A 72,089-nucleotide genomic window follows, 5' to 3' on the forward strand; every position below is an offset into this window, starting at 1 on the left:
GACAATCACTCAGACAAGGATGTACGCCTCATTGAGGATATGTTACGTGACTTGAAGATCCAGGACAACAGGTATCCAAAACCTCCTGCTGCTTCTCTCAGTGAGAAACAAATACAAGCTGATTTCCCAGCAGAACATCCCTACCATTCCCACATATCTAAGTTTGCCGTGTTTCCAAGCTTCAGACCAGCAGATGAACCTATGCGCTGCAGTACTCCACTCCACCCACAGACACCAGCATGTGGACATCCTACAATTGTCCTAAAGAAAACAAAAGACCGTGGTGAAATGAACCCACTAGAACTTGATGATTATTATGAGAAGGTAATTGGCAACATAACAGGAAAAACAGATGAAAACACAGAAATGAAGCCAGCATTCTTATCGACTGTCCTACAAGCACGACCAATAGAAGGACGCATTGCATGCTCAAGAGAGGGTCGCCGGACTCTTGTGAAAGAGGAAGAACCTGAAAGAAAAGCCCGGAGCAAAGGAACAAAGTGTAATGGGTGAAGGGCTGGCATGACGGGGTTAACTGTAACGGTGTTTACCTTGTTGGGATTATGCTGCATGGTACAGGCAGCAGGAGGGGAGGAATCTTTCCCGGGTTCTTGAGAGCTGTTTTGTTACAAACAGCAGGATTGGCTGGGAGCAGTGGGGGGAGAAGTGGGTAGTCATAAAAGGGGGGAGGAGCCCGCCCTCGTGACCACACGGAGAGGAGAAGTTCCCAGAGAAGGTAGACATGTACAGGGTAGAAATGTTGCTGGCGCAGCTGAGGGCAGAAGCTGCCACTCGGGGCCCAGATTGGCTCGCCGAGCAGTTGGGGCCTCTGCTGCCAGCTCCGGCTGCGTCCACATGCGGGGGGGTAGGGATTCTGGGTGAGCTCGGCGGTCTAGGCCGCCGGAGCGCTTCTCACCGGAGCCCCCCTTCTAGAGCCCAGCGTCAGACCGGGAGTCCCCACTCGCGGGCCTCCCCGCGAAGTGCGCGGCTGTTCCCACAACGGGGGGTACCAGGAGGAATCCTCAACGTGGACGGGGCTCAGCGGGAGGCAGATCAGTCAGCCCTGGGGTGGCCATGAGACCCGCGCAGCGTGTGGAGTCGGAGGAGGCGGTTGCAGGGGGGTCGGTGCCTCAGCGTGGGAGACCCAGGGACGCGGTAGCCAGGCCTCAGCGTGCTACAGCCGAGGGCCTTGTCAGGCCGGAGGCTGCTTCAGTCGGATGGACAGGGAGCGAGGAGAACGACGACAGGGTTGGGGATGGCTCACCTGGGCCTGGAAAATCGGCGAGGAAATCCGCGAGCGGATCTGGCAGGGGACGGTCGGAAGCCAGATTCTCGGCCGCCAGGGACCCTTCCCCTGGCGGACACTCATCGATGGGAGAGGAACACATGGAGGCTCGATCCGAGGGGGAGCTGTCGGAATCGGAGGAGGAGGAGAGTGGCGGCGGTGGAGACGGGACGGTCGGCTGTTGGGTCCTTGCCTAGGCAGCCCGGTAAGTCGTGTTTCACTTTACCTACTAGTAATACTGGGGGCAGTGTGGTTGCAAATGTCGATGGTGTGACATGTGCGAATGTGTTGGGTGCTCAGTCAGGGGCTGTTGAAGGGCGTTTTGCTGTTTTTTTTTTAGCAGGTATCAAGGAGCTGGTAGGCAGGTTTGAACAGGCTGGCGGGTCTATTCCCGGCCCGGCTGCTGCCTGGGCCCCCCCTTCTGGGGGGGGGGCGTGGGGGGTATTGGCGGCATCGGCCGTCACCCCCCCCACAATGGGGTGGCCCAGCCGGTGTTGGCGCAACCAGGGGTGGCTCAGGCGGGTGCGCTCCTGACGGTGGCGCCGGTTTCCGGTACCGCGGCACTGGCGGTCCAGGATAAAAGCTACGGCAACGGGGGACGGGGCGGTTAAGCGGGATGTGGTTCGCTTAGGGGATGTGGCTAAATGTGAGGTATACGTTTGCTATGAGGGGCCGTTGGGGGCGCATTTGAAGACAGAAGTCAGGGAGAAGATCGTGAAGGGTGATTATGTGGAGATATTTTCCCTTCTCCCCCTGCAGAAGTTCAATTTTGACAGGGTCAAGCCGGACGAGTCCAAGAAGGACGAGGAGGAGAAGCGTAGGTATCGCCTTATCCCGCGTACATTTTCTAATTGGCTACAAGCATTAGAGATTTTAGCGTGTGTAGCAGGGGAGAAGAAGCCGGAATATTGTTCTGACCTCTTTGGCCGGGTACACACGGACAAACATGTATGGTGAAAGCGGTCCGTCGGACCGTTTTCACCATACATGTCTGCCAGAGGGCTTCTGTACGATGGTTGTACACACCATCGTACAGAAGTCCGCGCGTAAACAATACGTGGGGCGTGTCCGCGGTGTCGCCGCGTCGATGACGCGGTGTCGCCGCGACAATGACGCGGCGACGTGGGCGGCCCGCCTTTAAAATGCTTCCACGCATGCGTCGAAGTCATTCGACGCATGCGAGGGACGGCGGGCGCCTGGACATGTACGGTAGGTCTGTACTGACGACCGTACATGTCCGAGCGGGCTGAATTCCAGCGGGCTGTTTTAAAACAAGTCCAGGAATATTTGCCCGCTGGGAAAAGGCCCGGCGGGCAAATGTTTGCTGGAATTCGGCCCGCTCGCGCCCACACACGACCGAACATGTCTGCTGAAACTGGCCTGCGGGCCAGTTTCAGCAGACATGTTTGCTCGTGAGTATGGGGCCTTTGTGTATCAGAATGCTATAGGGGAGGCGCATAGGGTGTATGGGGGTTCGGCTTGGCTACGTTATGATGAGGAGTTCAGGCAAGGCATGGCGGTGCGTCCGGACCTGCACTGAAACCACAAGGATATGAATCTTTGGCTGCGATTGATGACAGCGGCGAGGGCTCCAGGTCAGTTTTTTCAGGGGGAGGGGGGGGGCGGTGGACCATCTTCCCAGGGTCAACCGGCCAGTAGGACAAAAGGGGTGTGCTGGCAGTTCAATTCCCGGGACCTGTCGGTTCGGAAATTCCTGTCGCTTCAAGCACGAATGTTCCAGGTGTGGGGATCCCACGCCCTGTCCAGGTGTGTTAAGCAGGCCAAGGGTCGTGCCGGCGAGCCTGCTGCTAAGAGGGACGACGCCGGTGAGGGTGGAAAGGAGGCGGCCATTTCTAGGTAGGTATCCTGACAGGGAGGCGGCGCAGGTTCTGGAAAGGGGGTTTTCGGTGCGTTTCCAGATCCCATGTAACCTGGCGGAAGTCCCTCCAGTGTCCCGGAATTTGAGATCAGCGTTGCTGCATTCTGACGTGGTTTCGGAGAAACTGCGGAAGGAGGTCTCGCTGGGACGCATGGCGGGGCCATTTTCAGTGGCCCCATGGGAAGACCTGGTGGTCTCGCCACTGGGGGTGGTTCCCAAAAAAGGAGCCTAACAAATTCAGGCTCATTCACCACCTCTCCTTTCCAAAAGGGGGATCGGTGAATGACTCCATTGATCCCGGGGCATGCACGGTCAGCTATACCTCTTTTGACGCCGCGGTGAGCTGGGTGAGACGGTATGGGCGTGGGGCTCTAATGGCTAAGTCCGACATCGAGTCGGCCTTTCGGCTGTTGCCGGTGCACCCGGATAGCTTCCGGCTATTGAGGTGTCATTGGCAGGGCGAGTTTTACGTAGACCAGTGTCTGCCGATGGGGTGCTCCATCTCGTGCGCGCTATTTGAGCGGTTCAGCTCGTTCTTGGAGTGGGTGGTGCGTTGGGTGGTGCGGGACGTGTTGGGGGTGAATTCGGTTATCCACTATCTGGATGATTTCCTTTGTGTGGGCCCGGCTTCGTCCAGGACCTGTGCGGTACTTCTGGCTACGCTGGAGCACATGGCGGACCGCTTTGGGGTTCTGTTGGCTCCGGAGAAGACAGAGGGGCCGTGGACGGTCATAACTTTCCTTGGCATTACATTGGATTCGGAGGCAATGGAATGCAGGCTGCCGGAGGACAAGCTGGCGGCATTGAAGGCGGAAATCAGGGACATAATGGGCCTACGTAAAGTCCAACTGTGGACCCTGCAATCTTTGGCTGTCGGCTAGCACGGCGGGGGTGCAGTCGCCCAAGCACTTTGTCAGCCTGGGTAGGGTGCATAGGGAAGATCTGAGAGTATGGCATGCCTTCCTCGAATCTTTCAATGGTAGGGCACTATGGATGGCGGGTCCGGTCAGCAATTTCGACATGGAATTGTACACTGACGCGGCCGGGTCCACGGGTTTTGGCGTGTATTTTCAAGGGCGGTGGAGTGCCGGGCTGTGGCCGCAGTGCTGGGTGGAAGCGGGTCTTACCAAGTACCTGGTTCTGTTGGAACTGTTTCCGGTGGTTCTGGCGGTGGAACTGTGGGGCGAGGCCTTCCGGGATCGGAAGGTTCGCTTTCACGGGGATAACCTGGGGGTGGTTCAGGTCATCAACCGGGTGTCGGCTTTGTCTCCCCCAGTGGTTCGGTTGCTGCAGCATTTGTTGTTGAGATGTCTACAACTGAATGTTTTCATTTATGCGGTGCATCTGCCGGGCGTGGAGAACGTCATTGCTGACGCTTTATCTCGCTTTCAGTGGGACAGGTTCCGAGTGTTGGCTCCGGAAGCAGAGCAACAGGGGGTGAAGTGTCCAGACTGGCTGTGGAGGATTGCTTTGGCGTGATCTCCAGTTGGATCAAGAGGTCCGTGAGTGGGCCGACGTGGGAGGCATACAACAAGGTATGGCGGGAATGAGAGGCTTTATTGGGAGTGGTAGGGGGGGACGCGGAGGGCAGCGAGGTAAGTTGGGCGGTGCTGTACTTCGTATCCAGGAACATGGAGGAGGGGGTGTCGGTGTCCGCACTGAACAAAAAGATGGCGGCATTGGCGTTTTGGTTTAAACTGCGGGGGGTGAGGACCTTACTAAGGTTCTCTGGGTCCGACAAGCGCTCAGAGGTTACAGGCAGTCCATCAAGACTAAGGACTCCAGGCGCCCGGTGTCATTCGAAGTCCTGGGAGGCCTACTGGCACAATTGCTGGCAGTGTGCTCCACGGAGTTCGAGGCGTTTCTGTTCAAGACGGCTTTTACATTAGCATTTTTCGGGGCATTTAGGATAAGTGAGCTTGTTAGTCCGTCCAAGAAGGTACAGGGGGGCCTGGGGTGTCAGGAGGTGGTCTACAGGGAAGACAGGGTTTCGGTATGTCTCAGGTGGTCAAAGACGGACCAAGCTGGCAGGGGCAAAGGAATTCATATCTTTGCTCTCCCAGGATCTCCGTTGTGTCCGGTTAGAGCCGTGGGGGAATACCAAGGGCGACGCCCCGGGGGGGGGGGGCCTTTTTGGTACATGCAGACGGGTCCCCACTTTCAAAATTTCAGTTCATAGCTGTTTTCCGGAAGTGTTTGCATGCACTGGGATTGGATGGTTGTTGTATCTCTTCCCATTCATTCAGGATAGGGGCTGCTACGGAGGCCGCCCGATCTGGGCTGTCTGCGGAGGCGGTTAAGCGTATAGGGCGGTGGGAATCGAGCAGGTTCCGTAGTTATGTGCGTCCTCAGTTGGTGGTGGGTCTGCATGAGTGTGTATGAGTGGTAAGTAGTTATGGGGCTGATGTTTTCTGGTTCATGGTTTGCTGTGGTTACGGTGGTATGCCTGTTTTTCATTTCTTTCAGATGCGGTGCAGGCCCTGGTGTGGATCTTGGGCCATTCTTATGTGCATTGGGGGGCAAAACGAGCAGAGGTTAGGCGGGAGGGCCGTCAATTAGGTTTTGGCAGGGGCGTGTATTCGGTGGCTGGGGGTGCCGGGGATGATGTGGGGCAGGGTGGTACCTGAGGTGCACCGGTTTGCATGTCTGGTCCGTCCGCCTGACGTATTGGTCCTGCACGTTGGCGGTAACGACCTGGGGGTTAGGTCCATGTTGGACGTGACGAGGGACATTAAGTTCGATGTCCTTCGGCTCCGTATGGCCTTTCCGCAGACAGTCATAGTGTGGTCCGACATGGTTGCGCGGACCTCATGGCGACTTGCCAGGTCGGTGGAGGGTGTTAACAGGGCCCGGAGGAAGGTGAACCGCGATGTGGGCAGATTCATGGCAAGGAACGGGGGATTAGTGGCGCGGGACTTGGAATTGGAGGAAGACACATGGCGTTACCTGCGGGGGGACGGAGTGCACCTCAATGCAGTGGGGATCGACTTGTGGGTTTTGGGGTTACAGGACGGCATCCAGAGGGTTATCAGGGTGTGGAGGGGCACACAAGGTTAAGTTTTATCCTTGTGCGCTGTTGGGGGGTGTTTGGTCTCTGCGGGTGAGGATTGGTACCTTCGGGACGGAAGTTAGGACCTGTCGGTGAGATGGGTCCGGATAGTGGGAGTTCCAGAGAGAGGAGTTTATCTCAAAATATTGGTTCGGGGCCCTGCGGTCACCAGTTCGTCTCTGAGCCAGCCTTCGGCTTGAGGCCAATTAGTTTGAGTTAGAGACCGCAGGGCAATGCATAGTTGTTAGAGATATGGTAGAGGGCCTGCAGAGATCAACACGAAGTGGAAGAGTTCAACATTTATGTTAATTTAAGAATTGTTTAAATAAAGTAAGGCTGCTACGGCCGATATATTTTCCCCAACATACTGGCGTGGTCTCAGTCTTACTAATAACTAAATGTGGGGTGATTGGTGGTGTATTGGTGAGAAAGAGTGTTGGGGGGAAAATGTAGGTATCGGTTATACCCTGGTCAAGTGAAACTGTAGAATATAAACCCAATTTGAACACTGAGGTGGAGACCCCTAGGCATAGATCTTGTACCTCTGACACTGCTAGTAACACAACTAAGAAGGAAAACACAGAGGAGTATTTATCCTCAACTCAGGGACACAAGGAACCTGATATATGTAAAATTACAGACACAGAAAAGACAGATGTATTGTACAGAAGACAGCTAACACCCTTACCAACCCATTCAGATTCGGAGTATAAAACAGTCCATGAAGATTTAACAGGTGGACAGGATCCATATATTGCCTTTGAAAAGGCTTCTGAGCTTAGTAAACCATTCCAGAAAAGGTGTTTTACTAGTCTAGAGGCTTGTTCTATAAAACCACAAGATAGTATATTAGGGCACTATATTCGCCAAAACACATAAGAGCACAAAGTGGCATTCATAAAGCTGGAAAGACTTTGCCGCATGCAACTCTACTTGTGCTTTAAGATTCCTTCTCAAAGTCTACCGCTCAAAAAACATTCCACCAAAACTTTCCAGAAAAGACAAAAGATCTAAGAGAAAATTGCCATTCTGGAAGGAAGCACAAGTTTTATGGGTTTCATTCCCACTATTTCCATAATTAACAGTATAATCCACTGTATAAACACTGCGAGAGAATTAAAAGAATCTGCTGAAAAAAACAAAAAACATAACATGTTTCTTTACAAATAAATATCCCAATAAATACAAGGGGGCAGATTCACAAAGATCTGCCTGTCTTTAGGCAGGCGTAGCGTATCTAAGATACACTACGCCGCTGTAACTTACTTTTTCTTCTTGTGAATCCTCAAAGAATCTGTGCGGTAAGTTACGGCGGCGTAGTGTATCTATTGCGGTGTAAGGGCGCGCAATTTCAAATGGGAGTGATGGGGGCGTGTTCTGTGCAAATACGTTGTGACCCGACGTAAACAAAGTTTTTTTTTTAACGGCGCATGCGCCATCCTTAAAATATCCCAGGGTGCATTGCGACAAAGTACGCCGCAAGGACGTCATTGGATTCATCGTGAACGTAAATGACGTCACATTCCTATTCACGAACGACTTACGCAAAAAAAATTAAATTAGACGCGGGAACGACGGCCATACTTAACATTGAGTACGCCACCATATAGCAGCTTTAATTAATATGCCGGAAAAAGCCGAACATAAACGACGTAAAAAAATTTGACGGCCGCTCGTACGCTCGTGGATCGTCGGAAATAGCTAATTTGCATACTCGACGCGAAAACGCGACCTAGCGGCCGACGAAAAATTGCATTTAAGATCCGACGGCGTACTAAGACGTATGCCTGTCGGAACGATCACAGATGCCGTCGTATATTGTTTTGTGGATACAAAACAAAGATACGACGCAGGAAATTTAAAATTACGCCGGCGTATCAATAGATACACCGGCGTAATCCTTTTGTGGATCTGCCCCACGAGCTTTACATATCCTCTGCTTTCTATTGAATGCACTTTGTGTAATAGACTTTGCAGTGTGTCTTGTACAGGAATGTGTATTTTCTTATAACACTGGGTTATATATAATAGACTACACTGAATAGAGCATACTGTACAGTAATTGTTTTTATGATGTGAGTAACCTAATAACGCTTATATTCCACAGTGTGGCAAAGACTTTTTCTTAGCTCAATGTCATAACCTTTATTGTTCTCTCACATGCTTTGCATTTATCTCTTGCCCAGCAGTTTCCAGTATTTACGGATACACAGACAGTGAGTATTTTGCATATCTTGGTGGAGTATTTATTTATCTGAGCTCACAGTCTTAACATCATATTGTTCCCTCACAGGCTTTGCATTGATACCATCCTTTGCCTAGCAGTGCCTGGTTTATCAGAACTTCCAGACGGTAAGTATTGTCTATATTTTGGTGTATTTGAGCTCACACTCTTCTACATTTATAGGTATGGAGAAGTCGCAAGACCTATTCAACTTCATCTCAGCGGGAGAATACCCATCTGGATATACCAAATCCCAGAAGTATTGTCTCAAGAAGTACGCCTCCAAATGTACAATAAAAGGTTATTATCACAAAATACCATCAACTTAATTCTGGAATATAGCTTTTTCATGAATGTAGCTGTTAATTGTTCCCTTTCATTACAGGGGACGAGGTCTACTTTGAGGGGAAAATGGTGGTCAGATCCAGGGAAGAAGCTAGGAGGATCTTCGGAGAATTCCATTCTACTCCTATCGGCGGACACTCAGGAATTTTAAAAACCAGGATGGCCATGTCATCAAGATTTATCTGGAAAGGCATGAGCAAGGATATTGAGCGTTGGGTACACACTCATTTTTTAAATCTTTTTTCTACTATAATTTTTTATGAAAGCTTTACACGTGTTTACCAACTGTTTTTTTTTTTAAACAGATCCAGGAATGTCACCAGTGTCAGAAGATTGGAAAGCCTTTGGCAGCTCCAAAGGCATTGGAGTGTATTAAGGTAAATATATTCTGTGTTATGTATGTATGTATGTATGTATAAAATACATTTAATCCTAAGTCTTTCATCACAGGTGTCTGCTGTCTGGGAGCTGGTCGGCATTGACCTTAAAGGCCCATTACCCAAGACAGCGGATGGGTTTCAATATATTCTGACTGCCACAGATTACCATTCTAAGTGGGTTGAGGCATACTTATCCTCTAAAATCGAAATCGGCTGTTGAGGTGGGTCAGCGTCTTTGCTCCATGATATATCGACATGGCTGTCCCCAACAAATTCTTTCTGACCAGGGCAGAGAATTTGTTAATCAAGTATGCGTAATTTCAATTGTATTATCTTTGCTTTTTTTTTTTTTTTTATTGCTACTTTCTAAAAAATAAATATATTTTTATGTGTGTTTTTTTTTTTTTTTTAACTCAACGACAGTATGTGCTGCCTTCTAGGAAATAAAAGGAGTGTGACAGCAGCCTATCATCCACAGACAAACGGACTGGATTAAAAAACCAATGATAACATCAAGCGGTAAGTTTCATTCCATTTTTACAATTCACACTTTGGTCCAAAGCTTTCACTGAAGTTATAATCTTGCATTGATGGACTTGTTTATTGTAGTTGACCAATGCCACATTATTTGCAAAAGTGTGAATCTTGTTTTGTTTGTTCATTCTAGAGCTTTCAGGAAACTTGTAAATGACCAGCAATCGAATTGGGATGTGTATTTGGATGCCACACTTTTTTCGTTAAGATCCAAAATCCAATGCACCACAAAGCATTCTCCCTTTCTTCTTATGTATGGGAGGGAGGCGGTTTTCCCCTCTGAAGTTCCAGTTGACCTGCCTGTGAGTTATTATTATTATTATACATGTTTTATATAGTGCCAACAGTTTCCGCTTATCAAAATAAATCTGTATTTATAATAATTTCAGTCTTCTACTAATAAATATTTGTACTTGCAAAACATTTTGACTGCCAATGTCTGTTTTATTTATTGTGATAGCATATCAAACATTCTTTGTCTTATAACTTGTCTGTCCTTTCAGCTGTCCAATATTATTATGCCTAAGGAAGGGAGCTATGACACATTTGTGGCAGAAAAGAGAGCATCCATGGACAAGGTTAAAGAAGCTGTGATGCAAAACATTCAAAAGGCACAAGAGAAACAGAAGTTAGCTTATGAAAATAAGGTTTTGAAGAAAAACAAGGGTTTATCCTACAGTAGGTGTTTGTGCTTTTAGCACGACAGCGTCGCGCTGATACTCGGCGACAGGGTGCCGAGATCTCGCCGACATCTCACACTCACTGGAATAGTGACAGCACATCCCAGCAAGCGCGTCATAGAAGCGACGGGAGATCCGACTTGGATTCCCGCCAATTCTACACGTGTGCGGCGTTTGTTATGAATCCTGAGGGGGAAGTCCCCGCCGGATTTTAAATAAAAATCCGGCATGGGTCCCCCCCTCAGGAGCATACCGGGCCCTTAGGTCTGTTATGGGTTGTAAGGAGAGCACCCTCTACGCCGAAAAAAACGGCGTAGGGGTCCCCCTACAATCCATACCCGACCCGTATCCAAAGCACGCTACCCGGCCAGCCAGGAAGGGAGTGGGGACGAGCGAGCGCCCCCCCCCTCCTGAGCCGTACCAGGCTGCATGCCCTCAACATGGGGGGGTTGGGTGCTCTGGGGCAGGGGGGCGCACTGCGGCCCCCCCACCTCAGAGCACCCTGTCCCCATGTTGATGAGGACAGGGCCCCTTCCCGACAACCCTGGGCGTTGGTTGTCGGGGTATGCGGGCGGGAGGCTTATCGGAATCTGGGAGCCCCCTTTAATAAGGGGGCCCCCAGATACCGGCCCCCCCACCCTAAGTGAATGAGTATGGGGTACATCGTACCCCTACCCATTCACCTGCAAGAAAAGTGGTAAAAACACAAATAAACCACACAGTGTATTAAAATATTTTATTTTTCTGCTCCGGAGGCCGCCCCCTGTCTTCTTTATTAGCTCTTTTACCAGGGGGGGCTTCTTCTTTGACGTCTTCGGGTGGGTGGGGGCCGCCGTCTGGTTCTCTTCCACCGCCGGGGGGGGGTGGCTTTTAAAAAAGCCCCCACCCCCCCGGCGGGTTTCCTCCGGCGTCTTCGGCGGGGCTCTTCTTCTTCCGCTATCCCGACGGGTCTACCCACGTGGTAGGTATCACATGGGTAGGTACAGAGCATGATGGGACTGTGAGGCCTATATAGGTCCGATGCAAGGCGCGCATCCGTCATTTCAGCGAGGAGGACCGGCGTGTCAACATCGGGAGAAGGAGAGAAGTGAAGAACATGACGTCACAGCACGGAAGAAGAACTCATCACAGCACGGAAGGAGAAGACGTACAGCACGGAAGAAGACACCGGACAGCGAGACGAAGAACCGGGGTGCGCCGAGTCAACAACGGAGAGCGGCGAAGACAGAAGGAGAACCCCGGAGAGTTGAGAAGACCCGTCGGGATAGCGGAAGAAGAAGACGCCGGAGGAAACCCGCCGGGGGGGTGGGGGCTTTTTTAAAAGCCACCCCCCCCCGGCGGTGGAAGAGAACCAGACGGCGGCCCCCACCCACCCGAAGACGTCAAAGAAGAAGCCCCCCCTGGTAAAAGAGCTAATAAAGAAGACAGGGGGCGGCCTCCGGAGCAGAAAAATAAAATATTTTAATACACTGTGTGGTTTATTTGTGTTTTTACCACTTTTCTTGCAGGTGAATGGGTAGGGGTACGATGTACCCCATACTCATTCACTTAGGGTGGGGGGGCCGGTATCTGGGGGCCCCCTTATTAAAGGGGGCTCCCAGATTCCGATAAGCCTCCCGCCCGCATACCCCGACAACCAACGCCCAGGGTTTTCGGGAAGGGGCCCTGTCCTCATCAACATGGGGACAGGGTGCTCTGAGGTGGGGGGGCCGCAGTGCGCCCCCCTGCCCCAGAGCACCCAACCCCCCCATGTTGAGGGCATGCAGCCTGGTACGGCTCAGGAGGGGGGGGGGCGCTCGCTCGTCCCCACTCCCTTCCTGGCTGGCCGGGTAGCGTGCTTTGGATACGGGTCTGGTATGGATTGTAGGGGGACCCCTACGCCGTTTTTTTCGGCGTAGAGGGGGCTCTCCTTACAACCCATAACAGACCTAAGGGCCCGGTATGCTCCTGAGGGGGGGACCCATGCCGGATTTTTATTTAAAATCCGGCGGGGACTTCCCCCTCAGGATTCATAACAAACGCCGCACACGTGTAGAATTGGCGGGAATCCAAGTCGGATCTCCCGTCGCTTCTATGACGGCTCTGTCTCCATCGCGGCAAGCCAGCTCGGCGCTGGCTCCCGCGATGGGGCTCGTAGGTGCTCAATCTCGCCGAGAAAGAGAGCGAGATTGACACAAAATCGGGTTCACCTACTGTACAAACTTGGCGATGAGGTTCTCTTGTATAATGCAAGAAAACATGAAAGAAAAGGAGGAAAGATGGAGTTCGATTTTTCAGGCCCTTACATTATTCGTGAGATGTGTGGCAAGGTCGTTGGATTAGCAACTTTACAGGGGGTTGCTTTAAATAGGAACACTAGTATTGACCATTTAAAGCCATACCGAAGAGCTGTTGGCATGTCTCCCAAAGAGAACCTCTGCAGTGCCTTGTCTAATAACAATATCCCTATTGAGGTACAAGCAAATTGACTATTTTAAAAACTGTACAGCTGCTTTGCATGTGATTTGCCTTGTTGCCTTTTTTGAGTCTGTTCTTTCTTCATGTACTAAATGACTTCTATTCTTTACAAATGTTATAACTGTAAATAACTTACAATTTTTCATTTTGAAGATTTCACCAGAACCATGCCTAAATGTCCTGCAAACCATAGAAGACAGAGGTAGCAGTCACTGGGTTCTTAGTTGGCTATCATGACCCTGTTGGTCATTTTGGCCTTGTTTGAAGTGTTTGGCCATGCCCTGTTGGTATGGCCTTTATATTTGGCTATGTCCAGTTGGTATGGCCTTTTTATTTTTTTAATCAGTTTTGTTATTTGGCCATGCCCTGTTGGTATGGCCATTTTAATTGTGTGGCTGCTCTGGCCAGCTCTTGTTTTCAATATTATAATGACTAAACTCTACAGATTGAGGCCTTATCAGCAATAGGTATGATTCAGATACATAAATATTGAGAGTGTGTGTGTGTCTAGGTAAGTATATGTAACACACAAGTCTGAAATAAAAAAAATAAAAAAAAGTCATTGTATACCTAAATTAAACATGCCAACTTAAAAGTCTAACTCTCATGTGGGCATCTATTATGGCATATTGTGATTAAAAGTTTAGAATTACTTTAGATTTGTAGAAAAGGCATACTCAACCTGTATTAGTTTTGGCTCCAAAGTATGCAAACAATTACATTTTCTTCAGTCATGCCGGCCATACACAGTTAGAATATCAAAAGAATTTTCTTTTCAAAATGGTATATAAGAATTTTCGTATGAATTTCGCACCGTTAGTGGGCTGCAGCAACAAACAATTTTCGTGCGCAATCAAATTTGATGAATCGGACATGTTGGAATTTTTTTAAAAAAAAAACTATTTTATAATCAATCATGGGAGAAATGTTCGAGAAATGTAATAGATAAAAAAATGCACATGAGAAATAAAATAAAATTCCTGGAGCGAAAATAAAATTCCCAGCCACGAAAATTATTTTCTGTAGCTACATAAAGGCTTGGTTGACTGAATTTCAAAAATCAATGGTGGCATCATTGGATCACAAAAAAGCAAACTTTCTGATTTTGAAAAGAAAATTTGTTCCAAATTGTACTGTGTATGGCCTGCTTAAACTTGTATCAACCGTTTTTTTTTTTAACAGTTAAAATGTTATGGGCCGCCGAAGATGATGACTCGGTGCAAGCAGTTGTAGGACCATACAAGCTGCATGTGTCCTCTTTCCATAGGCTGCGTGAGATAGGGTGGCTAAGTGATGAGGTAATAGATTGCACTGTTTAAAAAGCAAACCTGTAACATTATTTTCCAAATATACATCTTTTTAAAATGTGGACATATATTTTTTCCTAATAAAGGTGATTGATGCCTACCTTCATCATCTTATTGCAAAGCATCAGGCAAGACTTAATAATGTGTATGAAAGTGTTTGTAAATTTTTTGCATTATTGTGTTTGCATAACTTTTTATCTTCCAACAGAAACCTGTTCACCAGCTCTCTGCAGTGATCGCTACATCACTGTTTACAGGAGAATTAGATAAACTTGGAAAGGTTGGTCAATTTTTACACCTATAATTATCAATTGATTGGTGGGTACGAATAAGAATATATATCCAAACATTTTGCTAAATTTCTTAACTTTGCTTTACACCTATTCCACAGCTGCCGTTTTCATTAAAAGATGTTTGGATCTGCCCAGTTAACCTTCACAAACACTGGATTTTAGTGGTATTTATTCTATAAAATTTGATTTAGCTTTCTTTACTTTTGTGCACATTCTTCTTTACAATTGTTTTGTATATACATTTATACCTCTTTTTTTTACTTTTTTTTTATTGCGTATTTTTTTTTTTTTTTTTAATACTGCTAATTATATCTGTCTATGCCTCTGATTACACAAGCCGCAACTCTTCAGATAGGAATAATATGTTAGGAATAATGCATTTTCTAAGGCAGATCATAAAGGGTTTGTAAAGGATTTTTTTTTTATCTTAATAGCTTCCTTTACCTTAATGCAGTGCTGTTTTCATGTCCTCATTGTTCGTTTTTGCTCTCACGTTGCTGTACTTCTTCTCTGATCTCCACACTTCCTGGTTGTCTGTTTGCTGATGACCACAGTACTGGGAGCTTTCTCTCTGTGGTCACTAATCCAGGAGGTGTGATTACTGTGTGACTAAAACCCCACAGCACCAATCAGTTTCGTTTTCCAAAACATCACTGCCCTGTATTGGCTCTGTGCCTCTGTACAGCACAGGCAGAAAACAACATGCAAAAACGAACCTAGAAACTGCAGGTACATTATATGATGGATTTGTATGTATTTTTAATAGGAATCGGTTAACTATTATGTCTCTATACCCTGTACAGTCATTTCAGCAAAAACATTTTTTTCCTTTACAACTCCTTTAACAAAATTCTAAAACTTCATTAGAAATCTGAAGGTTCATTACTTGTCTAATTTGGTCATTTGTAAATTATAAATATGAACACCATCTGAGTTGTGTTTTTGTTTTCATTTCTATTTTTTTTTTTTTTAGATTGTCATTGTGTCAGAGCAGGTCCTTGTGGTGATAGACCCAATGGGAAATGAAACTTCCTATTATTCTATATTGCAGAACAACTGGGGGTAAGTGTGCTTCTTAAAGAAAATGGCCAAGATACATATGTGCACAAGTTTCTGATTACATGTGTCTTTATTTTAAACCATAACTAGTCTGTTCTTGAACATGAATTCACATGAAGCCCAATGGAAGACCTGGATCATGGAACACAACAACCAGCAGGATTCCCATAACTGTGGTGTCCTGATCTTGCTGGTAAACTTTTATTGTCTTGTTTCAGACAATGATACTGTTGTGTGCAGGGCTGTGGAGTCGGTAGATAAATGTTCCGACAATCTAAATTTAGTAGGAGTTGGAGTCGGTGCATTGTTTGCCGACTCCGACTCCAGGTACCCAAAATTTCCTCCGACTCCACAGCCCTGGTTGTGTGTGTGTGTGTATACAACTTTTTTTTTAGTGATAAAAAGCACCTTTTCAGCAATGAATGAATGCATTTTAACTGTCCTCAGTAAATTATGATTGAAAGCCTTGGGCTGTTATTCAAAAAAGGAAAATATATAACAAAAGAAGATGTGTTTTTCCATATTGCCACCCTGTCTGGTTTTACATTCATGTGAAATACTGTTACAAATGATAAATGTGATGTTTTTACAGTTTGCCAAGGAGTTCCTTAGGACCAGGACCATCAATACTGTGAAGACCACTTCTGAAGCAATGACGGATGCTAGACTGGACATAGCTTGTGCCCTATTGCAGTATACAGATCAGTGTTATAATGCATAGCATGAAACATGTGTGAATCAAATTTTACACGTACAGTTGCAAAGCTGGAAACATATTTATCACTACAAAAACGGTTCTTGTACAAATTTACATTGCACTTAAATGTAATATGCTGTGTGTGCTTTAATGTTTTTACTCCTTTATTTTAGGTGAGTCAGAGGGTTCATGGATGTGCTTTGGGATCGTTACTGTGTTTTCCCGATGGGGGTGAAACCCCCCTGCTGCAGTTACTGTGCCTTGCCGGGTTGGAAAGGACTCCCTCCGGGCTCGGAGCGAGCAGCCGGATCCCCTAACTACAATAGTTATGTGCTGCGGGGGACATGATTGAGATCCTGCGTGACTTTGGCTGGATATTGGCGGCGGCAACAGAGGTACATTCAGCGACCTTTGTTTGGTTGCAGGAGGAGTTCAGACTAAACTCTTTTTGGATGCTTAACACATCCACCGCGGCGGATCCGCGCTTTGCTCAGTGGAAAATCGCTCCCAAGAGACTACCTGTTTATGTTGAAACATGTATATCACTGAAATTAAGTCTTGTGCCTCCAGTCAGAGTTAGTGGCTGGACGTATTTCATTTTGTTGGTTATTTTTGGGTACCAGATGCCCTCACCAGGTTTGGGGGGGTGATGTGCTGGAAGGGGGGACTGTTTTTGGCAGGGTCACCCTTGTGACTCTAACAGGTTAAGACAACGTTTAATGCACTATAGAGTTGTGATGAAACTTTCACTACTAGATTTTAAACGGGATACGGTATATGTATTGTGTCTCTGTCTGTGTGTCTGTCTTGTCTGAGAGTGTGTCTGTCTGTGGGAGTGAGTGTGTCTGTCTGTGGGAGTGAGTGTGTCACTCATGGGCACAGAGTTTGCGGCAGCAGCAGAACATGGGTGCGCGCCAGTGCCCCAAGGGAGAACGCCCTCCAATGGAGCACTAGAATACAGGAGGAGCCAGGAGGAGGATAGCAGCCACTCTGTGCAAAACAAACTTCAGAGGTGTTAAACATAACACGTTTCTGTCCTCCTCCTGGATGTTCGTTCCAGCATCGATCTCCAAAATAGCAGCGGCCCTGCAGGAAGAAGTTGCAGATAACCATCGCATCGCTATCCGTCACCGATCACCGCAAGAAGAACCGTTACTACCGGACTGTTTACACGGCATGTGCGCAGAGGAAGTCGATGCTGGAACAAACATCCAGGAGGACAGAGCTGCTCCCAACCCGCACGGAAGCATCGCAGAAGGAGGTGTCGCGGAAAAAGGAATCGCGGAAGGAAGAGGAACCAGAGCGGTGTGTGGAGGACTGCTAGTCTGTGCACAGCTGGTTCCAGAAAAAGAACAGACAATCGCTCAGACAAGGATGTACGCCTCATTGAGGATATGTTACGTGACTTGAAGATCCAGGACAACAGGTATCCAAAACCTCCTGCTGCTTCTCTCAGTGATAAACAAATACAAGCTGATTTCCCAGCAGAACATCCATACCATTCCCACATATCTAAGTTTGTCATGTTTCCAAGCTTCAGACCAGCAGATGAACCTATGCGCTGCAGTACTCCACCCACAGACACCAGCATGTGGACATCCTACAATTGTCCTAAAGAAAACAAAAGACCGTGGTGAAATGAACCCACTACAACTTGATGATTATTATGAGAAGGTAATTGGCAACATAACAGGAAAAACAGATGAAAACACAGAAATGAAGCCAGCATTCTTATTGACTGTCCTACAAGCACGACCAATAGAAGGACGCAGTGCACGCTCAAGAGAGGGTCGCCGGACTCTTGTGAAAGAGGAAGAACCTGAAAGTGAAACTGTAGAATATAAACCCAATTTGAACACTGAGGTGGAGACCCCTAGGCATAGATCTTGTACCTCTGGCACTGCTAGTAACACAACTAAGAAGGAAAACACAGAGGAGTATTTATCCTCAACTCAGGGACACAAGGAACCTGATATACGTAAAATTACAGACACAGAAAAGACAGATGCATTGTACAGAAGACAGCTAACACCCTTACCAACCCATTCAGATTCGGAGTATAAAACAGTCCATGAAGATTTAACAGGTGGACAGGATCCATATATTGCCTTTGAAAAGGCTTCTGAGCTTAGTAAACCATTCCAGAAAAGGTGTTTTACTAGTCTAGAGGCTTGTTCTATAAAACCACAAGATAGTATATTAGGGCACTATATTCGCCAAAACACATAAGAGCACAAAGTGGCATTCATAAAGCTGGAAAGACTTTGCCACATGCAACTCTACTTGTGCTTCAAGATTCCTTCTCAAAGTCTACCGCTCAAAAAACATTCCACCAAAACTTTCCAGAAAAGACAAAAGATCTAAGAGAAAATTGCCATTCTGGAAGGAAGCACAAGTTTTATGGGTTTCATTCCCACTATTTCCATAATTAACAGTATAATCCACTGTATAAACACTGCGAGAGAAATAAAAGAATCTGCTGAAAAAAAAAAAAACATAACATGTTTCTTTACAAATAAATATCCCAATAAATACAAGGGGGCAGATTCACAAAGATCTGCCTGTCTTTAGGCAGGCGTAGCGTATCTAAGATACACTACGCCGCTGTAACTTACTTTTTCTTCTTGTGAATCCTCAAAGAATCTGCGCGGTAAGTTCTGGCGGCGTAGTGCATCTATTGCGGCGTAAGGGCGTGCAATTTCAAATGGGAGTGATGGGGGCGTGTTCTATGCAAATACGTTGTGACCCGACGTAAACAACGTTTTTTTTTAACGGCGCATGCGCCATCCTTAAAATATCCCAGGGTGCATTGCGACAAAGTACGCCGCAAGGACGTCATTGGATTCATTGTGAAAGTAAATGACGTTACATTCCTATTCACGAATGACTTACGCAAAAAATGTAAAATTAGACGCGGGAACGACGACCATACTTAACATTGAGTACGCCACCAAATAGCAGCGTTAACTATACGCCGGAAAAAGCCGAACGGAAACGACATAAAAAAATCGACGGCCGCTCGTATGTTCGTGGATCGTCGGAAATAGCTAATTTGCATTTAAATTGCATTTAAATTGCATTTAAGATACGACGGCGTACTAAGACGTAGGCCTGTCGGATCGATCCCAGATGCCGTCGTATCTTGTTTTGTGGATACAAAACAAAGATACGACGCGGGAAATTTAAAATTACGCCGGCGTATCAATAGATACACCGGCGTAATCCTTTTGTGGATCTGCCACACAAGCTTTACATACCCTCTGCTTTCTATTGAATGCACTTTGTGTAATAGACTTTGCAGTGTGTCTTGTACAGGAATGTGTATTTTCTTATAGCACTGGGTTATATATAATAGACTACACTGAATAGAACATACTGTACAGTAATTGTTTTTATGATGTGAGTAACCTAATAACGCTTATATTCCACAGCGCGGCAAAGACTTTTTCTTAGCTCAATGTCATAACCTTTATTGTTCTCTCACAGGCTTTGCATTTATCTCTTGCCTAGCAGTTTCCAGTATTTACGGATACACAGACAGTGAGTATTTTGCATATCTTGGTGGAGTATTTATTTATCTGAGCTCACAGTCTTATCATCATATTGTTCCCTCACAGGCTTTGCATTGATACCATCCTTTGCCTAGCAGTGCCTGGTTTATCAGAACTTCCAGACGGTAAGTATTGTCTATATTTTGGTGTATTTGAGCTCACACTCTTCTACATTTATAGGTATGGAGAAGTCGCAAGACCTTTTCAACTTCATCTCAGCGGGAGAATACCCATCTGGATATACCAAATCACAGAAGTATCGTCTCAAGAAGTACGCCTCCAAATGTACAATAAAAGGTTATTATCACAAAATACCATCAACTTAATTCTGGAATATAGCTTTTTCATGAATGTAGCTGTTAATTGTTCCCTTTCATTACAGGGGACGAGGTCTACTTTGACGGGAAAATGGTGGTCAGATCCAGGGAAGAAGCTAGGAGGATCTTCGGAGAATTCCATTCTACTCCTATCGGCGGACACTCAGGAATTTTGAAAACCAGGATGGCCATGTCGTCAAGATTTATCTGGAAAGGCATGAGCAAGGATATTGAGCGTTGGGTACACACTCATTTTTTAAATCTTTTTTCTACTATAATTATTTATGAAAGCTTTACACGTGTTTACCAACTGTTTTTTTTTTGTTAAACAGATCCAGGAATGTCACCAGTGTCAGAAGATTGGAAAACCCTTGGCAGCTCCAAAGGCATTGGAGTGTATTAAGGTAAATATATTCTGTGTTATGTATGTATGTAGTATGTCTGTATGTATAAAATACATTTAATCCTAAGTCTTTCATCACAGGTGTCTGCTGTCTGGGAGCTGGTCGGCATTGACCTTAAAGGCCCTTTACCCAAAACAGCGGATGGGTATCAATATATTCTGACTGCCACAGATTACCATTCTAAGTGGGTTGAGGCATACTTATCCTCTAAAATCGAAATTGGCTGTGGAGGTGGGTCAGCGTCTTTGCTCCATGATATATCGACATGGCTGTCCCCAACAAATTCTTTCTGACCAGGGCAGAGAATTTGTTAATCAAGTATGTGTAATTTCAATTGTATTATCTTTGCTTTTTTTTTTTTTTTTTTTATTGCTACTTTCTAAAAGATAAATATATTTTTATGTGTGTTTTTTTTTTTTTTTTTAGCTCAACGACAGGATGTGCTGCCTTCTAGGAATTAAAAGGAGTGTGACAGCAGCCTATCATCCACAGACAAAACGGACTGGATGAAAAAAACAATGATAACATCAAGCGGTAAGTTTCATTCCATTTTTACAATTCACACTTTGGTCCACAGCTTTCACTGATGTTATAATCTTGCATTGATGGACTTGTTTATTGTAGTTGACCAATGCCACATTATTTGCAAAAGTGTTATAAATGTGTGAATCTTGTTTTGTTTGTTCAATCTAGAGCTTTCAGGAAACTTGGGATGTGTATTTGGACGCCACACTTATTTCGTTAAGATCCAAAATCCAATGCACCACAAAGCATTCTCCCTTTCTTCTTATGTATGGGAGGGAGGCGGTTTTCCCCTCTGGAGTTCCAGTTGACTTGCCTGTGAGTTATTATTATTATTATACATGTTTTATATAGTGCCAACAGTTTCCGCTTATCAAAATAAATCTGTATTTATAATAATTTCAGTCTTCTACTAATTAATTTTTGTACTTGCAAAACATTTTGACTGCCAATGTCTGTTTTATTTATTGTGATAGCATATCAAACATTCTTTGTCTTATAACTTGTCTGTCCTTTCAGCTGTCCAATATTATTATGCCTAAGGAAGGGAGCTATGACACATTTGTGGCAGAAAAGAGAGCATCCATGGACAAGGTTAAAGAAGCTGTGATGCAAAACATTCAAAAGGCACAAGAGAAACAGAAGTTAGCTCATGAAAATAAAGTTTTGAAGAAAAACAAGGGTTTATCCTACAAACTTGGCGATGAGGTTCTCTTGTATAAGGCAAGAAAACGTGGAAGAAAAGGAGGAAGGATGGAGTTCGATTTTTCAGGCCCTTACATTATTCGTGAGATGTGTGGCAAGGTCGTTGGATTAGCAACTTTACAGGGGGTTGCTTTAAATAGGAACACTAGTATTGACCATTTAAAGACATACCGAAGAGCTGTTGGCATGTCTCCTGAAGAGAACCTCTGCAGTGCCTTGTCTAATAACAATATCCCTATTGAGGTACAAGCAAATTTACTATTTTAAAAACTTCCGTACAGCTGCTTTGCATGTGATTTGCCTTGTTGCCTTTTTTGAGTCTGTTCTTTCATGTACTAAATTACTTCTATTCTTTACAAATGTTATAACTGTAAATAACTTACAATTTTTCATTTTGAAGCTTTCACCAGAACCATGCCTAAATGTCCTGCAAACCATAGAAGACAGAGGTAGCAGTCACTGGGTTCTTAGTTGGCTATTATGACCCTGTTGGTAATTTTGGCCTTGTTTGAAGTGTTTGGCCATGCCCTGTTGGTATGGCCTTTATATTTGGCCATGCCCTGTTGGTATGGCCTTTTTATTTTTTACCCAGTTTTCTTATTTGGCCATGCCCTGTTGGTATGGCCTTTATATTTGGCTATGTCCAGTTGGTATGGCCTTTTTATTGTTTTTAATCAGTTTTGTTATTTGGCCATGCCCTGTTGGTATGGCCATTTTAATATGGTGGCTGCTCTGGCCAGCTCTTGTTTTTAATATTATAATGACTAAACTCTACAGATTGAGGCCTTATCAGCAATAGGTATGATTCAGATACATAAACATTGAGAGTGTGTGTGTGTGTCTAGGTAAGTATATGTAACACACAAGTCTGAAATAAAAAAATAAAAAAATAAAAGGTCATTGTATACCTAATTTAAACATGCCAACTTAAAAGTCTAACTCTCATGTGGGCATCTATTATGGCATATTGTGATTAAAAGTTTAGAATTATTTTAGATTTGTAGAAAAGGCATACTCAACCTGTATTAGTTTTGGCTCCAAAGTATGCAAACAATTACATTTTCTTCAGTCATGCCGGCCATACACAGTTAGGCCCCGTACACACGATAGAATCCATCCGCTGAAAAATCTCAGCGGATCGGTTTCAGCGGATAGATTCTATGGTGTGTACATTCCTGCGGATATTTATGCGCGGAAATTTCCCAATTCCAGCAGATAAAAATTTGTAGACATGTCTACAAATCTATCCGCTTGAATTGGCTCCCGCGGATCGATCCGGTGGTCTGTATACTGCCGATTATATCCGTCTATGCCTCTGATTACACAAGCCGCAACACTTCAGATAACAATAGGAAGATCTTAAAGGATTTGTAAAGGAATTTTCTTTTCATCTTAAAAGCTTCCTTTACCTTAATGCAGTGTTGCTGTAATTCTTCTCTGATCTCCACACTTTCTGGTTGTCTGTTTGCTGATGACCACAGTACTGGGAGCTTTCTCTCTGTGGTCACTAATCAAGGTGTGATTACTGTGTATCTAAAACCCCACAGCACCAATCAGTTTCGTTTTCCAAAACATCACTGCCCTGTATTGGCTCTGTACAGCACAGGCAGAAAACAACATGCAAAAACGAACCTAGAAACTGCAGGTACATTATATGATTGATTATTATCTATTTTTAATCATTTTTAAAAGGAATCGGTTAACTATTATGTCTCTATACCCTGTACAGTCATTTCAGCAAAAACATTTAAAAAAATTCTAAACTTCATTAGAAATCTGAAGGTTCATGACTTGTCTAATTTGGTCATTTGTAAATTATAAATATGAACACCATCTAAGTTGTGTTTTTGTTTTCATTTCTACATTTTTTTTTTTTAGATTGTCATCGTGTCAGAGCAGGTCCTTGTGGTGATAGACCCAATGGGAAATGAAACTTCCTATTATTCTATATTGCAGAACAACTGGGGGTAAGTGTGCTTCTTAAAGAAAATGGCCAAGATACATATGTGCACAAGTTTCTGATTACATGTGTCTTTATTTTAAACCATAACTAGTCTGTTCTTGAACATGAATTCACGTGAAGCCCAATGGAAGACCTGGATCATGGAACACAACAACCAGCAGGATTCCCATAACTGTGGTGTCCTGATCTTGATGGTAAACTTTTATTCTCTTGTTTCAGACAATGATACTGTTGTGTGCAGGGCTGTGGAGTCGGTAGATAAATGTTCCGACAATCTAAATTTAGTAGGAGTCGGAGTTGAAGTCGGTGCATTGTTTGCCGACTCCGACTCCAGGTACCCAAAATTTCCTCCGACTCCACAGCCCTGGTTGTGTGTGTGTGTGTGTGTATATACAACTTTTAAAAAAAAAAAAATTAGTGATAAAGCACCTTTTCAGCGATGAATGAATGCATTTTAACTGTCCTTAGTAAATTATAATTGAAAGCCTTGGGCTGTTATTCAAAAAAGGCAAATATATAACAAAAGAAGATGTGTTTTTCCATATTGCCACCCTGTCGGGCTTTACATTCATGTGAAATAATGTTACAAATGATAAATGTGATGTTTTTACAGTTTGCCAAGGAGTTCCTTAGGACCAGGACCATCAATACTGTGAAGACCACTTCTGAAGCAATGACGGATGCTAGACTGGACATAGCTTGTGCCCTATTGCAGTATACAGATCAGTGTTATAATGCATAGCATGAAACATGTGTGAATCAAATTTTACACATACAGTTGCAAAGCTGGAAACGTGTTTATCACTACAAAAATGGTTCTTGTACAAATTTACGTTGCACTTAAATGTAATATGCTGTGTGTGCTTTAATGTTTTTACTCCTTTTAGGTGAGTCAGAGGGTTCATGGATGTGCTTTGGGATCGTTACTGTGCTTTCCCGATGGGGGTTAAACCCCCCCCCCCCCCGCTGCAGTTAGTGTGCCTTGCCGGGTTGGAAAGGACTCCCTCCGGGCTCGGAGGGAGCAGCCGGATCCCCTAACTACAATAGTTATGTGCTGCGGGGGACATGATTGAGATCCTGCGTGACTTTGGCTGGATATTGGCGGCGGCAACAGAGGTACATTCAGCGACGTTTGTTTGGTCGCAGGAGGAGTTCAGACTAAACTCTTTTTGGATGCTTAACACATCCACCGCGGCGGATCCGCGCTTTGCTCAGTGGAAAATCGCTCCCAAGAGACTACCTGTTTACGTTGAAACATGTATATCACTGAAATTAAGTCTTGTGCCTCCAGTCAGCGTTAGTGGCTGGACGTATTCATTTTGTTGGTTATTTTTGGGTACCAGATGCCCTCACCAGGTTTGGGGGGGTGATGTGCTGGAAGGGGGGACTGTTTTTGGCAGGGTCACCGTTGTGACTCTAACAGGTTAAGACAACGTTTAATGCACTATAGAGTTGTGATGAGACTTTCACTACTAGATTTTAAACGGGATACGGTATATGTAATGTGTCTCTGTGTGTCTGTCTTGTCTGAGAGTGTGTCTGTCTGTGGGAGTGAGTGTGTCTGTCTGTGGGAGTGAGTGTGTCTGTCTGTGGGAGTGAGTGTGTCACTCATGGGCACAGAGCTTGCGGCAGCAGCAGAACATGGGTGCGCGCCAGTGCCCGAAGGGAGAACGCCCTCCAATGGAGCACTAGAATACAGGAGGAGCCAGGAGGAGGATAGCAGCCACTCTGTGCAAAACAAACTTCAGAGGTGTTAAACATAACATGTTTCTGTCCTCCTACTGGATGTTTGTTCCAGCATCGATCTCCAAAATAGCAGCGGCCCTGCAGGAAGAAGTTGCAGATAACCATTGCGTCGCTATCCGCCATCGATCACCGCAAGAAGAACCGTTACTACCGGACTGTTTACACGGCATGTGCGCAGAGGAAGTCGATGCTGGAACGAACATCCAGGAGGAGGACAGAGCTGCTCCCAACCCGCACGGAAGCATCGCAGAAGGAGGTGTCGCGGAAGAAGGAATTGCGGAAGGAGGAGGAACCAGAGCGGTGTGTGGAGGACTGCTAGTCTGTGCACAGATGGTTCCAGAACAAGGACAGACAATCACTCAGACAAGGATGTACGACTCATTGAGGATATGTTGCGTTACTTGAAGATCCAGGACAACAGGTATCCAAAACCTCCTGCTGCTTCTCTCAGTGAGAAACAAATACAAGCTGATTTCCCAGCAGAACATCCATACCATTCCCACATATCTAAGTTTGCCGTGTTTCCAAGCTTCAGACCAGCAGATGAACCTATGCGCTGCAGTACTCCACTCCACCCACAGACACCAGCATGTGGACATCCTACAATTGTCCTAAAGAAAACAAAAGACCGTGGTGAAATGAACCCACTACAACTTGATGATTATTATGAGAAGGTATTTGGCAACATAACAGGAAAAACAGATGAAAACACAGAAATGAAGCCGGCATTCTTATCGACTGTCCTACAAGCACGACCAATAGAAGGACGCATTGCACGCTCAAGAGAGGGTCGCCGGACTCTTGTGAAAGAGGAAGAACCTGAAAGTGAAACTGTAGAATATAAACCCAATTTGAACACTGAGGTGGAGACCCCTAGGCATAGATCTTGTACCTCTGACACTGCTAGTAACACAACTAAGAAGGAAAACACAGAGAAGTATTTATCCTCAACTCAGGGACACAAGGAACCTGATATAAGTAAAATTACAGACACAGAAAAGACAGATGCATTGTACAGAAGACAGCTAACACCCTTACCAACCCATTCAGATTCGGAGTATAAAACAGTCCATGAAGATTTAACAGGTGGACAGGATCCATATATTGCCTTTGAAAAGGCTTCTGAGCTTAGTAAACCATTCCAGAAAAGGTGTTTTACTAGTCTAGAGGCTTGTTCTATAAAACCACAAGATAGTATATTAGGGCACTATATTCGCCAAAACACATAAGAGCACAAAGTGGCATTCATAAAGCTGGAAAGACTTTGCCACATGCAACTCTACTTGTGCTTCAAGATTCCTTCTCAAAGTCTACCGCTCAAAAAACATTCCACCAAAACTTTCCAGAAAAATTGCCATTCTGGAAGGAAGCACAAGTTTTATGGGTTTCATTCCCACTATTTCCATAATTAACAGTATAATCCACTGTATAAACACTGCGAGAGAAATAAAAGAATCTCCTGAAAAAAAAAAAACATGTTTCTTTACAAATAAATATCCCAATGAATACAAGGGGGCAGATTCACAAAGATCTGCCTATCTTTAGGCAGGCGTAGCGTATCTAAGATACACTACGCCGCTGTAACTTACTTTTTCTTCTTGTGAATCCTCAAAGAATCCGTGCGGTAAGTTACGGCGGCGTAGTGTATCTATTGCGGCGTAAGGGCGCGCAATTTCAAATGGGAGTGATGGGGGCGTGTTCTATGCAAATACGTTGTGACCCGATGTAAACAACGTTTTTTTTTTAACGGCGCATGCGCCATCCTTAAAATATCCCAGGGTGCATTGCGACAAAGTACGCCGCAAGGACGTCATTGGATTCATCGTGAAAATGATGTCACATTCCTATTCACGAACGACTTACGCAAACAAAACAAAAAATTTAAAATTAGACGCGGGAACGACGGCCATACTTAACATTGAGTACGCCACCATATAGCAGCTTTAACTATACGCCGGAAAAAGCCGAACAGAAACAACGTAAAAAAATTTGACGGCCGCTCGTACGTTCGTGGATCGTCGGAAATAGCTAATTTGCATACTCGATGCGGAAACGCGACCTAGCGGCCGACGAAAAATTGCATTTAAGGTCCGACGGCGTACTAAGATGTATGCCTGTCGGATCGATCCCAGATGCCGTCGTATATTGTTTTGTGGATACAAAACAAAGATACGACGTGGGAAATTAAAAATTACGCCGGCGTATCAGTAGATACACCGGCGTAATCCTTTTGTGGATCTGCCCCACGAGCTTTACATATCCTCTGCTTTCTATTGAATGCACTTTGCAGTGTGTCTTGTACAGGAATGTGTATTTTCTTATAACACTGGGTTATATATAATAGACTACACTGAATAGAGTACAGTAGTTGTTTTTATGATGTGAGTAACCTAATAACGCTTATATTCCACAGCGTGGCAAAGACTTTTTCTTAGCTCAATGTCATAACCTTTATTGTTCTCTCACAGGCTTTGCATTTATCTCTTGCCTAGCAGTTTCCAGTATTTACGGATACACAGACAGTGAGTATTTTGCATATCTTGGTGGAGTATTTATTTATCTGAGCTCACAGTCTTATCATCATATTGTTCCCTCACAGGCTTTGCATTGATACCATCCTTTGCCTAGCAGTGCCTGGTTTATCAGAACTTCCAGACGGTAAGTATTGTCTATATTTTGGTGTATTTGAGCTCACACTCTTCTACATTTATAGGTATGGAGAAGTCGCAAGACCTTTTCAACTTCATCTCAGCGGGAGAATACCCATCTGGATATACCAAATCACAGAAGTATCGTCTCAAGAAGTACGCCTCCAAATGTACAATACAAGGTTATTATCACAAAATACCATCAACTTAATTCTGGAATATAGCTTTTTCATGAATGTAGCTGTTAATTGTTCCCTTTCATTACAGGGGACGAGGTCTACTTGAAGGCCCCATACACACGAGAGGATTTATCCGCAGATACGGTCCAGCGGACCGTTTCCACGGATAAATCCTCTCAAAGAAATCCGCTGATTTCGATGGGATGGAGTGTACACACCATCCCATTGAAATCCGCGCGGAAATCCTCTGCCGATGACGTGTCGCGCCGTCGCCGCGATTATGACGCGGCGACGGGCGCGACGCTGTCATATAAGGAATTCCACGCATGCGTCAAATCATTACGACGCGTGCGGGGAATCCCTTTGGACGAATGGATCCGGTAAGTCTGTACAGACGAGCGGATCCATCCGTTGGAATGGATTCCAGCAGATGGATATGTTGTGCAGCACAACAAATATTCGATCTGCTGGAATCCATCCCAGAGGAGATTTCTCCGCGGAAACAGATCCGCTGGCGTGTACACACCATAGGATCTATCCGCAGAAACCCATTTGCTGGGATTTATCTGCGGATAGATTCTATCGTGTGTACGGGGCCTGAGGGGAAAATGGTGGTCAGATCCAGGGAAGAAGCTAGGAGGATCTTCGGAGAATTCCATTCTACTCCTATCGGCGGACACTCAGGAATTTTGAAAACCAGGATGGCCATGTCCTCAAGATTTATCTGGAAAGGCATGAGCAAGGATATTGAGCGTTGGGTACACACTCATTTTTTAAATCTTTTTTCTACTATAATTTTTTATGAAAGCTTTACACGTGTTTACCAACTGTTTTTTTTTTTTTTTTAAACAGATCCAGGAATGTCACCAGTGTCAGAAGATTGGAAAGCCTTTGGCAGCTCCAAAGGCATTGGAGTGTATTAAGGTAAATATATTCTGTGTTATGTATGTATGTATGTATGTATAAAATACATTTAATCCTAAGTCTTTCATCACAGGTGTCTGCTGTCTGGGAGCTGGTCGGCATTGACCTTAAAGGCCCTTTACCCAAAACAGCGGATGGGTATCAATATATTCTGACTGCCACAGATTACCATTCTAAGTGGGTTGAGGCATACTTATCCTCTAAAATCGAAATCGGCTGTTGAAGTGGGTCAGCGTCTTTGCTCCATGATATATCGACATGGCTGTCCCCAACAAATTCTTTCTGACCAGGGCAGAGAATTTGTTAATCAAGTATGTGTGATTTCAATTGTATTATCTTTGCTTTTTTTATTTTTTTTATTGCTACTTTCTAAAAAATAAATATATTTTTATGTGTGTTTTTTTTTTTTTTTTTTTAGCTCAACGACAGGATGTGCTGCCTTCTAGGAATTAAAAGGAGTGTGACAGCAGCCTATCATCCACAGACAAACGGACTGGATGAAAAAACCAATGATAACATCAAGTGGTAAGTTTCATTCCATTTTTACAATTCACACTTTGGTCCACAGCTTTCACTGAAGTTATAATCTTGCATTGATGGACTTGTTTATTGTAGTTGACCAATGCCACATTATTTGCAAAAGTGTTATAAATGTGTGAATCTTGTTTTGTTTGTTCATTCTAGAGCTCTCAGGAAACTTGTAAATGACTAGCAATCGAATTGGGATGTGTATTTGGACGCCACACTTTTTTCGTTAAGATCCAAAATCCAATGCACCACAAAGCATTCTCCCTTTCTTCTTATGTATGGGAGGGAGGCGGTTTTCCCCTCTGAAGTTCCAGTTGACCTGCCTGTGAGTTGTTATTATTATTATTATACATGTTTTATATAGTGCCAACAGTTTCCGCTTATCAAAATAAATCTGTATTTATAATAATTTCAGTCTTCTACTAATAAATATTTGTACTTGCAAAACATTTTGACTGCCAATGTCTGTTTTATTTATTGTGATAGCATATCAAACATTCTTTGTCTCATAACTTGTCTGTCCTTTCAGCTGTCCAATATTATAATGCCTAAGGAAGGGAGCTATGACACATTTGTGGCGGAAAAGAGAGCATCCATGGACAAGGTTAAAGAAGCTGTGATGCAAAACATTCAAAAGGCACAAGAGAAACAGAAGTTAGCTCATGAAAATAAAGTTTTGAAGAAAAACAAGGGTTTATCCTACAAACTTGGCGATGAGGTTCTTTTGTATAATGCAAGAAAACATGAAAGAAAAGGAGGAAAGATGGAGTTCGATTCTTCAGGCCCTTACATTATTCGTGAGATGTGTGGCAAGGTCGTTGGATTAGCAACTTTACAGGGGGTTGCTTTAAACAGGAACACTAGTATTGACCATTTAAAGCCATACCGAAGAGCTGTTGGCATGTCTCCCGAAGAGAACCTCTGCAGTGCCTTGTCTAAAAACTATATCCCTTTGAGGTACAAGCAAATTAACTATTTTAAAAACTTCCGTACCTCTGCTTTGCAACAAAAAAATAAAACAAAAAAGAAAAATAGACTGCTGCACACCCTGAAGAGTTTACTACAAATTTATTATGGTATATATCAAAACAGAACACATATATATATATATATATATATATATATATATATATATATATATATATATATTTTTTTTTTTTTTTTTTTTTTTTTTAAGGCATTAAAAACAAACACAGGTTACCCAAAATGGTATAAATCTACCCATGGGGTAGCCCAAAAATATACACTCAAAGAGACGGCATTGACCAGTGACTAACAAGAGAAAAAAGATTCGATCATCCCAAAAGGGGATCAGGGTCTATATGCAGCCCACTCACCCTCCACACAACACACAGAGACCCCCCACCCAAAAGCACAAAGGAGACCCCACTATCAACAATAATCCTAATAGTTTCCACACTAGGCAGTGGTTCCCTGTACCAACAGGTGAAAAAATACCATTGTCTAAGTGGGAAAATGCAATAAGAAGGGATATCTCAAAAAGGAAACATGGATTGAATCCACTGCTCTATTAATGCTTAATGGAAGAAATGAAAATATCCTCTTCATATAAATCGCCACGTCTGGCGTAGTAGATTATCCAAATTCCATCAAACAATAAATATTAAGGAGACGTTCAAAAAATAATATATGTATTGGCGGCACTGTAATAGAATTCTTCAACGTCAAAATTCACCTGAACTGCACTTGAGAGAAATGCAACCGTGTAGACACTAATAATAAACGGATTCCCATAGCGTATGGCTAAAGTCCATTCAAGAATTTCAGATAGGCATGTCCATATGATGCTTGTGTCCTGTTAAACTGCTCGTACTCCATGAGCTAGTAGCAGATAAGCACAAATAAATGGTAGATGTATGAACATATAATATGCTGGTGAGCAGATATATATATATATATAATATGCTGGTTTAGCAAATAAATCTCAAAGATTCCCTAATTTTTCAAATAATAAATATCTTCAAATGTTTCTGGAAGCAATCATGGAAGACATTAGGTCTATAAATTGGGATAAAATAGAACCAAGAGTAGATAATTTATCGCAGAAAGAGAGAAAAGCACTGCAGGAACTACCTAATTGTATTATCAAACCCAGTGACAAGGGTGGAAATGTGGTTCTATGGCCAGAAAATTAATATCTTGAGGAAATCTATAGACAACTAAATGACAACAAATGCTATGAAAAATGGCCAGACAACCCATTCCCAAACCTTGTCACAGAAAAAAACTATCGCCTTGCAAAAGCATTTGAAGTTGGATTACTGACCCAGAAGGAATTTTCATTTCTTAAAGTAATTCATTTTAATACACCTACATTCTATATTACACCTAAAGTACATAAAAATTTAAACAAACCGCCTGGTAGGCCGATTGTATCAGGGATGGGTGGACCATTAGAAAGGATTGGTAAATATATTGACAAACGAATTAAACATCTCAATCAAGAATTGCCATCATATGTACGGCTGATATCCTACGGAAATTAAATGATCTGGAAATACCAGAGGATTGTTTGCTAGCAGGCATATATGTGGAATCCTTCTATTCATCCATCCCTCATGCAATTGGAATAGATGCGGTATCACAACTCTTGGACATAAGACACCCTCTGGCAGGCTCACATAATGAATTCTTAGAACTTTTGGAATTTGTGTTAAATAATTATTTTGTTTTTGATAGTAAATACTATTGTCAAAAACGGGGAGTAGCTATGGGAGCCTCCTGTGCCCCATCCTACGCCTGTTTACATCTAGGATGGTGGGAACGACAAGAAATATACCATCATCCCGCATTTGAAAGATATGTAGCCCTTTGGGTTAGATTCATTGACGATGTCCTAGTGGTGTGGAAAGGGACTACAGTTGAATTTGAGAAAATTATGAGTGATTTGAATAACAATACCAGAAATATCTTTGTCACTTTTAAAGTTGATAGGGAACAGATTGAATTCTTGGATCTATTGATCCGTAAAGAAGGAACAAAAATAGTGACTAATACTTTCAGAAAACCTACAGCTGGAAACACCCTTCTCCACGCCACTAGCCATCATCCATGGGCACTTATTAGGGGAATCCCTACAGACCAATTCCTTAGAATCCGTAGAAACTGCACTCAAATAAAAGACTTCCATAAAGAAAGCAAGGAACTAGGCCAAAGATTTAAGAAAAGAGGTTATCCCAATTCTACAATTAAACAAGCTAAATTAAGGGCAGTGAAAAAAACACAAGTGAAAAAATCTTGGGCTTAGAACCAGATGAGGAAAGAAAAGAAAAAATGGATAGAGACAGGGTAGGTCTGGTGACTACCTATGGTACCCACTGGGACTACCTAAAACAAACTTTGGGTAAACATTGGCATTTGCTTATGCTGGACAATAAATTGAAACAAATATTGGGCTCTCGTCCTAATATGATAGCAAAGCGTGCACCCACTATAGGTGACACATTAGTTCATAGCGAATACACTCGAGGAAATACAAAGGGTCAAACAACATTATCTTTCGCTAAACATGTTGGAGGGATGCACCCATGTGGACATTGCTCAGTATGTAAATATGTTATGAAAATTAATTCACTTAAAAACTCCTCTGGCAAACATACATATAAAGTTAAACCTTTTGTCAATTGTTCTACAACCTTTGTTGTCTAGCAAATAATTTGCCCTTGCGGCAAGATCTATGTAGGCAAAACCATCAGGGAATTTAGGAAAAGAATAGGCCAGCATATATCAAGTATAGTAGGTAAAGACGATACATCACCTGTAGCTATGCATTTTATGGATCACCATAAATCAGTGGCCACTGGAATGCAATGCATGGTGATTTACAAATTGGAACTATCAAATAGAAGGGGAGATTCTAGATTTTAGTGGTATTTATTCTATAAAATTTGATTTAGCTTTCTTTACTTTTGTGCACATTCTTCTTTACAATTGTTTTGTATATATACTTATACCTCTTTTTTTTTTTTTTATTGCATATTATTTTTTTTTTGATACTGCTGATTATGTCCGTCTATGCCTCTGATTACACAAGCCGCAACACTTCAGATAACAAGAGGAAGTTTGAAGATATGTTACGAAATAATGCATTTTCTAAGGCAGATCTTAAAGGGTTTGTAAAGGAATTTTTTTTTTTTATCTTAATAGCTTCCTTTACCTTATTGCAGTGCTGTTTTCATGTCTTCATTGTTCGTTTTTGCTCTCACGTTGCTGTACTTCTTCTCTGATCTCCACACTTTCTGGTTGTCTGTTTGCTGATGACCACAGTACTGGGAGCTTTCTCTCTGTGGTCACTAATCAAGGAGGTGTGATTACTGTGTGTCTAAAACCCCACAGCACCAATCAGTTTCGTTTTCCAAAACATCACTGCCCTGTATTGGCTCTGTGCCTCTGTACAGCACAGGCAGAAAACAGCATGCAAAAACGAACCTAGAAACTGCAGGTACATTATATGATGGATTTGTATGTATTTTTAATAGGAATCGGTTAACTATTATGTCTCTATACCCTGTACAGTCATTTCAGCAAAAACATTTTTTTCCTTTACAATTCCTTTAACAAAATTCTAAACTTCATTAGAAATCTGAAGGTTCATTACTTGTCTAATTTGGTCATTTGTAAATTATAAATATGAACACCATCTAAGTTGTGTTTTTGTTTTAATTTCTATTTTTTTTTTTTTTTTTTAGATTGTCATCGTGTCAGAGCAGGTCCTTGTAGTGATAGACCCAATGGGAAATGAAACTTCCTATTATTCTATATTGCAGAACAAATAGAGAACACTAAACGGGTGGGACTTTAAATGAAGCGTAAGGCATAGAGCCGAGCGCTTCCATCCCCGATACTTAGAGCAAGGAAGAACAAGGGTGGGACTTTAAATGAGGCATGCACCCCAGGAGGACAACGGTAACGATAGACATTGGCAGGTGATTGACCCAGTAGTACCAAACAAATAATATGAAAGCATTGCGTGATAACAATGGGCAGTCAGTTATTTAGTAGCATGATAATTATACAATAAATACAGTAATCACATGATAAAACTGTTACAATAATCAAAGGAATATTGTATAACTTACAACAGTTCATGGTATTGGTAATCAACATAATTGAAACAGGTACATACTGGGAATGATATCAAGAAAGGGGGGGCCAATTCATTGGAGCGTGTCTCCATGGTATATAGATATAATATTAGTACGTTGGTACAATCCACTAGTATAGAGAAGAGATAATTGATATTAGAGTGTCAAATGATGACAAAAGGGGAGCCTCTAATAGCTCACAGTAATATAAAGTAAGTGCATAATGTAGCCATTATACAATCTCCAATTCGTTGGGGTATCTACAAATTACATTATAGTCGATGTATAGAAGGGAGGGTTAAAAGTATAATAGCAGCTGGTAAAAGGGGGCATCTAGTGGCTCCTCCATAGTACTCGTAGCCATGGTATAATACATTCAATATATAAAAGTTGGTAGAGGATAAACTGTCAACGAACAAAGAAGGGGGGCGTCTATTGGCTCAACGCGTTTCGTGGCTACTGCCACTCTTCAGGAGCAGGGTATGAGGTAGGTGTCTGTAGATATTAAACATAAAATAATTTAGAATAAGGGTATGCATAGTAAACCCAGTCTAGGGGGCAGGGGAGAAGGAATAGAGTAATAACTATTCCCCAACTTACTTACAGGTATGTCAAGACCATGGGAACAAGCCAGGGGGGCAGAAAGGTGGCCGGATAGGTAACAGCCCACGGGAGCTGCGGTGGGCTAAACCCACCACAGGATGGAGCTGATCCAGTAAAAAGCGCTGAATTCTCCCAATGGCGGAATCATGGGTGCATGGAGGTTGGTATGACTCATATAGAAAAAGTGATCTGTGAAAATAAAATAAAAAAAATATAAAGTTATAAAAAGTAGGAGCTAATAGTAGCTGGGACGTGAAATGGTGTGGCACCAACAAAAATTAGTGTAATGGTGTAATGAGGCATAAGCCAGGGGTATAATGATACATAAATTGTAGCAAAAACAAATGTGGAAAAGTGCACTGTGTCCCAATATGGTACCAAGCGTCATAAGGGAACTGTAAGTGGACCCCAATACAGGGAAATGGGGTGATATGCCAGAAACAGGAAGGGATAGAGAATTGGGACCTAGTGTATGTAAAAATAAGTTTAGTGAGACATGGTAACAAGAGTAAAAATATGTACCTGAGTTTGTAAAGTGCTATACGTGCCAGGGAAACAGCCAAGACCATGATATGCACCGCCATGAGAGGAACCGCTGGACTGGAGGGAGTATATATACTCACTGAGGGTGGGGGGTGGCTCACCACCGGCACGTAGGTCGTCCGGTGAAGGACTTCCGGATGGATTTCAACAGCGTCTGTCCGCTGACGTCACTGGTAGTGTCGCAGCGAACATGACGGAGGAGACGTGCCGTCGATGCGAAATTGGGCGTCCGCCCAACTCCCGCCATGCCCGAGGGCAATGGGGAGATCGAGAGAGGGCGGGCCCCAAGAACGCATCACAGCTCCCGGGACTGAAAGGACCGGCCTATGTAGATCCGCCCAGACAAAGGCTGTCCCAATATAGGGCAGCAACATATCAAAAGAACACATCGTGGGTAACGATGTGAGGGGTACTGTATAACTAAACCCCTGAAACCTAAGCTGGTAAAATAAAATAAAAGTGGTGGGTTTAGCCCACCGCAGCTCCCGTGGGCTGTTACCTATCCGGCCACCTTTCTGCCCCCCTGGCTTGTTCCCATGGTCTTGACATACCTGTAAGTAAGTTGGGGAATAGTTATTACTCTATTCCTTCTCCCCTGCCCCCTAGACTGGGTTTACTATGCATACCCTTATTCTAAATTATTTTATGTTTAATATCTACAGACACCTACCTCATACCCTGCTCCTGAAGAGTGGCAGTAGCCACGAAACGCGTTGAGCCAATAGACGCCCCCCTTCTTTGTTCGTTGACAGTTTATCCTCTACCAACTTTTATATATTGAATGTATTATACCATGGCTACGAGTACTATGGAGGAGCCACTAGATGCCCCCTTTTACCAGCTGCTATTATACTTTTAACCCTCCCTTCTATACATCGACTATAATGTAATTTGTAGATACCCCAACGAATTGGAGATTGTATAATGGCTACATTATGCACTTACTTTATATTACTGTGAGCTATTAGAGGCTCCCCTTTTGTCATCATTTGACACTCTAATATCAATTATCTCTTCTCTATACTAGTGGATTGTACCAACGTACTAATATTATATCTATATACCATGGAGACACGCTCCAATGAATTGGCCCCCCCTTTCTTGATATCATTCCCAGTATGTACCTGTTTCAATTATGTTGATTACCAATACCATGAACTGTTGTAAGTTATACAATATTCCTTTGATTATTGTAACAGTTTTATCATGTGATTACTGTATTTATTGTATAATTATCATGCTACTAAATAACTGACTGCCCATTGTTATCACGCAATGCTTTCATATTATTTGTTTGGTACTACTGGGTCAATCACCTGCCAATGTCTATCGTTACCGTTGTCCTCCTGGGGTGCATGCCTCATTTAAAGTCCCACCCTTGTTCTTCCTTGCTCTATATTGCAGAACAACTGGGGGTAAGTGTGCTTCTTAAAGAAAATGGCCATAATACATATGTGCACAAGTTTCTGATTACATGTGTCTTTATTTTAAACCATAACTAGTCTGTTCTTGAACATGAATTCACGTGAAGCCCAATGGAAGACCTGGATCATGGAACACAACAACCAGCAGGATTCCCATAACTGTGGTGTCCTGATCTTGCTGGTAAACTTTTATTCTCTTGTTTCAGACAATGATACTGTTGTGTGCAGGACTGTGGAGTCGGTAGATAAATGTTTCGACACCTAAATGTTCCAACAATCTAAATTTAGTAGGAGTCTGAGTTGGAGTCGGTGCATTGTTTGCTGACTCCGATTCCAGGTACCCAACAGGTAAGTTAATTTTTAACTTTTTTAAAAAAAAAATAGTGATAAAAAGCACCTTTTCAGCGATGAATGAATGCATTTTAACTGTCCTTAGTAAATTATGATTGAAAGCCTTGGGCTGTTATTCAAAAAAGGCAAATATATAAAAAAAGAATATGTGTTTTTCCATATTGCCACCCTGTCGGGGTTTACATTCATGTGAAATACTGTTAGAAATGATAAATGTGATGTTTTTACAGTTTGCCAAGGAGTTCCTTAGGACCAGGACCATCAATACTGTGAAGACCACTTCTGAAGCAATGACGGATGCTAGACTGGACATAGCTTGTGCCCTATTGCAGTATACAGATCAGTGATATAATGCATAGCATGAAACATGTGTGAATCAAATTTTACACATACAGTTGCAAAGCTGGAAACATATTTATCACTACAAAAACGGTTCTTGAACAAATTTACCTTGCACTTACATGTACTATGCTGTGTGTGATTTAATGTTTTTACTCCTTTGTTTTAGGTGAGTCAGAGGGTTCATGGATGTGCTTTGGGATCGTTACTGTGTTTTCCCGATGGGGGTTAAACTTCCCCTGCTGCAGTTACTGTGCCTTGCCGGGTTGGAAAGGACTCCCTCCGGGCTTGGAGGGAGCAGCCGGATCCACTAACTGCAAAAGTTATGTGCCGCGGGGGACATGATTGAGATCCTGCGTGACTTTGGCAGGATATTGGCGGCGGCAACAGAGGTACATTCAGCGACGTTTATGTTTGGTCGCAGGAGGAGTTCAGACTAAACTCTTTTTGGATGCTTAACACATCCACCGCGGCGGATCCGTGCTTTGCTCAGTGGAAAATCGCTCCCAAGAGAATACCTGTTTATGTTGAAACATGTATATCACTGAAATTAAGTCTTTTGCCTCCAGAGTTAGTGGCTGGACGTATTTCATTTTGTTGGTTATTTTTGGGTACCAGATGCCCTCACCAGGCTCGGGGGGTGATGGGCTGGGAGGGGGGACTGTTTTTGGCAGGGTCACCGTTGTGACTCTAACAGGTTAAGACAACGTTTAATGCACTATAGAGTTGCGATGAGACTTTCACTACTAGATTTTAAACGGGATACGGTATATGTATCGTGTCTCTGTCTCTGTGTGTGTTTCTGTGTCTGAGAGTGTGTCTGTCTGTCTGAGAGTCTGTCTGTGGGAGCGAGTGTTCCTGTCTGTGGGAGCGAGTGTGTCTGTCTGTGGGTGCGAGTGAGTGTGTCTGTCTGTGTTAGTGAGTGTGTCTTTGTGAGTGTGTGTGTGTGTGAGTGAGAGAGACTGTTGTGGGTGAAAGGTGAGTAAATGGTCAGTAACAAGGGTTAAAGTCTTGGCACATGGATTCCCATGTGAGCAGTAACGCCATGTCAATTCAACCAACCTCAGTAAAATGTTAAAAAATATTTGATTAGCCAAAAACGGTGTTCCATTTGTGTGCATAAAATCAACAATTTGTGTTTAAAGGCATCATCGTTGTGACAGACCTACCCAGGACAGGGACTTTTGGCAAAGTTAAGGATCAAGCCTCTTACCCACTACTATTTGGGGGATGGGTGACTTGGGAAAACCTTAGACATACAGACTCTGGAAATCAAGAACTGTGATTCATGTTGATGACCTAGCTGGGACATGTATTCTTTACTGATGACTTTTCTATCAGGATAGACTAGACATGTCTTTCCCTCAATCTCACCGAATCTACTTCATACCTCCATCAAAATGTATCCATCCACAACAAACCTCCTACCATCATATCACTCCATACCCGCTCTTCTCTATGGGGAGATTGGATGAAAAAGGACCAATTGTCCTTTTTCGTCCGATATGCTGGACGGATGGTGAATGTATTGCCAGTTGTATGTTTTTAGTGGATCTTGTTGAAACAGATGGTCGGCCTGTATCAGCAGACACATGACATCCACCTCCCCATAGAAATGAATAGTTGGGCCAATTGGACCTGCCAGAAAAAGGACAGGCGTATCTGATCCTGTGAAAGGGCACTAAACTATAATCGCTCACTAGAAATTTGTGAGCGATATCAGACAAGACTGTATGTATATCCGCCTGCTTACTGTTAGTTACTTTTGACTGTAAAATGCAAAAATAAAGAACATTTTCTAGCGTTCCTGCCTGTGCTAAATAAAAATAAAGTACTCCAATACATACTGTGTGAAGGTTGTCGTTCATCTAGAAGAGGGGTACCCAAACAATGGGCCAGTTTACTATACTTCTGACTTTAGGGGGCCTGGGCTTTGGCTAGTGGGAGTAGAAAATGTCCTGGTGTCTAGTTGGAGTAAAGAATGGTCCATCACTGGTGTACCTGGGAGGAATAGTGCCCCATATTTTGTTGTAATCAAATCTAATTAGGCCCCCATTATTGGTGTCAGTGAATGGAATAGTGCCCCAAAGAGGCCGATCAAGAACTGAAGAAGTTAAAAATTTGTTCAAGATAGAAACCACTCCATATCCTTAGCCTGCTTCGGTGTCAATGGTGGAGAGACAAACTATGGTGTCTGTAAACTATGTCTGTAAAGTTATGTTTGTTGTCAGAGTCATGAAAAATGTCAGTTCTGTCCACAAATGCCAATAATTACGCCAATAATAATAATAATTACGCCAATAATGAACTAACAAGGAGACAGGCTCCCATGTGCAAACCTAATGAGAGAGAAAAAAGATAAACTAAATCTAAAAATGAAAAGAAAATGATGGGTGGAGGATGGCATACAATGCGCAAACAATGCCAGTGTGATAGGGCGGGGCATCATTACTCACTTGCTGGTGCTGATTAAGGTTTAAGCGTTAGAATAAAACGCAACTGCAATTTAATGGAAGATTACTACACAAACGGGAATACTGATTGATTGCTTCGTTTGTACCCTTTGTCAATGAATCTATCTAGAAGAAATCAGAGAAAAAATAGGCCACAGAGATAGGAACACCCTGCTACAGAGTAAAAGTAGAAAGAATACAGCAAAAGAGAGAATCCCATTTATAACTGGATTCAACACACAATATAAAGTACTTGAAGATGGCGGAGACGCTGCATCCGCCTGACGGGATGTCAACATCCGGCCGGACGCAGCGAACGATCTCTGCTATATACAAACGAGCCACTTCCATCAAGACCTTTTAGTTTCTAGTGAATATAAAAGCGTTCAACAGAGAGACCAACACTGCCCTATCCTTGGTACCTTTAGGCCCCATTCACACCTAGGCGTTTTTACGCCTGAAACGCACTGCTCACGAACGCGAGAGGGCAGAATTAACATAGTTTCCTATGGTGCCTGTTCACACCTGAACGCCCAAACGCCTGTCGCGCGAAGCTCAAACTAGTCCCGGACCTTTTTTTGTCGCGCGAATCGCGCGACATAGGCGTTTTCGAGCGTTTTTTTTTCCCCATAGCAAGTAATGGGAAACGCGCGAATTGAGCGTATCGCGCGACAGCAATCGTTTTTACGCGCGTTTTGACGCCCATACAGCTTCAAAAGAAATACAGGAAATTACATATTTTTTTACAGGAAGTTCTGAAATCACCATTTTACTTTACTTGCAATAAAGAAAAGTCACAATTTTAACAATGGAGGCAGAATTTGACAGAACCCTTTCCATGCTGGAGCCGGAAACTTACATCAGGATGGTGAAGGAGCACCCCTGTCTTTATGACAGCAGGGCACCGGGCTACAAGATGAGGACCACCCGTTGGGACGCTTGGTGTTCAATTGGGAGCCAAGTATATGAAAACTGGGCACGGATAAATAAGTACCATGATAGCAAAGGTAAACTCTATCAAAAAACATAACAGAACTACAAAATGCCCATAATGTAATAATGGAATGATTGTTTGTCGTTACAGTAAGCATTTATTACCGTACCAATATGCTGTTAAGTTTAAAAATGTGTCTTTACAATTCTGACTATTGTGCGGTCATGCGACATGGCTTCTAAACAAAAATTGCGTTCTCTTCTTCCCACAAATAGAGCTTACTAATGGTGATATTTGATCCCCTCTGTGATTTTTAATAATCCAACAATGTAGTGACATTTAAAAGAAAAAATATTCTTTTACACATATCTTTAATATAAAAAAAAAACAAAAATTCAATCGACCTAGCGACTACAGCGGCAGGGCTTCAAACTTTTTAAGGTGGGGACGGGGGCTACCCAGGACCTTACACTAAACTGCCTGCAGTGATCAGCAAATATATGATCACTGCATTCAGTGATACTGTGACAAGGGGATGGGGGAGTGGATTGGAGATCCAAAGGGGATTGTGCTTGCGTGTACTGGTGTCAGTGTCATCACTTCCCTCTTCCTGTGTTTACACAGGAGGAGAAAGTGACACGCAGGGGGACACATATAGAGCCACGTAACCACCGGATGTACCTTGGGGGTCCCGATCGGACCCCCAACCCACGTCTAGGCGGGCACGTACAAGCCCTTTATTAGACCCCAGAAAAAATACATAAACTAAGTATACAATTGATAGAATGGGGTCAATTCACAAAGCTTTTTTTGCCGATACCGGTCGTTATGTAAACGATTTCACACGTTATTGAAGCAAGTCCAATTCACTAAACGACTTAACGCTTGTAAAAATCATCAAATAACGTTTCACTACACGGAACCGATATTTTTAGTTTTGAGTCGTTATTGAACGTATTGATCGTTGTTTTAACGACTCAAATCGTTAAATATGTACAGAAGTGCAATTCACAAAGGTTTTTTAGACAGTTAACGATCGCTAAGCAATCGTTAAATAAGCACCTCCCTGAGGGTGTCGTTATGACATTTCCCAGGCGATATTTCATTTGTTGAGAGGAATTTTTTGGCGGTTCAGGCTTGTAGTCAATTTTGTTAGGAGTTTTGTGCAAGATGGAACCATTTGGATGTGCTCTATTTGAACTGAAACTGATCCAGAGGCGAAGAAGGACACGTCAGAATGTCGTTCAGATAGAGAAACGTGTATTCCGTTCACGTACCTTTTTGGATCAATTTACTGAAACCCAGGTGATAGCCAAATTCAGATTATCCTCTCCCATGATACATTCCCTGTATGATGAAATACACTTGGCCCTAGAAACACGCACGCGGAGAAGTAATGCAGTACCAGGTCTTGTGCGTTTTTTGGCAGTACTTCATTTTTTAGGAAAGGCCTCATACCAACATGTCAGTGGTGAGATTGTTGGCATCTCACAACCCAGTTTTTCCCGCTGCTTGGTGGAGGTCCTGCAAGCACTGCGACAACTTGCTCCAAAATACATACACATGGGCAAGTCACGTGAAGAGCGGGATCAAATTAAACGTGTTTTTTTTGACCTAGCAGGAATGCCCAATGTCATTGGGGCAATAGACTGCACCCATGTGCCATTATGTCCCCCATCAGAACAGGAGTACATCTACCGAAACCGTAAGGCTTACCATTCACTCAACATCCAGGTGATCTGTGATTCAAACCTCATAATCCGTGATGTTGTCACCGGCTTTCCAGGATCCTGTCATGATGCCCATATATTGCGCCAATCGGGAATATATGATACTCTGGACAAGGACTTAGAAAATAATGGATGGCTGCTGGGTAAGTGTGCTCCACTGTTTATTTTATGGTGTGTTTTCCAGTTATAAATGCGTTTTTATTTTTTATTCCATACTAGACTGACATTAGTGCTATATCAGTAACATGACAGCTCAACAGCTTTACATTAATCAGTATTTCAAAAACATGTAATAATAAACTCAGAATTTAAATGTCCAAAATACTTTCAAGTACTTTTTAGTTAGCTATCACCTGGTTCAAGGTCCACAAATCTTTCCTTTCTCATGTGAGGTGTATTGTTGTTCCACATGTTCCGTGTGCACTGAAAAGTAGTCACTACTTCAAGCTTGCTTAAGTGATGTATTACACTATCATATTAAGACATCACATGAGAGAGCTAGGAACTACTTAGCAAAACACACATGACCAAGGTGTGCCAAAGAAGCCACCCACCAGAATTAAGTACAGTACCTATATGTAAATGATTGCAGCATAAGATGCAACAATTGTGTCAGTAGTTGATTTACTTGAATGTATAGTTAATATTTAAATCTGGGAGTTCAACACTATCCCATACGGTAACCCCCCAATATGCATAACATCAAGCAGCACTACCAAGCACAACAATAACCCCCCCCCCCCCATTGTGCATATGTATTGTACATGAAAGAGACATGTCCCTCTGGTCCTCCGTTATAGTCCCATATGAGGTCTGCACTATAGTATTGAAATATCTATGACAGGCAGACTTTTCCTCCAGCATGCTTTGTTTTAATAACATTCACATGCACTACAGTAAACATGCCCCACAACTGTGGTATGCTGTTGTGTTGTGAGTTAAGTACCATTAATGCTCAATCAAAAGTACAAGTCCAGAACCTTGCCCGCCAAATAACTTTGAAATGTGCTTTATTAGACATATGTTATCCATATGTGACTAACATTGGACAATTTTCTAAAATGACCACACAATTGACCACTACATCATGTGATTGAGCATGATTTCTTCTATACTTACAAACAAACTTATATTGTTTTAAAATTTATAGGAGATGCTGGTTACCCCTGTCTACCATGGCTCTTAACACCTATCAACAGGCCATCCTCTCCTGCAGAAGCAGCTTACAATGAAGCTCATACCAAAACACGAGTGGTTATCGAAAGATGCTTTGGTGTCCTAAAGAGCCGTTTCCGTTGCATGTCCTTGTCTGGTGGATTCCTTCAGTATTCCCCCAGTAAGGTTGCTGATATGTTCCTAGCATGCAGCATTCTCCATAACATTGCAAGGCATGGAGGACTAGAAGAGGAACTAGACACCACAGTGGAGGATGACATGCCCACAATTCCAGTGGAAAATGATCACAGGGGAAATGCAGCAAGAAGTAAACTGATTACAAACTATTTCTCAGGTAATAAACCACCGTAACATGTTTTTAATTTTCCAAACATCATCAGAAAAGATCACAAACTTGCATTATTAAGTTGAAGAGACAGACATGCTGTAAAATGAATTATTTGGGCTGATCTTGTTTATCAATGTCAAATCTTAACCAATGATGTTTTTTTTCTCATTTCAGGTTAACCTAACTATAAAAACTTTGGAGAAATAACATAAAATTAAGACAGGAGTACAAAAATTGCCAAAAAATGAATCTTTATTTTGTTTTTGTATTTTTACTTTGTTTTACTTATTTTGCATTTATTTTTTATCTTGTAAAACATTCAACATTAACAGTTTCAAACATATAAAATAAAAGTTTCACTTAAAAGTCTTCTACAAAACAAAAGTGTGTTTGAATTCTTTATTGCAACAAGTGTAAGTGTGGGTTATACACGCGAAAATTCTGTTCATCTGCTAATAAGTACCAACATTTTTTTGACATTAGTGAGAAGCAATAAAATAGAAGACCGAACTGTGTGCCAAAGACAGTTGAAATGCTGCAGTTGCCTGAAACCTGTCCTTGCCAGAAAGATGGTGAATGAAATGAGTGCTGTTAACTGCGCTGTGTGGGAGAGGGGAGAAATGAAATAAAACTAAAATAAATACCACCAATTGGCGTAATGGCAGATGGCTATAGCCAACCTAAGGTAAGGAGAGTAAGTGACCTGTAAAGAAGCTGTTGATATGCAAACCAATAAATAACACAATAATTGAATCATAATATTATATTTTTGTGTGATTTATTGTTTTGTATATCATCACCTTCATCACTGGTCACTTAACTCTACCTTTGGTTGCCTATAGTCATCTACCATTACCCCAAATGTTATATATATTTTAATTTCTCCTCTCCACCCCACACCGCAGTTACCATCACTCATTTCATTACTGAGAAACAATGCACGTTAGTTAAAATGTTAACTACTCCAGGCAGGGCATTTGAAAAATGGAAAAGCTGTCTTCTACAACTTGCAGAAACATTTTTAACCTCATTAGTCAGGAAATGATACCTACATTCCATACCAATAACATGTGTTTTCAAAAGTAACAGAAAATCAAATTACAGCCAACACAACATCAAAAATATATGGTTGGGCAAGATGGAATATGGAACCATTTGGATGTTTTTTTTTTTTAATATGAATTTAACTACTGGCGAAGAAGACGACGTCAGCAACTTAAATATGTATATTTTGTGGTAAACTTTACAGAAACACAGGTGATATCTAAATTGCAATTATCAGCTACTTTGCTTTATTCTTCATAGGAGAAAATACACATTACTTTAGAAAAACACACAGAGAAACATGGTCCTTGCTGTGACAACAACAATGGATGGCGCAGTTTAGTCACAGAGTACAGATACAAATCCAAGCACTTGAGTGAAAATATCAATAATTTACATCCAAGTGGATAAAATATATAAAAAAAAAAATTTCGAACCAATAGGGTGCCTTCCTGACGGAAGAAAAGCATGAAAAACCTGTCACATTCTCCAGATTTTCTGCTGTGACAAAGGGACAACTCTGTCTGGTTCAAATGCGTAGACGTGATGTTAATGTGATGTATTCTCCTATTGAACGAATATGATTGATGCTTTTATGTAGTGCTGATGAATTATATCTCTACTCTGTAACTTCAACTATACTATTATTGATAGTTCACTTCTACTTTTCAACAATCCTACCACTTTTTTGCCTTATAACAAAAAAATGGTTCTGCTTTCGACCAAAAAATATACATGTTAAAACAAATATTTGACAATATTGTTGCACTTGCATTTCAACGTGTATATACCAACAATTCTGAAAACCGTAATGGTAACAGTAATGAATACTAGAACATGCTTGAAAGATAAAAATAGATTTCACATAATTCTCAACCTTTTTGAAATGTTTTCAGAGGCAATAATGTCATAGAAAAAATCCCATATAACATTAATTGCATATCTATTGAAAATAAAATCAAAGCTACATAAGTGTCTAAAGACGTTTCATTGGTCATCCAACCAGCTTGATCAATGATGGCCATTGAAACATCTAAAACTCAAATACAAACGTCATGTTGATTACACTTATTTGGTACAGATCTGCAACGACATGGTCAAATGAGATATTTAACTGGAGAAAGCATCAATATAGCAGTCACCTTTGGGCAATATATGACTTAACAATGTTGCGTGCTGAGTAAAAATTTAAAGAACAAATGTTTGCAAGCTCTTTAAATTCAAACTCAGTTGTGAATTATGTGAAATGTATTTAAAAAAAAAATTGTACTTCTTATAACATTTACATATCCTGAATAGTAAAATTATCATTAGCATCATTTTCGATAATACTTTCACATACAAAACTGCTGTGGTTGCTGCTGGTTAGATTCCGAGCATTATGAGATTGCTCACCAGGAGATGGCAGATGTGCTTCTAAGAGTTCAGTTAGTTTGGCCATAAAGGAGAGCTTCTGCTGGCGATAGGTGTGTTGAGCTGCATTATGTTGCTCTAGGAGAATATTAGATTTGCATATGTTACTATTTAGGTTATCCAATCTCTGCATGAGCTGTTCTCTAAAATTTTGTTGTTCACTATGAAATCTATCACTCTGTTCTCTATCAAAATGGTACTGTTCCCTATCCATGTTTCGTGTCCTACAAATTGTTCTCCTGTCTCTAGGTCTGCTTAACTCTGGGGGTTCAGTAGCAACCACATCAGGAGTACCCAGGATGGGTGTATCTAAAGTTATATGGTTGGTCACAGTTGGGTTTGGCATTACTTCTGAAGCATTTACATTACTAGCATTTTCATGACTAGATTCTTCTAGGAAAAGGGTGATTGATTCCTCAGGGTTGCTTGGTGGATCATCCTCCACCTGGAAGTAGACAGACGGCTGTGCATTCAAAGAGTGGTCACTTTCAATTTCTGCTTCTGACACTAACTGCCTTTTGTCAGCACCCTCTTCCAAATAAATTTAAAACAAAATGGTTAACCGGATAGCTACTGGCGATCAACATTTTTTTTTAAAAATATTACTTTGAGAAAGATTTAAACCATTTTAAAAACATTTAAACACACACAATTGTGCACCAGTTGGTTATCTTGAAGATACAAGATGGAAGTATATGAGAACATGTTAAATGTTTGGATTTCTCACCATTTTCATGGTGCCTCGAGGTATCAAAACCAGCCTTGATGCCAACAATGGAATCTAGATCTATGTATGGACGCAATAACTCTTCATACTGGTGGTAAAGTGTTTTCTTCTCAGGGCCACCCCCTGTTGCTTTTCTTGAATTATAAGATAAATAGATGTTACAACAAAGATCATTAATACAATACTCAAACATGCATGCCTGAAATTGGACAGAAAATACCAAAACATCAAAGTAAACATTTTTTTTAGATCAGGGCTCACAAATTTCAAGTCCTGAGCTATTAGTCAGACCATAAGAGTGTCTAACTCGCCACCAGTCACCCCACCTAACCCCTACCGTGACTATCATCCTGTGCCTCCATGCCATCCTGTGCCCCATGTCATACTGTGTACCCACCATGTCATCCTTTGTTCCCACCATGTCATCCTGTGTCCCCACAGCGTCTTGGAGTGCTTCCAGCAGCCTTCAACGGCAGGGCCGATTCCCTCTCTGACATGGTCACGCCTCTTTGTACACTCGTCAGCGCCACCCTAACGTGGTTTGAAAGCAAGCTGCCGGGTTTACAGGCTGCCGTGGTCAGGATCGAGGGATGAGCTGCCCGGCCGCGGGAGGCTGCGTTGCCGCTCCAAGAAGCGGGTGGAGGAAACGGACAGCGGTTAAAGATCACACCCTGTATTTCCACTCACCCACACACAATTTTCATTCACCAATTGCAAGGGGACGAGTGGAAGTTTTGAGCTCTGTTATTACCTGCTCTTGTTTTCATCCGCAATCTTGCGCCTTAGTAGAAGCCGAATGTCCTGGTACCGCTTACGTACATGATCTGCTGATCGTGGAGAGACACCCACACTCGTAACTGCATCTGCAATTTGCTTCCAGATTGTGTTTTTCCATGCTGACTCCGTAGCAGCTGCTCTGTTTCCAAGGAGCTTGTGAAAATGTGGAACAAGGTTCTCAATTAAGACTAGGTTTTCATGGAATGTGAATTTTCGATTTCGGATTCGCTTTTTATCCTTAAGGATTTTTTTGCCTGGACGAACTGCTGTATTCTCAGATTCACTCTCTGTCGAAAATTCATCTCCGTCTATTAACACTGGCGAGGCAGGATTAGATGACATGATGACATCTGACCTTGCTGGCTTGGAGATCTTTTTTGGCACTTCAGTAGAGAATAGTGATTGCTGAGATGATTCCATGGGTGGTCTAGGTTCTGGATGGGACTTGCTTGCTTTACTAACTCTACATTCAGATTTGTCTTGATGGTGGAAATTGCTCTTGCCAAACTCAGGCTGCTGCTTTTGGTGCTTAGCTTTTGGGTATGTTTTGGATTGCTTGTAATCTTCTTGAGTCGATTTTGTTGATTTGTGTCTTTGTTGTGATTCTGATGTTGATTTTTGTGCGGTATCATACGCAGTTTTGATCTGCATGAAAACAATAACATTATTTTTGATTTCTATATCGTGGAGCTAGCTTTAAACAACGACACAACTCAGAGTGAATGAAAAAAAGCAGACATGAAGATATGAGAAGACATTCCTTTGAGATTAAGTTGACAATTTGCAGAATTTAATAAACATTAGATGCCTACCTTAATACATTCCCCAAATGTTTCCGTAAATTTGGATGGACCCACATCCTTGGGTGATGGTGTCTCCTTTTTGCGCTCCTTTTCTGAATTTTTTCTTTTATTTCGTTTTTTAAGTGAGTTAATATTCCCCTGTAGAGAAATTATACAACAAATAACACAAGTCACTTAGGAGTAAACATTACATGTCGAGTGAGGTGCATCAAATCATGAGTGGGAATACTTACAGGAGGAGTGGTCTGTGCCTTGGAATCAGGTTTCTTTGGCTTCGATGATGTCTGTGATTTATCTTTAGCATCTACCGTTATATTATTTTTTTGGGTGCGCTATGAATTACAAGAATAATTCTAGGTTTTAAAATAAGATACAAGGGAGACAGAGAGGGAGACAGACAGACAGACAAAGAGAAAGAGAAAGAGAAAGAGAGAGAGAGAAAGAGAGAGAGAAAGAGAGAGAGAAAGAGAGAGAGAAAGAGAGAGAGAAAGAGAGAGAGAAAGAGAGAGAGAGAGAGACACACACACACACACACAAAGAGAGAGAGACACAGACACAGAGAGAGAGAGAGAGAGAGAGAGAGAGACACACACAGACACAGACAGACAGACAGACAGAGAGAGAGAGAGAGAGAGAGAGAGACACACACAGACAGACAGACACACACACACACACACACACACAAAGAGACACACACACACACACAGAGACGCACACACACACAGAGACGCACACACACACACACACAGAGAGACGCACACACACACACACACACACACACAGAGAGAATCTCGTTATTCAAGTTATTTTATAATATTGCACTTCTAAAAAAGGGGTTAAAACAGGGAGACATCGAGCAAGAGGGACAGAAAGAATTGCGGCTCACTTACCACCATAGCAGCTAGATTTCCGGGTACATGACCCACTGACTTGACAGATCCATTATTGTCATTTTCCTAATTAAAAAAAAAATAAAGGTTAGTAAGCTACAATGCAAAAACTTATCTGCCAAATATCTATATACACACCTCATTGGAGCTTGAATGTTCTTCTGACTGTTTGATGGGCGAATTCACCTGGAAAGAAAATATACATTAATTTTATCCTAACTATACATTCTTCCGTCAACCCCTCAAACACAAGCCGCCCTCCCGTCCACCCTGGCTGTAAATTACAACACAGATTTGTACTTACAATTTGTTCAAACAGCGATCTTAGACTCGGCCTCATGTTTGCTGCTGCTGCTGCTGTGTTTTCCACATCACGCGCTCGAGCTCCAGGTGTGTTTTCTTTTATTTACTTTTCCGCATCCGGGTCAAAGGACGCAATTGCAGAGGAAACACGTGGTTAGGATGAACTATTCTCCTCCCCTTCTGCTCCCAGAATGCATCTCTCCGGCGTTAATTAACGAACGTAGACGTTATTATTACGCTTTGGGACGTTAAATTAACGATTGATTCGTTAGAATACCGTTCTTCTAAATGAGATTTACGTTAGAAACGTAACCATAATGATTGGATAACGAGTCAGTTGACAACCATAACGACTACATTAAATAACGATTGAAGCTTTCGTGAATACCATGGTTACTAGCGTTAGATAAGGGGCGGTAATTTATCTACTAGGGGAAAGCGATAACGTTTATCTTTGTGAATTGACCCCAATGTCACTAATATAAAATGGCACACTATATCATAGGGCTATTGAACCCAAAGATAAAACTGTATCAAAATAAAATTAGAATGAGACTTCTTATAACATCAATCATTTTTTTATTTTGTTTCCGCAAAACAGCATAGTAAAGATTATATTTCACAAAATAAGCGTGTCAAAAGCTGAAAAGTTCAATAAATTAAATGGAATTGAGCTGCCATGGGACCTGTCCTTCAGGAGAGACAAAGTATGCCGCATACTGTTCACGGACATGTGTTCCCTGTGTGTTCCCACGTACACCAGTCCAATGAGCTCTTTCCAGAGACTCATGGACTGGCTCCTCGTAATCTAGACCATCACGCTGCCTGACAAAGTTGTGCAAGGCACACGCAGCTTTAACAGCACTAATGGCATTTTGCATGTTGAGTACAATCGGTGTGTGGAGAACCCTCCACTTGTTCGCCAAAATTCCAAAAGCACACTCAACTACCCGTCGTGCTCTGCTTAGCCGGTAGTTGAATATGCGTTTCTCCTCATTCAGATTATGTCCTGAATAAGGCCGAAGGAGGTGTGTGTTCAGAGCAAAAGCCTCATCACCCACAAAGACACTTGGTAGGGGAGGGCCGTTTGTGCCCGGGAGTGGACTATTTTGCGGAAGGTCCAGACCATCCGTTCGAAGCAATTGGCCAAAAGACGAGTTCCCAAAAATAGCCGAGTCTGCACTACTTCCATAGGAACCAATGTCAATATAGGTAAAACAATAATTGGCATCAGCCACAGCCATTAAGACAAATGAAAAATATTTCTTATAATTGAAATACTGGCTTCCACTAGCCATGGTCTTCACAATCCTGATGTGTTTCCCATCGATCGCTCCTAGACAATTTGGGAAGTTGCAGCGTTGCCAGAATACTTCCGAAATTTTTTCCCAGTCCTCTGCTGCCGGTTTTTTAAACACAATGGGTTTCAGGACTTCCCAAATGGCACAGCAGGTGTCACGAATTATATAACTGGCAGAAGATCTTCCAATACGAAACGAGTAATGTAGACTTGCAATCGATTGTCCAGTTGATAGATACCTACAAAGAAAATATATATTATTTTATTTTTTTACAGTGAAAATGCTAAAGCTAAAATGGAAGAGCATACGGGACGCCTACGCTCGCCAGCTGAGGGCACAGCGGGAGCAGCGGCGAAGTGGAAGTGGAGCCTGTTCCGTAAAAGAATATGTCCACGCCAAGGAACTGGAGTTTCTCAGACCGGTGCTGGCTTTGGGGAGGTAAACCATTATCTGTACTTTGCTCGGTAAACAAAATGTTTAAAATTATTTTTGAATATATGATTTCTTTTTCCAGTACTGAAAGCTGCTGGGACGAAGCTGCCACAGCTGAAGTAGAGATTGTGGAAAGAGAAAGCGTGGCATCGGGGGATCAAGCGATGGCGTCTCTGGAGCCGGAACCACAACACTCCGATGCATCGCGTTCAAATGCGACGACACCACTTGTAGAGGAGTCCACAATTAGCATCGCGCCTATTGGACCTCCACGTGCTCTGCGAAGGAGGGCTCCAGCTCCGGATCCAGCCCTGGACCGCATGTTAGACATTATGTCAAACATGTCCGACCGCATGAACAATAGGTCATATGGCCAAAATGCAGCAAAATGTCTGGGGGACCTAATCGATAAAGTCCCCCCAAATCTGCAAATGGTGGTGCTGGCCTGTACTATTGGGTACATAGCAACATTTATACCCCCGACAGAAGCTGACCAGATATCAGAACCACCACCACCCTATGGCCCCTATGCCAATAAACCCACCAAGCATGTCCCAGCACCACCCACGCCCCATTTCTCCCCACCACCCGTTCCGACTTCTGCTCACCATCCTTTGACCACCACTCTATCTCATTTCCCTCCTGTGCCAACACCTTCCACTCACACTTCTCTGAACCCTTTTCCTTATACACAACCTTCTTCTTACCCTCCTCCTACGACTCTTTCTCCTTTTCCTCATCTCTCAACACCACCTGTCACATACACTACTCTGCCTCCTACAACACTTTCTTCTTACCACCCACCACCTTCTACTTACCCTGCGACAACGACTACACCTACTTCACATTACCCACATCGACCGAGACAACCGACTTACCGTAATGCCCCAACACCAACACCACCACCACAACCAGCACCACCTTCCACTTGGCCCCCTTTTGCCCAAGCACTATCAGTCGCCATGTCACCGCACGGGGAAGAGGACTCCTCCCCAACTTTACATCACATGTAAATAACTAATATGTGTAGAACATATAGGCACTTTTTGTATATATTCTTAATAAAAAAAAAATCTACCCAATGTTTTGGTTTGTTAAAAAATTAAACTAAATTTGTTCCTACAGAATTTGTGTTTGGTTTTTATTACATATATATATATATATATATATATATATATATATATATATATATATATATATATATATATATATATATATATATATATATGAAATATTAATAGAGTGTATTACATTCAAAGCGCTAAATAAAAATTACCTCAGTGTTATGATAAGTCGCTCCACAGGGGGGATACAGTTGTGGAAGTAGGTGTCCATCCTCTGCAATCTGTTGATCAGCAATTCCAGCAACTCATCAAAGCTGTAAAGAAAAATTAAATTTAAAATTGGCAATGGAATGGTACTAGGGTTGCCACCTTTCCGGGATTCTCCAGAACAGTTCGGGTTTGGAATCATGTGTCCGGGTTTCAGACTGCCTGACACTCTGACACATTTTTCTGACCAGACTATGGATTTCCGGCAGGGTTAATGGCTGCAGGGGATGGAAACTTAAAACCCAGCAGCCACAGATATGCCAGGATGAGAGGTGCTATCTGCCAAGGGGTGAGTGAGCTCACCATCCATCGCTGTCTGACAGAAGCACCCCCCCCCCTTTCTCTATCCTGCCTCTTGGTGAGTACACTAGGATAAATCAGAGTTCTCACATTGGAGTCCTCTCCGTACATCAGAGATCTCGGTTTCCCCCCTTAGATCATGGTTCACAGAGCATCCCTTATGTCTGAGTATCTTGAGGTCTCGCTTCAATCAGATTATGTTGGTTAACCCATACAGTGAAAGGGAAATCTGGGAGTTGAGATGCAAAAGGGTGACTATGAACTTTGATGTAAAGGGGGAACTCTGTGGACTCTAATGTAAAGGGGGAACTCTGTGGACTCTAATGTAAAGGGGGAACTCTGTGGACTCTAATGTAAAGGGGGAACTCTGTGGACTCTAATGTAAAGGGGGAACTCTGTGGACTCTAATGTAAAGGGGGAACTCTGTGGACTCTAATGTAAAGGGGGAACTCTGTGGACTCTAATGTAAAGGAACTCTGTGCACTGTAATGTAAAGGGGGAACTCTGTGCACTGCAATGTAAAGGGGGACTCTATGAACTTTGATGTAAAGGGGGAACTCTGTGGACTCTAATGTAAAGGGGGTACTCTGTGGAATCTAATGTAAAGGGGGAACTCTGTGCACTGTAATGTAAAGGGGGAACTCTGTGCACTGCAATGGAAAGGGGACTATTTTTATTATATTCATATGATTAGAAATGTAAAATACTAGCAAAATATATGTATAGTTCATACTATTAAAAAAAATAGTTGTGCACCGCTGAAGTGTACATGTTTGACTTGAAGAAAAGGTGGCAACCCAAATGGTACAATGTCAAAAAAAAAATGATTCCAGATAATTTTTTACTAACCTTTTTATGGACATTCTGGTGTAGTCCAGAAATTTGTCTTCATGGTCACGGAGGTCTTGGTACATCACCCAAAATTGCCCTCTTTCTTCCCGATCAGCAATGACGGGGTGTATCCAAAATCTGCGTTGCCTCTTCCTTTTTCTCTGCCTCTCGTTTATAAGATATTGGCTAGCAGTGGCTGCTGCCATGAACAAAGCCATCTCGCCATCACTCATTTTCACAATGGAGTCACAAGCACAAGGATGACCCGGAAGAGGAATTATCACCCAGAAAGAGGAAAAAAAAACCTTAACATAGCAACAAATGATGACAGAGGTGATCTATTTTCCTATTGGGCAAAAAAAAAAAAAAAAACGCCGGACGTCGCTCTGCGCAAACGCGCCAAAACGCTTTAAAAAAACGCGAGAAAAAAACGCCTGTTACGCCTACGCCTAGGTGTGAATGCAGCCTTAGGTGTGGGCAATGCTCGGTATGCTCTCTAATGAGGAAAGACAAGACCTTTCATCTCCCCAACGGGAAAATGTTTAAACCCACACATTTTGTGAACTGTCATACACGTGGAGTTGTATATTACATGGAATGCGAATGCGGTGCCTACTACGTAGGCAAGACACAACATGTGTGTCTCAACATAAATTTAGTATGGACATCGGTAACATCTATGTCCCCCTTGGGAGACATGCTGCTATTGACCATAATTATCGAGCACCCCAAGTTTCCTTAGTCGCCCTCGATCGGATGCACATCCCAGATCGGGGGGGCGATTGGAACAAAACTCTGCTCCAGCGAGAGCAGAGATGGATTTTCAGGCTCAAGGCTACTCCGACCTGAAGGAATCACTATATTTTGCCCCTTTTTTGAAGGAAAAACTCATTGACATATTTGTTTCCCCTGCTCTAAATCACTGCGCTTTCCCTACCCACATCTGCTTCCCTTTCCTTTTTGACCGTTTTTCACTTCTCTACTAAGGTCCTTACTTTATATAATTTTATTTTTCCATAATATATCTTAATCCATTAAATGAATATTTGGCTGATAAAAAATCTCTGCATAACCATTTCTCATATGAATCCATAAGTTCTATTTTCATGGGTTAATATAAACATAAGAAATGCTGGCACACTTTGATTGTTCCATCCAGGTTCTTTCAGTGTTTCTCCTTTTTCTTTGTAATAAATTGTTTATTATTCTTTCTTTTCATTGCAATTTAACTTTGTTTATTCCTTTTTTTCTTTCAGGACCTTTATGATATCCTCCACATGATGGCACCACAGCACCGTTCGCCCCTGGCCTGCTGACTCTGGTGGCTTTGCAGTGAGGGGGAGAGAGCACAGGGCCCTGTGTTCTCGATTCACTCCACCAGATGGCGGGCATGGCGCATACGCCTGACGTCACGGACACAACGTTTGCAACAGTGGCCGGGGTTTCCCCTCCACTGACGCCGAGGAGCCCACCGGGGGGAATCGCCGCCATTGACTCGATTGGCCACGACCTCTCAGGGGAGGCCATCCGGGGCGGAGGCAGCCCAGGACGTCTGACCACTATTGGTTAAGGTAACAGGCACACACATATAAATATCCCTCTTTTGGACCTATAGAGTCAGTCTGTGACTCTCATCCACCACTGCAGGAGCTGATCACTCTAGTTAGGGGTAAGAATTGTTACTTTTGGGCATTGCTGTGTCAATATGATTACTTTTATGGAAACCCTCACTTATTTACTTTTTTATTCTTAGGCTTGGGCTTACTTTGCCAGCCTTGTGCTTCTTTTAGGCATAGTCTATCCGCCAACAAAGGTACTTTTTGACTCTATCTATTTAGACATAGCTGTGTTATTTTCAGTATAGCATATACCTTTGTTCCCCTTTCCCCAGCACATCCATCACTTTTTTTTTTTTATATGCCCATATACTTTGATCATTTTATTGTTTAAATTAATACCATACTTGCCCCTATCATTCTTTCCCTGATCCCCTGCGATATTCAACCAATGTGTGCGCATGTTGACCTAACCTGCCCCAATATAATTTCTATATGCAAACCCATATTGCATGTATATTCATTATTATTATTCCTGTTAGGTGGCCGTTTATTGACCGTCCCGCTGAGGTTTCCTTCCCAGCCAGTCCGAGCCAGATCTATAGTCCTTTTCTCCCACGCTCAACTGTGGGCTGCTGTAACCCACCAACAGGGACACTACGGCCAAGGGGTCTCTCTTCGGTGCTCTGCCCCCTGTGTGGAGGATTCAGTGTTGGGTCCATTCGAGAGAAAAAATGTATTTTAGCAATCTCTGGTTAAAATACAATTATGATTACATACAGCAAGTAAGACATCTGACCATGTAACAACTATGTCAACAGATATTTTGTTTTGCAACTTACGGTAACAACTATATATGTTGAATATCTTTACCTTTTGTTACAGTCAGCACCTCTCAGTTTCCTCTGAAGAAGACCCTCTAAGTGGGTGAAACGCATCAGGAACTCTTCTGACACATTTGTTTACCATTCATGTTTCATATGTGTCATATATTTGGTGCTCATCTGAATGTATGTACTCCATGACTTTGTATGTAATACCAGAGCTCACTTTTATGACTTCTGTATGCTATATTAAACTTTTTTACTTTTACAATTCTTCCTCTTGACTCACATCCTTTATCTTGCTGCCAAAAAACTCCATCGGGGAAGTTCATTCCATTTTTTATCTCTAGGGGTGAGCAGCTCTTTCCACACCCCCAACATGTCCCTTTCTCTATTAGAGTGTGTGCACTTTTTTTTTTATATATAACTGTCTGAGATTTTTTTTTTTTTTTGCAGTTGCATTTTTGAAGGTTATAATACATCATTTGTTATTTTTTTTCTTTAAAAACCAATAACTGTAATACAATGGATACTTCTCCTCCTCTCCCCATGAGGGAAGCTTAAGCAAGAGAGCAAAATGCGGATGATAAAGTGTCAGCAACAAGTTCCAAAAAAGATGTTGCTAGTATCAGGCCTAGTGTTGCACCTTCTCCGTTTTAGAAGAGATGTCAGGCATTTCCTGCAAAGGCTGTTGCTAGTACAGACAAGTCTAAGCAGCCAAAAATGGAGATTTCTCAACTACTGCAGGAGGAAAAAATTGCTCAAGATCAAAGAAAATCTGCCACTGCCAACACCAAAAGTGCTAGCAGCAGCAGCTCTACAGATAGAGTAGAAGTGGCAGCTAATATTTTACTACCTGAAACTGCTGCTAAACAGCACAATGATGGCATCGATTACATTAATCCCACCTTTTTAGGTTTTACTGATTATGAAACAGGATTAGGTTTAGACTTAAAGGAAGATCAATATCTGTCTAGTCCAGCAACAGATATTGGTATTGGCCCTCCTCTGTCTCCTCTGTTATTCACAGACGCAATCCAGTCACAGTCACCATCACCCGCCTCTTCTGTCTTAGAAGATTTTACTTTTGCCACATTAACCACTGTTAGGCCACCATCTTCTCCTATAACCCCAGAAGCCAGTGCCACAGTAACCAGTGTTAGGCCACCACCACCACCATCTTCTTCCATCACCTCTAAAGATACTCATTCTTAAAGCCATAAACCTGAACAAAAAATTGTAGAAGATTCTTCCCCACCCAGTGTCAGTGAAAACGATAACCACCACCTGCGCTCAAAACTATGGGATCATTTTGTTTATGTTGGGGATGGCCGCATAGTCAAATGCAAAATATGTGGCAGAGAAGTGACCTGTGGGAGAAATGTAGGGCATGTCTCAAATTCTGGGATGGGTCATCATTTGCGCTCTCAGCATAAGCCTCTGCTGCTGAGAGAGGAAAGTGGGGTGGCAGCTCCACCTACTAAAAAGAGTGGAACCACCAGTACTAGTGCTACCACTGATAGGCATGACAAGGGGCAAGGGGATCCAACCTCTTGTGCAACTATTAGGCATCCCAGTCATCAGCCTACCCTGCAGCAATTTAGCGGATTTTATTCTAGGGGGATGTCCAGGCAGCAGTCGCGCAAAATTACCCTCCTTATTGGGCAATTAATTGCTGTTGGTGGAGCACCTTATAATTTGGTGGAAGGGCAGCCATTTAAGCAGGTAATGCAGGCTGTCGCACCTCAGTATACTGTACCCTCCCGTACTACATTCAGCCGTAAGGTAGTACCCTCTTTGTACAATTTGCGTGTGCGGGCATTAAAAGAGGAATTGGGCAGAGCTGCTGGCCAGTCTGTGCATTTTACCTCCGACTTGTGGAGTGCTCCCAGTGGCCAGCATGCCTTTTTGTCACTCACCGCGCACTGGTGGCAGCCCACTGTCTCTGAACCTATCAAACAAAAACCAGGGTCAAGAAGTACAGGAGCTGAGGCAGTAATTCCCAAGCAGGGGCACCGTTCGTTCCTCTTGCATGCAGAGGTTCTAGATGAGCAACACAGTGCTCATAATATTTTGCATGCACTGCAAAAAATGGTGGCAGAGTGGCTTGGAGAACAAGCAGGCATGCAACCAAAGATAGGGTTTGTGGTAACAGATGGAGCTGCAAACATGATTAAGGCTCTGCGCGATGGGCGATTTGTAGGAGTTCGCTGCTCGGCACATGTCCTGCATCTTGTCGTTAAGGCTGCTCTGGACGACGACAGTAGTCAAAAGTTGTCAGCAATTCTTGAATCCTGTCGTAAGATAGCAGGCCATTTTCACCGAAGTGTCAAAGACAGCCACATATTACGAAAAGAGCAAATTAATTTTGGCCTTAGTCAGCACCGCTTGAAGCAGGACATAAGCACTCGGTGGAATTCCACTTTAGAAATGCTGGAGAGAATGCTTGAGCAGCAAAAGGCAATTCATGCCATGTCCCATGAGCATTATATAGACATACCTCGAGCATTAACCAGGGAGGAGTGGACAATCATTGGTCAGTTGGTGGCAGTGCTTAGTCCCTTCCACGCTGCCACAGAAAGCTTGAGCCGAGAGAATGCTATCTTGTCTCAAGTTATCCCCCTATTCACACACCTTAACATTACGCTGGATGAGATTCTCAGCAAAAGAGAGGTGTTACCTGCTGGCTCATTAGTTGCAGACATTGCTGCACTTCTAATGAGGCTTAAGGGTCAACTAACGAAGGATTAATGGCCTTATAGAAGCTTGTCCTGAGCTAATATTTGCCGCAATATGTGATCCTCGAATTAAGGGCAAAATGCCCATGCACAGTAATGTACTAACAACCTGGAGGGATAAATTAATTGCGAGGGTGTGTGACAGGCAAAGACAATTATTAATGCCGTTAGAGGTGGAAGAAGAATGGGAGGAGCCTGCCGATGATACTGTGTCAACACCTATCATTACCACTGCTGCCAAGACAACTAGAGCAGACGCAATTTGGACACAGACATTAGATCGCTTGATTGGACCCACGAGACCGCCCCTCAGGCAACAAAGTGGTGTCTCAGCTACAGTAAAGGCTTATCTTTCCGAGCCAAATTTGCCTGCTACTACAATTCCTTTACAATATTGGCAGGAAAAGAAGGGTATTTGGCCTGCCCTCTCTCCAATGTAGCCCATGAGCTTATATCCTGCCCCCCAACATCATTCCAAAGTGAGCGGGTATTTTCGATCACTGGGAATATTCTCTCCCCGCAACGATCCCAGCTGGCTCCACAGCTGATGGAGCAGATGGCATTCCTGAAAGTTAACCTTGCAAAACTGGGATACCCTGCACTAGACTTTGAGAGTTAACTGCTACTTTGTCTTGAACTTCAACCATAATCTATGTGCCATAAGTCTATCTTTAACCAGTTAACCACCAGCCGCCGTCATATAACGGCGGCAAGGTGGTTGCTTAACTGGGGGTTGCCGTTAATTAACGGCGCCCCGCAGAAGCAGCAATGCGCGCCGCCTCGGGCGCGCACACAGAAGATTCTGTGCGCGCCGGGTCTATGAGACCCGGCGCTACACAGATCAGGGAAATTGACCAGTAACAGTGGTCTTTTTCCATGTGATCGCGCCGTCCAATGACGGCGCGATCACAATGTAAACAAAGCAAGGTCAATGAAAGTTTATCTCCTCTCCTCTCCTCACACAGTATCAGCGAGAGAGAAGAGGAGATAAACTGTGAGTTTTGCCATCCATACCAGTGCCCCATAGTGCCCATCTGTGCCCATATTGCCCCATAGTGCCAAATCTGTGCCCATATTGCCACATCAGTGCCAAATCTGTGCCCATAGTGCCACATCAGTGCCACATCTGTGCCTAAAGTGCCACATCAGTGCCACATCTGTGTCCATAGTGCCACATCTGTGCCCAGTAGTGCCACATCTGTGCCACCTGTGCCACACCAGAGCCGCACCAGTGTCACCGGAGCCGCACCAGTGTCACCAGAGCCGCACCAGTGCCACCAGAGCCACAACAGTCCTATACCAGTGCCAAAACAGTGCCGTACCAGTGCCGCCTGTGCCCACCAGTGCCGCCTGTGCCCACCAGTGCCGTCTGCGCCCACCAGTGCCGCCTGCGCCCACCAGTGCCGCCTGCACCCACCAGTGCCGCCTGCGGCCACCAGTGCCGCCTGTGCCCACCAGTGCCGCCTGTGCCCACCAGTGCTGCCTGTGCCCACCAGTGCTGCCTGTGCCCACCAGAGCCACCTGTGCCCACCAGAGCCACACCCGTGCCACTACAGTGCACATAAGTGCCGCCTTCTTCTAATCAGTGCACACCAGAGCCACCAGAGCCACCTGTGCCCACCAGAGCCACCTGTGCCCACCAGAGCCACCTGTGCCCACCAGAGCCACCTGTGCCCACCAGAGCCACCTGTGCCCACCCGTGCCACTAAAGTGCACATAAGTGCCGCCTTCTGCTAATCAGTGCACACCAGAGCCACCTGTGCCCACCAGAGCCACCTGTGCCCACCAGAGCCACCTGTGCCCACCAAAGCCACCTTTGCCCACCAGAGCCACCTTTGCCCACCAGAGCCACACCCGTGCCACTACAGTGCACATAAGTGCCGCCTTCTACTAATCAGTGCACACCAGAGCCCCACCAGAGCCACCAGAGCCACCTGTGCCCACCAGAGCCACCAGAGCCACCTGTGCCCACCAGAGCCACCTGTGCCCACCAGAGCCACACCCGTGCCACTACAGTGCACATAAGTGCCCACCTGTGTCCATCAGTGCCACCACAGTGCTCTGCAGTACAGCCTCACCAGCCACCAGTATGGCAAAAAAATTCTTTACCGGTGAGCAGGCCGTACATCTTCTACTTGCCATGAGCGATGAGAGCAGCGAGGAGTCTCTGTCCGATTCGGATTCGGCCTATGAACCAGTTATAGACAGTGGGTCGGATTCAGAATCTGAAGAGGAACGTGGGCCCAGGAAAAGAAGGGGTGCTGGCGTGGAGAAGCGGCCTACTCCCAGACGCGCAGGGCCGTCCACCTCAAGCGATGTGCCGTCCGCCTCAAGCGATGTGCCGTCCGCCTCAAGCGCTGTGCCGTCCGCCTCAAGCGCTGTGCCGTCCGCCTCAAGCGCTGTGCCGTCCGCCTCAAGCGCTGTGCCGTCCGCCTCAAGCGCTGTGCCACTGCAACAAAGGGGCCATGCCAGCCTTCCCTATGGCCTTCAAAACCCCCTGTGGCTTCCCCCTAATTCCGGAGCAGCAAATATCCCCCCTTTCACTGCCCAGCCAGGTGTCCAGGTGAACACCGAAAACTTTTCAATGCTTAATTTTTTTAATTTACTTTTCACCGAAGATTTGCTATCCTTCATTGTGGCCCAGTGCAATCTCTACGCACAACAGTACATAAGAAGTAACCCTGGTTCCAGATATGCCCGCCCCTTTGAGTGGAGAGAACTAACCGTGGACGAATTTAAAATGTTCTTAGGCCTAACCTTTACTATGGCACTTTCAAAAAAAAACCAATTGTACTCGTACTGGTCCACCAAACCCATTCACCACATGCCACTCTTCTCCTCCCTTATGCCAAGATCCCGATATTTAATAATTATGCGGTTCCTCCACTTTAACGATAACGCCCAGTGCCCTCCCCGAAATGACCCTGCTTTTGACAAGCTATATAAAATTAGGCCACTTCTAAATTTTTTCGCTCAACGATTTCCCCAATTATATACCCCTGACCAGAACATATCTGTGGACGAGTCCCTTGTCAAATTCTCAGGCAGGCTGGGCATCAAGCAGTTCATCCCCAGCAAAAGGGCCCGATATGGGGTCAAAATGTACAAGCTTTGCGACAGAGCCACAGGGTACCTCTACTCATTCATGGTGTATGAAGGGAAGGACTCGCAACTGCATCCCCCTGAATGTCCAGAGTATATGGGAGTCAGCGGAAAAGTGGTCTGGAATCTGATGTATCCACTCTTTGGAAAGGGATACCACCTTTATGTGGATAATTTCTACACCAGCTTGCCCCTGTTTCGCTGTCTTTACCTCCGGAATACCCCAGCATGTGGCACAATAAGACCCAACAGGAAAGGCTTCCCGCAAAAACTGGTGGATCAAAAGCTCAGACGAGGGGAGTCTGCAGCATTGAGGAACCAGGAGATATTGGCTGTCAGGTGGAGGGACAAACGGAACGTCCACATGCTTACATCAATCCACGACGACACCTGCGTGGAAGTCCCCCAAAGAACCGGCCCAATCCAAAAACCAAAGTGCATCTATGACTATAATTTGTTCATGGGGGGAGTGGACTTCAATGACCAGATGATAGAACCCTACCTGCCCACAAGAAAATCCCGCCACTGGTACAAGAAAGTGTCCATTTATTTTTTTAGTTTGGCCTTTTATAACTCCTATGTAATCTACAAAAAGTCATCAGAGAACCCCGTATCATATCTGGACTATCAAGAAGAAGTCATCACCGCCCTTTTGTACCCCGAAAACCCACCGGAAAATATTCGCTCTGATTCTGTGAGCAGACTCCACGAGCGTCACTTTCCTGAGAAAACCCCCTCCCCTGAAACAGGCCACAGAAATCAGAAGAGGTGCCGGGTGTGCTCCAGAAGAGGAATTCGAAAAGACACTGTGTATTACTGTCCCGATTGTCCTTCCCAACCAGGCCTCTGTATTGGAACATGTTTCCGCCGTTACCATACGTTTCTTCATTATTAGGGACGTATGGTAAACGCAATTCTAATTTCCTGTAATTTCCCCCCCACACCCCTTATGCCACTGCACTCATACCTCTGCCTTCTCCGGAACCGACCATGGCCTGTTATACAACCACTCTTTTGCCTAACCCTAAACATACCTCTGCCTTCTCTGGAACTGACCCTGGCTTGTTTTACGACCACTCTTTTGCCTAACCCTAAACTGTACCTACATCTGCCTGCTCTGGAACTGACCCTGGACTGTTTGACCACGTTTTTTGCCTGCCCCTTGGATTGATCTTTTACCCTGCTATACTAGTGGGAACACAGGGGTCTCACATATGTGAGGGGCTCCAGAATTGTTTTTCTGGATGAAAAAACTAATTTTTTAGTTTTCTCATTCCCGGATTAGGGTCTGGTTGCCCGGAGGCTTCAAAGAGATTTGGGTGGGAGAAGCCTCTACCCCTGTCCCCATTCCCCTACCCATGGCCCGCTACTTGGACCATGTTCCTACCAGGACGAATATTTTTCCTGACTATGGACAATATTCCTGCCTGCTGCCTGCTGCCTGGACAATTCCATTCACTGTCGCTGACCAGTGACCACGTCCCTGCCTGCTGCCTGGATCGGGGCTCTCCTTCTGTGGACAATTGCACTACTAAAACCACAGGTAATCTTCTTTTTTTTTTACCCATTACTCAGCAGAATGTATTTTAGGGTGTAATTCTTGGTATGTACATGCTGTGTTAGAAATATGAAGGCCCTTCAAAAATGTGATAGATTGTAAGGAAATTGGATGTGTAATTTATGTCCCTAGAACACCTGATGGTGCTTCTTGGATGTTGGGCCTCTGTATGTGGCCACGCTGTGTAAAAGTCTCACACATGTGGTATCGCCATACTCAGGAGGAGCAGCAGAATATATTTTGGGGTGTAATTTTTTCTATGTACATGATATGTGTTGGAAATATCCTATAAATGGACAACTTTCTGTAAAAAAAATGCGTTTTTATTTTTTTCCACATTTTCCAAGAACATCTGGAAAAAAATGAACTGTTCAAAAGACTCATTATGGCTCATAGATTATACGTTGGGGTGTTAGCTTTCCAAAATGGGGTCACTTTGTGGGCGTTTCTATTGTCCTGATGCTCCAGGGCCTTCAAAAGTGTAATAGGTGGTTGAGAGATTAGATGTGTAATTTATGCTCCTAGAATGCTTGAAGTTGCTACTTCGGTGTTGGGCCTCTGTATGTGGCCACGCTGTGTAAAAGTCTCACACATGTGGTATCGCCATACTCAGGAGGAGCAGCAGAATATATTTTGGGGTGTAATTTTTTCTATGTACATGCTATGTGTTGGAAATATCCTATAAATGGACAACTTTCTGTAAAAAAAATGCGTTTTTATTTTTTTCCACATTTTCCAAGAACATCTGGAAAAAAATGAACTGTTCAAAAGACTCATTATGCCTCATAGATTATACGTTGGGGTGTTAGCTTTCCAAAATGGGGTCACTTTGTGGGCGTTTCTATTGTCCTGGTGCTCCAGGGCCTTCAAAAGTGTAATAGGTGGTTGAGAGATTAGATGTGTAATTTATGCTCCTAGAATGCTTGAAGTTGCTACTTCGGTGTTGGGCCTCTGTATGTGGCCACGCTGTGTAAAAGTCTCACACATGTGGTATCGCCATACTCAGGAGGAGCAGCAGAATATATTTTGGGGTGTAATTTTTTCTATGTACATGCTATGTGTTGGAAATATCCTATAAATGGACAACTTTCTGTAAAAAAAAATGCGTTTTTATTTTTTTCCACATTTACCAAGAACATCTGGAAAAAAATGAACTGTTCAAAAGACTCATTACGCCTCATAGATTATACGTTGGGGTGTTAGCTTTCCAAAATGGGGTCACTTTGTGGGCGTTTCTATTGTCCTGGTGCTCCAGGGCCTTCAAAAGTGTAATAGGTGGTTGAGAGATTAGATGTGTAATTTATGCTCCTAGAATGCTTGAAGTTGCTACTTCGGTGTTGGGCCTCTGTATGTGGCCACGCTGTGTAAAAGTCTCACACATGTGGTATCGCCATACTCAGGAGGAGCAGCAGAATATTTTTTGGGGTGTAATTTTTTCTATGTACATGCTATGTGTTGGAAATATCCTATAAATGGACAACTTTCTGTAAAAAAAAATGCGTTTTTATTTTTTTCCACATTTTCCAAGAACATCTGGAAAAAAATGAACTGTTCAAAAGACTCATTACGCCTCATAGATTATACGTTGGGGTGTTAGCTTTCCAAAATGGGGTCACTTTGTGGGCGTTTCCATTGTCCTGGTGCTCCAGGGCCTTCAAAAGTGTAATAGGTGGTTGAGAGATTAGATGTGTAATTTATGCTCCTAGAATGCTTGAAGTTGCTACTTCGGTGTTGGGCCTCTGTATGTGGCCACGCTGTGTAAAAGTCTCACACATGTGGTATCGCCATACTCAGGAGGAGCAGCAGAATATATTTTGGGGTGTAATTTTTTCTATGTACATGCTATGTGTTGGAAATATCCTATAAATGGACAACTTTCTGTAAAAAAAAATGCGTTTTTATTTTTTTCCACATTTTCCAAGAACATCTGGAAAAAAATGAACTGTTCAAAAGACTCATTACGCCTCATAGATTATACGTTGGGGTGTTAGCTTTCCAAAATGGGGTCACTTTGTGGGCGTTTCCATTGTCCTGGTGCTCCAGGGCCTTCAAAAGTGTAATAGGTGGTTGAGAGATTAGATGTGTAATTTATGCTCCTAGAATGCTTGAAGTTGCTACTTCGGTTTTGGGCCTCTGTATGTGGCCACGCTGTGTAAAAGTCTCACACATGTGGTATCGCCATACTCAGGAGGAGCAGCAGAATATATTTTGGGGTGTCATTTGTGGAATATACATGCCATGTGAGAGAAATAACCTGTTATAATGACAATATTGGTATGAAAAAAAAAAAAAAAAAAAAATCTTAATTTTGCAAAGAATTGTGGGAACAAATGACAACTTCAAAAAACTAACTATGACTATTACTAACTACCTTGGAATGTCTACTTTCCAAAAAGGGGTCATTTGGGGGGTATTTGTACTTTATTGGCTTGTTAGGGTCTCAAGAAATGAGAGAAGCTGTCAGTACTTCAGGTGTGATCAAATTGTTCAATTTTCAGAAATTGGTACCATAGCTTGTAGACCCTATAACTTTCACCCAGACTAAATAATATCCAAATTTTTTTTTTTTTTTTACCAAAAATATGTAGCAGTATGCATTTTAGGCCAAATGTATGAGGAAAAATTACTTTTTTACAAAATGATATGATAGAAATGAAGAAAAATTCATTTTTTTACAAAATTTTCGTTCTTTTTTCATTAATAGCGAAAAAAAAAAAAAACGCAGAGGTGATCAAATACCACCAAAAGAAAGCTCTATTTGTGGGAAAAAAAGGACAAAAATTTCATTTGGTTACAATGTTGTATGACTGAGTTATTGTCATTCAAAACGTGAGAGCACCAAAAGCTGAAAATTGGTCTGGTTATTAAGGGTGTTTAAGTGCCCAGTTGTCAAGTGGTTAATTAAATTTCTTCTAAAATTAGATTCCAAATATAAAATTCAACATAACCAAAACCAAATATAGCTGCAGGACAGGCCATGATATCTATTCAAAATTAAAGGAATATGTTTGTTTATCATCATGAACGTTGTCACTCAGTGAGAAAGTACTAGAGAGAGCTGAGAGAGCTTGGAAAGCTGGGATCAGTCTCAAGGTAGTATTGAATGGTCTATTTTTGGCCTTTATATCATCACCTTTCTTTGATGTGGATTGGGATTGGGAAAACATCCCAAGTAAAATCTTCAGGCAGTTAATTTCGGACAACTTCAGATTTATCAGTCTGCCACACAAAAAATGATGATTATAAACCCAAAAAGAGTCCAATCCATGAACTAAAACCATGAGACTGATCATGGCTTCCCAGGCTCTCTCAGTCTCTACTTTTGACTGAGTGATAACTTTCATCTTAAACATATTACATTTTAGATACCGTATTAATCGATGTATAACACATGCGTCCTACGATGCGCTAGCGCAACTTAAATGTGTCGGTGTAAGCCGGCGCAAGTGAAGGTAGGAGGGAAGTGGGCGTGATCCATTCTAATGAAGCGTGACCCCATGCAAATGAAGTCCGGACCGAACGGAGCATGCGCCGGACGTGCCCCGCCCCTCTGCGCATGTGCAAAGCAACATTGGGTGCAACTCCCCCTGAGATGGGCCGGCCCAGTGCATAAGAGCGTCACCACATGCGCCCAACGAGCGCAAAGTTACACCATTTTTTGGGTTGGTGTTGTATGTGCTATTGACATTGCTGCCTTGCTATGCCTGGTCCCAAAAAGGAGAAACGGAAGAAAAACTTCTCCCCAGATGAGAGGGAAATCATCATATCTGCCATGGAGAGGTATGATGCTCGCCTCCATGGTGCAGATAGTGCCAGCACCAGTAAATCCAAGAAGGATGAGATCCTCATGAGGATAGCTGCCCAAGTAAATGCCGTAGGTCATGAGGTCAGGACCCCCCAGGACATCTCCAAAAAAATGAATGACCTGCGGGGTTTGGTGAGAGGCAAGCTGGCGAAGATCAATCGCCATTCCAGGGGGACCACCCTGTACGATCCGGCTGACTGAGGAGGAGCAAGTCATTGCCCGCTGCCTTCAGGTGGAGGGAGTGGAGGGCTACGACACCGGTTAGGCCGGCCATGAGGACAGGTAAGTGTGTTTTATCTCCGATCTGGTGTGTAGCATGTGTGGGGGGGCAAGGGAACATGTGACAAGTGTGTGGGTCCACCAACATGTGAATGTTTTGTGTCATCCACAGGTGTGCAGGAGGGAGCGGGGCCATCCGATGCTGCCAGTGGCCGTCCTATAGCATTCCCCGAGCATCCTGTTTCTCTGGCTGACCCCCCTGGGAAGCCAACAGGCCTTGGTGGAGGGGAGTGGGCAGTCCTCAGCGCAGGAGGTGGTTGAGAAGGAGGTGGTCCATATAGACCAGGAGGTGATCCTGTATTTGGAGGAATCCCATATGTTGGCAGGACCATCACAACCAACCACCCGCATCATCTCCAGCCCCTCAGGGTCCTCCCACAACCTCTCCAGTCCCTCCTGTCCCATCCCCCTCATTTCCAGCCCCTCAAGATCCTCCCCCTATGCAAGGGCCCCAGCCACTCCTGTCGCTAGGAAGGCGACCCGAAAGACAAGGGGTGCGCCCGAAAGAAAATCTGGCCAGGCAGCAGGACCAGCAGAGCCGCCATATGGGGGAACTAGTGGTGGAGTTGAGGCGCCTAGCTGACAGCCTGGCCTCCTCGGGTCCAGTACCGGATGTCATACAGGATGTGGCTCTAAACAGCGCAGCAACTGTGACCAGCCTCGGGGAGCTGCAGGCGACAACGGCTGAACTAGTGGGGGAGGTCAAGTGCCTTAGAGTGGCTGTACAGGCCCAGACAGCTTCCCTGGAGGCTGTGCTCAGCCGCATAGCGGTGGCATTGGAGGGCAGACAGGCAGCCAGGGAGGGACCTGGGGATGCTCCTCCACCTGATGCCCCACCCCCCCAACTGAGGCTCCCCCCAGGCAACTGAGGGCCAGGAGCCTGGGCACCAGGCGTAGCCCGCGCCGGGGCAAATGTTTTTTTTTTAGATCTTTTTGCTCTGGTTAAGAGCTTTTTATATTTTTATTGCTCTGGTTAAGAGCTTTTTATATTTTTGTTGCTCTGGTTAAGAGCTTTTTATGTTATTTTTGCTGCACACAGGCAGTAGTGCAGAGTAAAGTGTGAATGGTGTGTGAATGTGGGGGGGTGACACTCCTGGCAGTAAGGGGTGTCATCCTCGGTCGTTGGGGATAAGTTCTCCCCAGGTCCGTATGAATGACGTATGAATGGACAGCAACATCATTGGGGCCTTGATGCAGTGTTGCTGCTCCTTAGTACCGTGCGGTGGTCTAATCCAATGTGATGAGGATGTGGGGTGTGTGCTAGGGACCACAGTGGTGTGCATGCGTGCATTCTCATTGTGCCATGATTAATGTGTGTGTTTAACGTTCAAAGATTCGTTCCACAAGACATCTCCTGACTGCTGTACCATCAGCAGATGGGGTAGCCTCTGGCAGGGGGGGACTGGGTGGTTGGGGGGTCAGGTCATCACGTATGTCAATCTCCAGGCCCTTTCTCACGGCGAAGTTGTGCAGCATGCAACATGCAGCGATGATCTGGCACACAAAGTTTGGGGAATACAACAGGGTACCCCCAGACTTATCCAGGACTTCAGGAGGCCAAAGGTGCGTTCCACCACTCCACGGGTACGTGCATGTGCAGCATTGTATTTTCTCTCTCCTCTGGTTTGGGGGTTCCGGAATGGAGTCATGAGATGAGGTCCAAGTGCATATGCCGCGTCACCTGGAAGGGAAAATAAAGGAGGATGTTAGTCGTGCATGTGCCCCTCGTGATGTCTGCATCATGGGGGCGGACAGTCATGCCTGACACCCATGTCACTCACCAACCAGCCAGCTGTCCCCATACACATTATGTTCAAATTCTGTTGGGATGGGGCTCTGACGGTATATGTAGCTGTCATGGCTTGATCCTGGGTGTTTGGCACGAACGTGCCATACGAGGTATTTGGCATCAGCTATCACCTGTACATTGATGGAATGCCAATGCTTCCGAGTGCGATAAATGTGCTCTGTGTCACGGGGGGGGGGGGGGCTGTAGTGCCACATGGGTGCAATCAATGGCCCCTACGGTGCGTGGGAATCCGTCAATTAGGCAGAAATCACGCATTGCCTTCTGCCGCAGGTCCTCCTGGGTGGGTTTGATGATTTAGTTGGCCATGCGTCTCAGGATTGCGGGGACAACCTGGTGCACACATCTGCTCATGCTGGTTTGTGACATCCCAGCCACGGCTCCACTTGTGCGCTGAAAAGAACCAGTGGCAAGGAAATGCAGTGTTGCCAGGACCTTCTCCAGTGGCTGCACTGCATGTGAGCGGTGTGTCTGGCTGGTGATGTCATCCTGCAGGGCTCTGGTAATTTCCAGGATGGCAGCAGGACCATCTGAATCTGAAGCGGCGATACACCTCCAAATCAGCCATGGCAAAGAGGCTAATGCGCGGTCGGTATATCCTCTCCTGTGCCCTCCTCCTCCTTCTACGCGCCTCTGCCTCTGCACACACTAGTAGTGCTAAGACCATGCCTGCCCCTGGCATGTTGGGATACGAATGTGTTGTCCTATAAGTGTGGTTGCTCAGCTCGTCCGGAATGGTGCTGCTGTATTTGCTCTCAAGCTGACTTGCACACGTCTGGTGCAAAGTTACCCCTGCTTTATGAGGGGTAACTTTAGGCCGGCCATTTGTCTTATGCGCACCGCGCGTAGGTTCGGGAATCAGCGCATCTACATCATTTGCATATTTGAATACTAATTCAATGGGAGCACAGGATGCCAGTGTAACTTCTTTGAGAATCTGGCCCACTGTCTTCATATATCAGCTCATCTTCTTTACCATCCAAAGCATTGCTTATGCCACATTTCTTAAAAGATTTGATGACAATATCTTTGTTAACTGAGTCCCACAAAGTCTTTATCCACTGACACACTTTTGTAATGCCAGGTCTTTTCAATCGCCCAGAATTTGTAATATCATGTTGGTTTTCATCACACATGTATTTATTCCATTCTTCACGCATTAAGGCTTTGAAGGGCTTGTTAATGGAAACATCTAATGGCTGTAATTGTGATGTTAGTCCTCCTGGAATGACCGCCATCTCTGTGTTGCACATTTTAAATTCTTTCTTTGTTGGCTCTGTAAGATGAGATCTAAATGAGTCCAGTACTAACAATGACGGCTTCTTTAACAAAGCACCCGGGCGCTTCTCCCACACATTTCTAATCCAAAGTCTCATGCCTTCTTCGTCCATTCAACCTTTAGGACGAACATGCACCTTTATGCCACTTGGAATTTTCTCCTTTGTAAAAGTTTTACTTTTAAAAATTAACAATGGTGGCAGCTTGTTTCCATCTGCAGTGCACGCAAGGACCACAGTTTAATGATTTTTTTCATGCCCTGAAGTTTTGATCGTAATGGTCTTGGTACCTTTTGCCTCCACAGTTTTATTTGAAGGAACATCAAAAG

General features: G+C 43.7%; 3 protein-coding genes across 3 annotated transcripts; 2 read left to right on the forward strand and 1 right to left on the reverse strand.

The window, feature by feature from the left end:
- Positions 1 to 25,810: 25,810 nt before the first annotated feature.
- Positions 25,811 to 26,728, forward strand: LOC120940423 (uncharacterized protein C7orf31 homolog). Its single transcript, XM_040353268.1, has 2 exons — positions 25,811 to 25,818; positions 25,849 to 26,728. The coding sequence occupies exon 2, from the start codon at positions 25,949 to 25,951 to the stop codon at positions 26,624 to 26,626; it is 678 nt and encodes a 225-aa protein (XP_040209202.1). The 5' UTR covers positions 25,811 to 25,818; positions 25,849 to 25,948; the 3' UTR covers positions 26,627 to 26,728.
- A 15,491-nt stretch (positions 26,729 to 42,219) lies between these two features.
- LOC120941141 (putative nuclease HARBI1) lies at positions 42,220 to 44,841 on the forward strand. The gene is made up of 3 exons (XM_040354417.1): positions 42,220 to 43,301; positions 44,309 to 44,668; positions 44,837 to 44,841. The coding sequence occupies exons 1-3, from the start codon at positions 42,599 to 42,601 to the stop codon at positions 44,839 to 44,841; spliced, it is 1,068 nt and encodes a 355-aa protein (XP_040210351.1). The 5' UTR covers positions 42,220 to 42,598.
- A 1,129-nt stretch (positions 44,842 to 45,970) lies between these two features.
- LOC120940424 lies at positions 45,971 to 50,914 on the reverse strand. The gene is made up of 8 exons (XM_040353269.1): positions 50,621 to 50,914; positions 50,455 to 50,502; positions 50,317 to 50,382; positions 49,660 to 49,758; positions 49,436 to 49,564; positions 48,598 to 49,268; positions 47,847 to 47,980; positions 45,971 to 47,197 (listed from the first exon to the last, which is right to left on the reverse strand). Exons 1-8 carry the CDS (start codon positions 50,654 to 50,656, stop codon positions 46,989 to 46,991), a joined length of 1,392 nt encoding a protein of 463 aa, XP_040209203.1. The 5' UTR covers positions 50,657 to 50,914; the 3' UTR covers positions 45,971 to 46,988.
- Positions 50,915 to 72,089: the final 21,175 nt, after the last annotated feature.

This window comes from Rana temporaria, chromosome 5 (assembly GCF_905171775.1).
Source record: "Rana temporaria chromosome 5, aRanTem1.1, whole genome shotgun sequence".
NCBI lineage: Eukaryota > Metazoa > Chordata > Amphibia > Anura > Ranidae > Rana > Rana temporaria.

Coding starts and splice junctions, on each gene's coding strand:
- LOC120940423 (XM_040353268.1), top strand. CDS start 25,949: ATGCGCTGCAGTACTCCACTCCACCCACAGACACCAGCATGTGGACAT.
- LOC120941141 (XM_040354417.1), top strand. CDS start 42,599: ATGGAACCATTTGGATGTGCTCTATTTGAACTGAAACTGATCCAGAGG. Junction 43,302..44,308: donor AAATAATGGATGGCTGCTGG/GTAAGTGTGCTC, acceptor TAAAATTTATAG/GAGATGCTGGTTACCCCTGT.
- LOC120940424 (XM_040353269.1), bottom strand. CDS start 50,656: ATGAGGCCGAGTCTAAGATCGCTGTTTGAACAAATT. Junction 49,565..49,659: donor AGGCACAGACCACTCCTCCT/GTAAGTATTCCC, acceptor ATTTCTCTACAG/GGGAATATTAACTCACTTAA. Junction 47,198..47,846: donor CTCGAGGCACCATGAAAATG/GTGAGAAATCCA, acceptor ATATTCTCCTAG/AGCAACATAATGCAGCTCAA.